Genomic DNA, 60948 nt, shown 5'->3' with positions numbered 1-60948 from the left:
AAGATGGAGATGGTTCAAATATGACTACCAAAGAATTCAAATCTTATATGTGCAAGAAAACGCAGAATGCAAGATGATTAAAAGAAAAGGAGAAACTATGCTTGACTCCTCATACGCCACCCGCAATAGCCAATCGAGAAACAGATTGAACTTCTGCTTGTGGCATACAGGGAGCCAGGCATAACCCAAGTCACCTTTTACTGCAGCCTCTACGTCCAAGCGAAGCTTCCTCTTTGATCGCCGTAGAAACGTATATATGTAAAGAAAAACTCATAAGAGAGAGAGAGAGAGAGAGAGAGAGAGAGAGAGAGAGAGAGAGATGAAGACTGAAGTGATGTGTAAACTCTATATATAGAGGATAGAGCCATCGGCCTATATATGAGTGGAGAGATTTTCCTTCCATGTACAGTGCTTGTACTTTTGATGCACTTTCCTTTTGAGAGGAATTCTCATTTAAAAACTATCACAAAGGAGATTTGGAAAATCAAATAAATTAGAATCAGGAAGTGGCATTGCACTTCTAAACCCCCTCCCTATTTTATTGCTGAAAAAATTCTTTTATATTTATTATAAAACAAATGTTTAAAAAATTTGAAGATGTTAAAAATGGATCAACAAGATATTTGGCACGGATGAATGGGATTGTATTCCAACCAAAATATTACTGAGTTTTTATAACAAAAAACATAAAAAAGTTATGGGTAACACCGGCGCAATGACAGCATACGCCACCCAAATATTTAAGTTATGTGAGGTGGTTGAGGCGAATTCTAGGTTGGTAAACTACACGGCTCATCTTAAATTCAATTTATTATGTCACATAATAATGGTCAAGAAACGTTAAAATGCCTCAGTAGGTATTCACAGTCCCTGAAAAAGTGGACTGCCATGACTTGACCACGGCTGGTCTTAATTTTTAAAGAAAAAAATGGCTGAGAAATGAGTTACACTAGAGTTTTCTCAATGAAAATGTGCAACTAGGGGTCCCACCATCACTTTTATGTAAGGATATTTACAGTAATCTTAATAGTTTACTTTGTGCCTTTTCGTGTTAGCGAATAGCGAATCTCTTGTGACGATCTGTGCCATGTAAGTACTTAATCACTCTTATGCTCCGCTTTCATTTGAGTACATGATGGGATTTGTTTATGCATGCGGGTTTGTCTAGTCAGTTAGGACTCTCTGTCAGTAGGGATTTTTTTCGGGGATTTTGGGGGTTGGGGGGGGGGGGGGGGGGGGTGACGACGACTTGTTAAGCTAGTCAGCTATGAATTATGCCACATGGAAAATGAGTCGGCCCCTATAGCCTGTTTAATTACCATGCTTTTCTATCTTCTTTTCTTTTGAGCAAGGTTTGTTGGGTACACTCGGAGGATTCTTGAAACCAAAGTATTTATCGACTGTTCTAATAATAATCTCCAGTATATAGCCAGTACAGCAGTACTCACGTTTTCCCTTCCTTTAAAACCCTACCACCATTGGATCCTAGTCATCTTCACCCAACACAGAACCAGAACACCATATACCATGCGCGTGAAGAACTTAAGAGACATTTTCCAAGGTAATTTTACTTACTTCAGACAAATATCTAATATGAGTTCCGTCAAATATCTAATATGAGTTCCGTTTTCTTGAACTCTGTAATCCAAGAAAACTATCATTAGTTACTGTTCGATTTTATTCCATAAAGTTTAGGAGACCAAGACTCTATATATATACCAAACGTGTGAGTGAATATAAGAACTGTCCGTGTACCAGACGGTATTGTAGAAAAGTCCAACGCGGATAATTTCATACGAACATCGTTTGTATCTGCATTGAACAGAGACAAACATGCATCCTCTTCCTCTTCTCCTATTTGTAATTTGAAGCATGCATGCGTGCGTGCACATGCATGCATAAATTTTCAAACTTTCTAGGTCAAAGATCGATCAACCGTAGCTAGCTAACAGGATGATGATTTTGATTCCTCAGTCCCCCAATTAAATGGCCACATATTCATTTTTCCACAGTTGTAACATGGTTAAAATGGACAGCCACTAAGCCAACAATCTAAAATTAGCACACAGTTGGACCCATTAGTTTAGTGGTCGGTCCATCTAACATAATATAAGCTCCATTTACGCCGATTTTATGGAAAATTTGAAAATGGAAACTAGAACATGCTTTTACTGTTGTCATGATCGATGATCGACCCCATTCTTTTTCTCCAATTTTAAGGTGTGCTTTTTTTTTTTCCCGATCTCCCTCGAAGATCTTTCAATTTATCTGCTTTTAGAGGGTGGACCAGCAGAGGGTGAGTGCTTGTTGCCTTTCCGCTTTATTACTATTTTATATATCCGGTTCAATATATCACGTACCGCATATCATACAAAAATATGTTGGAAAATAGTAACATCAAACCGAGGCTTATTTTTAGTTCCTCTTCCTGGAACTTCATTGCAATCTAATTTTGCTTCTGTAACGTGAAAGTTATATTTTTAACCCCTGATATTCAAAATTAATTCTACTTTGACTTGTGGGCTATATATTCTCCTTGAAACTTATAGGTCGCCTCTTGAAATATATGTGGACCCAGCACCCAATAAGATTATGTCACATGTGCAATAAATTTACTTATAAATCTTCACTATGCGTTAACATTCAACAATCAGATGATATTAAGTTTAAAAAAAATTGAAGAGATGAAAAAAAAAAAAATGATTAGCCTGGTGCATCCAAATCAAACCCACATAAGAAATTAACAAACCTAAGGCAATATGAAGCAAATTTTGAATTTTATAAAAACGATTTTCAAGTTTCATGGGCAAAATGGGATCAAAATCGAGTTCCAGGGACAAAGTGGAGCAAACTTTGAGCTTCAGAGAGTAAGGTGACGATTTTTTATTTACATGGATCAAATTGAGATTAAATCGAGTTTCTGGGGACATAGCTAAAAATTAGCCTTATATTAATTGTATGATTCAGTGCATTGCATTTGTTGGTATTAATCGTGCAAAACTTAACTATGTACTTCAATAGTTAATTAGAGGAATGTAGTTTACTTTATGTATTTCAATTTGAATCTCACTCTTTGTAGTTTAGGTTAAGTTACCAAGTAAACAAAGCTATAAAGTTTTGCTATATGATTTGTGTCGAACTGCGCATGCATCCATGCACCATCTGGAAAAACATCTCTAATCAACGTTAGCGGAGAAGGACGACCCACACCATCCCACGTTGTCTAATTTAACCTTCCTCTTGTACAACAAAGTTGGCATACATTAATTGTTTCAACTTTTGTCTACATTTTAATTGGGAATATTATTCTCTCTAAATTTCCAAACCGACAATCCATTCAGCAACAGTAATCTTTTTCTTTGGTAAGCCACCAACATTATTCTTATTTTCTTGGACATAAAGAGTATCTATGAAGACCAACAGAGATGATTTTGACAACTGATCAACTCATAATTCACAATGAAATATGTCAATATCATTGTGAAAAAGCTCACTAGTGCATGAATCAATTGGGTCAAAAGATTGGCACTTTTCTTTCACTAATTATTCGGATTAAGCCAAAGTTCAGGAATACCATCATTAGTCAATATTGTTATCAAGGGTAGATTTTTGGACGGATAAGATCGAAAATAATATTTCCAATTTTCTTTTTAAAATATTAGATTCAGATCACAATTTTCAAATTCGAAATTTTTTTAATCGAAGCAATCTTAAAATTTTTGGAATATAATTTGTATATGCAATATATTGTTTGTTTTTTTAATATTTAGTATATACTTATGTATAAATTCAATTAATTTTTTGGTTACTATTATGCTTATCCTTTTTAATACATGTGTTTTTTTTATTTGCACAAACGATAACATTAGTAAGTTAAATTATTAAATGTTAAGGGGGAAGGGAATCACTAGGGATCCAATTCTCATCAGGATGCATAGGGATTATACTTTCCTCTACTGCGTTTACAATTTTCACTCTAATTTTTCAAAAAATATTTGGATTTGAAACTTCCTACTTTCGGAATCGGAAACAGCAATACTAACTTAGCAAACAACTTTTTCGTAAAAATGTTGGCTTTTGGATTTCCTTTGCTTCCTTTTGATAAAACATGTCGACCACTATTCGTTAATGGGAACTTAAGCGAGTCCTTTAAAGAAAACTAAATCGTTAAATTTAGAGATAAACGTCATAGATGACGCATTTTAGAAATTTCGCTTGTAAGACCGTGCTAAGTGGACTGAGTTAAAGTTTGACAAGAAAAATGAAAAGACAAGGTTGAGCTAGCCTATTGGTCTCTGTCTAGGAGTAAAATCACAGTGCACAAACGGTAGAAATCCCATGTCATGTGGATTGTGGAGCATTGCCTTCAACTATTACCTTCGCTTGGGTTGTCAAACTCACATCACGGATTGAAATCTTACATCTTCAGCCATTCTGCCTCCGCTAATTAACAACTCGGAAAACCTTAGCAAAGAAAAGGACCTCTACCCGTGGATCAAACAAAAAACAAAATGGCCCCTACTGGGCGCGGTCTAGGGTCACTTGAGTCAACCGCGGGCACCCAACTGCCTCTTTTTTTCCTTGTTCGTACTACAAAAACTTGAGATTCTTTCTGAATTCAAGTTTTCGGCCCCAATCATACCAGACTGATACCTACTCTGTTTAGTACTTCTTTGCGCACGGCGTAAAACGCGTAGCAATTCAATACCAAGCAGCATTTCAAACTTGTATTTTTCTAATCGACCCTACAGATTCTGCAATAAACACCGTTTTTTTCTTTTTTCTTTTTTGTATCACGTTCTGAATGACTTTCTAATCAGATTGTAGTTGGAATATAACATATACAAACTATGTAGTTTATTGGTGCGGCCATTCACAAATTGATCCTTCAGAAGCCAGAACATCACTATAGTTTACAGTTAAGAGTGAACGTAAAAATGGTTTCGAGATTTTTATTGACGCTCAACAACACTTGACACAGTTGCAACATAAGGATCTTTCTGTTCTACTGCAGTTTTGTTAGCCAAGTAGAAGTACAAACGAATGAACACGAAATATAAAGTAGTGCGGAAAGGTTAAGATGTCTCTACTCCGTTGCTAACAATGTGCAGTATCGATCAATTAATTACTGGTTTCTGCTTTCTACATAATGATCTAATAAACATGTAACAACTTACTTTTGATGAAGACATTACCGTCATTTGTCATTCGTGTTCAAGTACAGATGATGATCTCTAATGTAATCAATTACTTCATCTGCAGTCAGATATTTTATTGACAATCCTCTTGAGATGCAATCCCTGAAGAGCAAGTAAATTGTTAGTTCTACAATCCCATTAATATTTCTGTCAAGGAATCAGATTGCCTTACCTTACTCTCGTCGAACTTATTTGGTTTGGTACAAGTTCATCCACCACTTTTATGTTACCCTGTAATAAAAGAAAAGGTTTAGCAACAAACATCAAAGAGACCAGAAGCAATGGACTATGGGAAGCTTCAAATCAAAACTGTTCAGGCAACAAATGTTTTGCTTTTCAATTTATACCAGTTCTACCCTTGCAAAGTACGATTCGAATAATCTGGATAACTTGTATACAGGAATCAGACTTAAAAATTGCACGACAATAACATCATTTTGGGCGGTAGTTAAACTAATATAGGTGTAGCTAAAAACCCAATGACATGCCACTGAACGAGAGTTTGATTATTATTACAAATTTACAATTCACCATGAGCACGAAAACAATGGTAAATCAACATACCTTGTTCTCTGTCAAAATTTCGTCATTTGATATAATCTTGTCAACATCTTGTCCATCCCTGCGAATGCAAACCACACCGTAATCTCTGCATATGCTCCTCACCTGATAAATAAGGGCAAGAATATGGTGGGTTACCATCTGCTTGAACCACAAACAACTAATTGAAAAGTTTTAAACCCTACCCCAATTGAAGAATTATGTTACTTTATATTACACAACAAAGATCCACTAAACGATTGGTTAATTTCTAGTCAAGCAATATAAAATCCATTCGTGCATAATTGTTGGAAATTAAGATAGAATCTTCTCCTAAGTCCTAAGAACTATTCACCACCTTTTGATGTGAATAGCACTTTCACATGTAAGCTACTGAACTAAAACAAGTATAACTCTCCAGATGAAGTCATTTTAATCTGCAGCATGGTAATAATACTAAGAAATGAGATGATTATCTTATACGAATTAACCATACATGGCCACTGTAATATAGAATATAGACGTACCTGCTCAGGAATCCAAAATCCAGGAATGCCAAAAGAGTGGAGTAGATCAGAACCACAGACAAGCATGCACTTAAGGGAATCTATCAAGAGCAAGACACAGAAATCAATCATATTGCCTCCAAATTATGATGAAGTAGAACTGCAAACCAGGTTCAGAATGGTCATGCATCAAATTGACTACACAAAAAAGTCTGTAAAACTAAATTTGTGATTAGTGTCAGCACTGCAGCTTATCATGAAATAAGAGCTCTTTTTAGTAAAAAATAAGAGCCTTTTTTAAATTTTATTTTCTAGCTAACAGATCCATGGAATAAGAGCCTTAAGATACCATATGTTGAAATGACAAAGAGTGTCTGGAGCATATAACTCCTTAATCTAGAAAACAGGGTTTCAAGCACCACTATGACAAGCGTCGTTTCTGACACACTTCCTAGAACGTTACAGCCATAAGTTCTGGGTGTGTAAATGTGCTTTACATCTACAACTGTCTATTTGCACTTTTGCATACATATAATTTTACAAAAGAACAGCCTGTGTGAGGATAAATAATAATTAGCTATATCGTTCAAAGGAAAACAAGGGATAACAGTTTTGAAGATCTTACCACTTGGTATCAGCCCAGCCTCAGATATGAAACCCTTGACTCTAGATAGAACAGTTAAGGTGCGCTGGAAGCTACTTTGTCTTGCCTGTAAAATTGGTTTATAACTTCTATATATAAGTACACAGAACCCTTGTGGTAGTAAATACATAAGACATAGAACTGCACTACAGAAGCATCATCTAAGATTCTAAAGAATTTGTATAGTGGAGAGAGAGGCGGATATACCTCCCATTGATCAACCATTATAAACTCTGAACCCTTACAGGCAAGATGACATAACTGTACACGGTGTTCAGCAGATATAAGGCCCTACATAGCCAGCCAAGTCACAATGTCAGTTTGTGGCAAATGAGGGATATAACATGTCTGATTATGTGATTTAATTACAGCACTTAAGTGGGATAAGGAGGAAGTAAACTTCAGAATTGAGATCACAAATAATCCAAGTAATCTGTGCAATAACAAAATGGGATCACTACGTTGCTTCTACAACCATGGTTAAAAGGGGTCATGCAACAAACTACCTAATGTATTCTCATTTTCGAACTTTGTTAGGCATATTGTGCACCCTTAACCATGGGCATATGAAAGCACCTTCTACTCCGATGCCTACAGAGACGCTAGTACAGGTTACATACCTTCTTGTTGTATGCATCATTGACAGGTGAAATATAAGCTCCAACAACACAAAAGCCTTCCGAATTCAGGGCATCTCTTGCCAGCTCCGTTGACAACAACAAAATTGATCAAAATATACATTAGACACTGCAATTTCCACTGAAAACTGAGCAAAAGATTCTAAAGCCGCAAGTAGAAAATGAAATCTATGAGGCCATGACCCGGTTCATAAAGAGAGCGCAATTTGCATATATGTAAATACACAATTTAGCTGTGAAATGAGAAAGAAATTTAGTTTGTGCCACAACTTACCCATCATCCGTAAATGCATATAGGTAGGAGGATTGAAACTTCCAGTTGCTACTAGGACTACGTATTTCTTGTCCCTAGTTTAGAGAGAGAAAGAGTGAGCTACCATATTTCCAAGAACATTACACCTTATGGTACGAATTTTGTCAGCATTAACATCCATGTTTGCAATTTACAAACAAATTCAATTCTCCGGAAACTAAAAGGTAATGCATTTTCTACTGCAAGCTAAAAACTAATGTCTTTAAGATAAGGTGAGCTTACTTGTCATCGTGGTTAACCAAATGTAGAGCTAATTTACTAATAGGCAGAGGAATGTCCATCACAACTGAAAGAAGTAAAACGACTGAATTAAACGAGTATCATAAAATATGTTACGTTTTCTTACGTTTTCCTAGCAGCCAAACAGAGCATTAAAAACCATTCACAAGGATACAACAAATAGAAAACCCAAGTGAAAGCAACGGCAAATAAGCCAAACCCAGATTATAAAATTGGAAAATAAGCCACACCCAGATTAGAAGATTGGAAAATAGTTAAAAAAAAAATATTACCCTTTTGAGAGTCGATGACTTAAAGGTCCCTTCTTTCCCGCCGCTTGGAGCCGGTCCCCTCGACGAGGATGGTCAGGGAGTCGGGGCGTTGGAACTGAAGCTCAGACGCGTATTGGGTTCGCGCTCGATGGGTTCGATAGACGCGGCAGCTGGGTGGGATGAGATGCGATTGGCAGCTGAGAAAAAGTTATGGTTTTTTTCTCGTCAAAACTCTGAAAATGTTCCACCCAGAAAAAAAACAAACAAAAGGCCCTTTTTATTGGGTTATTTTTGAATTATTGTTTAACTTCATCCGTTAATCGATTAGTGAGGCGCAGTGAAATTTAAGCTGAAAAGTTTGACACTTTTGTCTTTGTCTAAAGACTCTGTTTCCTAAGCTGTTGAGCTCTGCTAAGATTATGGCGGATTTCACAAGGCTTCCCATGGCGTCTTGTGCTCTTGTTTTAGTCACGGATTCTGCCGGCCTTTCACGCCTTCAAAACTGCAACACCATTTGCCTGGCGCTTTCTTGTATTGCTATTCAGAACCATGAGGTCCAGGAGTCCCAGTCCCAGAGCTGTTGGGCAGCCCAATCAGGTCAGTCTGACACTCAAGTTCATTTGATCCTTAACCTTTTCGTTTCGGTATTTTTTGTATTTTGAACGATATTACTAAGAGTAGGAGAGAGGGTTTGAATTTGGGAAGTACTGAGTAAAAGAGGAAGCCTCTGTTCGTTTTGCTATTGAAATTGTACTTAAAATTGTGCCCATTGATGTTATTTGTAGGTGGAGGAGCCATACAGCCGTGCCAGACATAACCCGTTTTTCGATGGCCTTTTGAGGCTTGATGATCAGAATCCTAGCCCACCTACTGTTGATTTTCCGGCAATCCATGGAAGTCGGAACATTTCTCGTACCACGTCGGATATTGGTAACACACTCACAAGAAAAGGGCAAGTTCCATTCTCTGATGATAGTGTTCTTAAGCCCTTTGAAGGGGCGAAAATTGGTAAAACTGCTTCATTTGCGTTCGCTAATGCTCAGTCAGCTTTTAGCTTTGATTTGAGGACATTAAATGAGCCTGCCATTGAAGCAAATGATCATAGGCATGGTAGAGTAAATGGTCTAGCAAGTGTCACAAGTGGGAAATCATTCAGGGTGAATAGAAGGAAAGAAAACCTGTATACTGTTTCACTTCCTCAGTCTGCTGCATCGTTTTATAGTGGGGACTCACCGCAGTTTGAAATTGTTGCGTCGTGTCCAAGCATTTACAGGCTTAATTTGTTTCTCAAAGCCACAAAGGATGAAGTTAATGCCGGTGTCCCGGGAAAATTCTTACACGTTGTAATGGCTCAAGATATTGCTGGTAATGCCTGCCTTTAAATCTCCTTTCCAAGTTTTTTGTACTTCTCCTTTTGTAATCTCTGTATCATTTCTTTTGAAATTTACATTTGTAAATAAGAGACCACATTGTACTACAATATGAGTTTCAAACCCAATTCATGACAACGTTGACAAGACAGCTATGTGCCCTGAATATCCAAAATTCATTGGAAATCATTTGAATTGTTATCAAGTCTAATACTATATAAGTCCATATCTTTTGTTAATACAAATTTAAAAAATGTCAGAAACACTGTATTGCAATGCTGATAATATGTGTTTCAGGAGGTTCATTGTGATTTTCTATTTCTTTCAGCCAAATTTGTGAATTGATGTCAGAGTATACATTTTTGCCACTCTTGGACAATTTGCAGATGTTGGATCCATTGTTTCAACCATCACTTATGCCTTCTACCTGAATGAAACACAAAAATGTGACCAGTTGTGTACAGTGCCTGTTATCAACATGAAGAGGTCAGACATAAATTCTCAAGCTGAACTCAAATGGTTACTTGATTTTTGTCAAATTGATCAGTCGTCCTTAATCTTTGTGGATGAGGTACGTTCTATTGACTAATGTTATACTGTGGTCTCCTATTTTCTTTCACTTGGGTAGATTAGTGCTGATAAGCAATGATATTCCAAGAACTGACTTAATACAAAAATGCTGCACCTGCAGATTCTTTTTATTTTGTTTTTTGGAAATTTTGTTTATTCCTTGCTGCTTATATTCCATGAGTATCACTTATACCCATCCTGTGTATATTGTGATGAAATGTGGAACATCCCTATTGTTGAATCACGTATGAATCATGCGGTTTTACAGATTACTTATGTGGATTCTTTTTCTCTCTAATTTTTCAACTTTACCTGTGACCAGTTGCGTCCTGAAATATAACTTTTCAATTATGGCATGCCTGTTCAACTTATGTGTTTACCTTTCACCGTGAAATTTTGAGCAGATTGATCTGTCATATTATGATCTATTTGGGAGTCTTAAAATAGTTCTATTAAATGGCCACAAGCTCCCAGCCAAGCAAGAGGTAAATCAAATTCCAAAAATTGGGATATACTTGAAATTTTATTTTACCATGGGAAATGATTCATACTCTTTTCTTCCTATATCAGGGATTGAAAGAGGCAGTAGTTGAATTTTTCAATTGCAAACAGGTGATTTGCTGAAATCAAAGCGGATGCGTTTAAGCTTATCCTACTACTTGCTGACACGTTCAATGTAGCTAAAAGTTGCCTAATATAAGATTTTGTCTTGTTTTACAGGGAGAATCTGTATATCCCTGGGTTAAGAGTGTTACTGTAGCAGAAGTATTGATTGAAACCTATGCATTGTAACCTTAGTGGCTTCCTTTGTCCCTATTGTCCTTAACATGAATGAATATCCTGATTATCGTGTTATCTAAACAGGATAGCTCATGCTGCACAGTTGTTGCTGAGAAGTTTTCTCTGATTTTACCTGAGATTTTGGCTGGACAAGGATTCAGCAGACTTTTGGTACCTTTCTTTTTCCTTTTTCATGCTGTAAAATGTAAACAACTTATTTCAAGACCTAAAAGACCTATTTCTTGGTGCACTGTTTTCAGCTCTCTCTCTCTCTCTCTCTCTCTCTCTCTCTCTCTGTGTCCCGTTCATGCTCCACCATAGAGACCATGTACTTTGCAGCAACGAGTTAAAAACCTCCCACGTTTTTTCTGCGTCCATCTTTGGCTACCTCAGTCAATTGTAATTTACTGCTAGTAGAAAATTTTCCATGGATTTCATATTTTTTTCTTTTCAGCACATTGCTGGACTTCATATTTTATTAGTTATTGGCTCTTGTATAGCATGATGGTACCTATTCCACATTTTCTTTTCCAGGATTCGGCTCGTAGCCTAAGATAGGTAGTCAAATCCTTAACCCTTATATTGTAGGCCAGCCATTTAAGTTGCTGGGTTGTGAGGTTGGGGGGATCGGTAGTTGATATCTTGGTTTGCCATGAAATACTCAACTTTAGACTTTAGTTTTCCCTCCATTGCCTTTTTACATTTTTTTTTCTCTGGAATTCCTATTTCTTGCAGTTAGCTGCCATCCTTTTAGACTCCACAAACTTGTGTGGTTCTCAGTGTTCAATCAAAGATAAGTACATGGCTACACTGTTAATTCATGGTGCTGGTCGCTTTGGGTTCAACGGCCTTTACCAGTTATGTATGTATTGTGTCCATGACGTGCCTATCTTTTGTTTTCATTTACTTTATTTAAAACGACTTCCTCTATATTTAACTTTTGATTTTCAGTGAGATACAAAATGTATGATGTATCTGATCTCAAGGTTGGTGATATATTACGCAAGGATTTCAAAAAGTGGACAAGAGCAGGTCTGGACTTGAACTAACCTTAGTCCTTTTAAGCTTGTCTTGGGATTTCTTTTCGCTCTTCAATGTAATGGAATATCCTTCTGCTAACATAATAGTTGTTGAAACAGGTAAACCGGAGGGTCCTAGTGCTAGAACATCACAAGTTGGGATGAGTTCCATTGGAATGCCAATTGCACAGCTTCTTCAACATGAGAACACCTCAGCGCATGAAGTTAAAAATTTCCAACGTAAGTGTATGATTTTCATCCACTAAATTCTCGTGAGATAGTTGAACCATAAACATTTATCATATTGCAGGAAATAGAAGTATTGAAGCCTTTAATAGTCAGCTTGTTCATTAATTCGGATAGTATAGGTCGACCTTTAATCCAATCTCACTTCAATTATTTACTTTCCTTTTATGTTGATAATAACGGAAGTAACATCCTATAATTTTGAAGATATTATCTTGCCGGTAGTTTTTTGTCGCCAGTAACTTACACGTCTTTTATTCTTGTTTTCCCTGTTCCAAACTACTTTGATGAATTTCATTGTTTAAACTATAAAGACATTCTTTTTGTGTTTAAACTTTAAAGTATAAAGATATTTAAATTTTTTTGTGCATTTTCATTGTTTTTATTGTTAATTTCAGAGATGGAGAAACTCCGGCTTCTCATGGTTGTTTCTGGGTATTATGATTCGAAAAGGAACTTCAAGGTTAGAGACGTGCTAATATAAGTTATATTTGACATTTTCTCTTTTTTTTTTTAATGCGTGTTCTACCCATTAATGATCTGGCATGCCCCGGGGCTTAATTTAAAACGAACCTATTTCAAAGAGGGTTTGAATCATTTCCTTTGTGAGTCATGATTAATAAAGCCAAAGCTTCGAGTGGGTTAAGGATTGATCATTTGAGAGTCTATTGTAACTTCGATGTTCGAACAACTCAAACTTCTGTGTTTGACTTTGATGTGATTGCAATTTTGTATCCTAATTTTGGACTGCCAAGTGCTCATCTAAGGGCCTTTTGGCATTTCTTTCCTCATGGGATGGGGAGTACTTTAAACAAAATGAGCCAAGTATGCACTCAATAATAAGTAATCCACCGACTCTCTGAGTATCCATACATATTTTGCTGCAGTCACAGTCTCTGGTCTTTTTTTAGAACAAACTGAATATGTTGTCTAGAAAAAGGGTTGTGTAGCGTTTTACTATCTTATCGTAGAGGCTCTGACATTGTCCATGTATGTGGTCGAATACAGAGAGAGATCCTAGTGGCTGCTGAGTCAGTGGAGCTCATGAAAAATCTGCTGTTTTTCTTCGACTCAAGTGATTCCCAACTGCCTCTCAAAGCCATTCATCAGTCAGGTAAGAATCACTTCAAAATAATACAGGCCACGCACTACAGTTTGTGTGGCCGGAAAAATTGGGAATTTTAGTCCAACTTGAGATCTCTGGAAGAGTAGGTTAGAAATACATACTTGGTTGTCTTCATCCTGCTGACTGGCATTCATATAAAGAGGTTTGTAGCAATAATGATCTCATCGATTCTGACTAAACTCATTATTGCCAGAAAATTGTGAGACGTAGAAACTCCAGTTGTTTTTCTTTGGTTTCTTTATTGTTCTTGCTAAAAAATTGTGTATTTTTTCGTTTTAATTGCTACACATCATCCGGGATTGAAAAGATGGTTAATTTTAAATTGCGTTATGGTGCCATGATGGTGTTAAACTTCCTCATGGTGCTCGTGCAGGTCTTGGAGCAGAGATGCAAGCATTTGAGATTGACAAGGTCACATCGAGAAAGACCATCGAGCGCCTCTTAGAAGAATTTGGTGGGACTTCAAAAGGCTAATGCGAATTCCAGACCTCAATAAATGTTCAGAGACAGTTGTTCTCGAGTATGTTGTTACACAAGAGGTGAAGGAAAGATTTCTGTAAGATATAATTTAATCGTGGCTGTTCAAATTGAGAGGTATATTTGAGGGAATGATCAAACTAATATGCTCTTGAAAATTTGGATCAGATATTCAATTTTACTGTAAACTTGCTTCGTTTTCCAAAATGATCTGCAGTGTGTGTATAAAAACTTTTCGTGGATGAGCCTGTATTGATGAGACTGGATTAGAACGAAAACCAGATGATAGGCATGTTGATTGCACTAGGACTCTCGGTTGAGATTCAACATTCAAAAGAACTTTTTGGGCGTTGCTTGATGGTGTCTCTTTCCAGCAAAAGGAAAAAAATTTGCAATTTTTCATCTGCAATCACTTCAGAAACTTTTCTTATCAGAAAAAAAAGTTGTTCCAAATATTACAGGCCTATGAAAGCTTTGTTTCCAGAGCTGTTCAGAGGATTTCCATGCTTAAGCTCCAACTCAAACTCTGTTCCTATAGGAATAGCTACTCCGGAAATCTGTACCGTAACAAACCGCTGGTTACTGTCAAGGCTGGCCTTTATATCTCTGGTCGAGTTTGCTCCCTTTGTGATGTTGAAAGTATACCCTTCCACCCAGCCTGCGTTTTGCAACCCGATGAAGGTAACATTTTCAATGATCAACTTTTGGTTTAAAGCGAATCCTTCGTTTTTGACCTTAGAGCTTAGATGTAGACTTCCATTTTGTGTAGTAAAGTCCAGTTGCCTCCGTCTCCTCCCATTTCCGCTTCCTCTCCATCATCCAAGAAAACTTGTCCGGTACTCTGTTCACTGCTGCTAACAACCACCAAAAGTTCGAATGCAGTTTTCCTGGCTGCTTCTGTTGTCAAGGCATCTCCTTGCAAGGCCAATATATTTCCTTTGCGAAAATGCACGTTGATATGATCTGGCTGTACATCCAGTGTAACGTTCTGCCCTGAGCCTACATTCACCGAGTTCGTGTAGATGAAGAGATCGAACCAGTTGCCTGCAGTAAAGTATGCCCCAACCGAGTTTTCCCCTTGCTTCAACACAGGTGAAACCAGCACACCTCTACCAATCAGAAACTGTGACCTAATCTCGTAATTATTGATATCTTGAGGAAATGAGAAGAAAAGGGGTCTTGCAATTGGGGTTCCATTTTTGTGTGCCTCATACATTGATGTGTAAAACAAGGGGAGCAACCGGTAGCGCAGGCCGAGCACCTTCCTGGCTGATGCAGCTACTGATTCCCAAAGGTAGAGCTCTTGCCGGCTTGAATGGATATCAGAGTGATGTCTTGAAAACGGGTAAAGGGCTCCCACCTACACATAGACATAGGTGAGTTTAGTCACTTTTGCAAGTTACATAACATGGTCTAGTTTTTTGTTTTAGTGTTCGGAATTCAATGCTTATCAGTTACCCCTGCAGAGTTCTTCATTAGTATCTCCTAAGAATCCACAGATATCAGCTCCAACCATCGGAACTCCGAAGAGTCCAAAGTTCAAACTGGCTGGAATGGAATATGCCAATTCCTCCCATTTCGCACCGTTGTCTCCGGTCTAATGTGCTGTGTACCTACCAGAGCTCACAAAAGTTGACCTAGATAGCACAAAGGGTCTCTTCCCAGTTATATTAAGTAAGGCCTTGTTTGTTGCTTTGGACTCCAAGAGGCCAAACAGGTTATGAACATCATATTCCGTAACATTGCCAAAGTGTAGGGCTGATCCCGGAACAGTGTTACCAATTATCGGACGCTGGTTTCCTCCGTTGTTGATTTTGTATGGCGGATCATCAAGTGTAGAGTTTTGAGTTTGAGGGGAGGTTAAGAAGTTCGCAATCTCATTCATGTCAAGCCACCATCAAAAGGAAGGGTCTCTTTGACTATTTTGATCTCATTTGTCCAATAACTTTCACTTTGTGGATGAATAAAATCAGGGAAGTAGACATCTCCAGGCCAAACCTTCCCCTGGTAATAACTGCCATCACGTTTTATACATATATCTGCTTGCTTCCCCCTGGTTAGGGTTTCATAGCTCGCATTTGTACTAATACCTGCAAATAGAAAATAATCACGTAAGAAAAGGAAAATATGCAAAAATATAATCGATTACAAACTTTTAAGAAAAATAACTAGAGGACACTAAACAGACATTAAACCGTAAGGTTACATACCAGGGTCAACGATGAGGACATACTTCTGGCTATTATTGTGAAGGGTATTCACAAAATTCTGCATCTTATTGACTGGAAAGTTGAGGCATCAAGAGTGAAGTCCTTATAAGCATCCATGTGATCAATGTCTGTCCACATAACCTCAAGAGGGATACTTGCATTTGCATAGCCAGCAACCACGCCTTCAAGATCCGAAACATTCTTGTAACCATATCGGCTCTGGTGGAATCCTTCACCATTAACATGAATAGTTTGAGCATGAAATTATTAAAATGTGAATCCAAAATCATGTTTTTTCGAGTGCTCGAACAATGTTAGGAAGATCATATTTGTTGACCAAGTGCCATGTTAAGTGGTTGGTCACTAATCGATTAATTATGGAACGGATCCTTGTAATAATTGATGTAACAAGATATTCAGTAATCATGAACTAGTACGATTCAAAAATGTGATCCTTCTAGGTTACTATAAAATAGATTAATAGAATAAATAGCAAATTAAGTTGAATATATTTACACTCTAGAGCAACTTACCAAAAGACCAATAGGGCATAGGGGCAGGGCGACCGACCAATGAGCTCAGTATACTGCTGCACCACCAACTCAGGCGTAGGTCCGGCAAAGAAATACAGGTCCACAACACCACCGATGGCCTTATAAGTAATCCTATCGCCGTCGTATCTTTTGTCCATGCCATTGCTATTCAACAGCAACACTCCATGAGATGTTCCAGCACCGTCGGGCTTGCCGTCTGGTGAGGACGACCTGACGTCCAGGTGGAAGGGGTGGGACCCGTAGAGGTTGACGTCAGTTTGGACGCTGGGGATGTCAGCACCCCCGAAGGTGAAGGTGGTGCCGGGAATGAGCTTGAAGGTGGATTTAGTGTGCTTGCTGAGGCCGAAAAGGGAGTACCTGTTCTGGGAAAGGGAGGAGGAGAGCTGGATGTACTGGTCCTTGAAGACGAGGAAGGTGCTGGAGTTTGATGGGTCCGGAGAGGTGTCGAAAACCACGTCGTTGGTGGACTGGCGGGTGACAGTGAAGCCGAATGGGGTGGTGTTACGGAGGGTGAAGACAAGGTCGCTGTCGGGAGGAGGTGTGGTTGAGTTTAGGGTTTGGCAGGGGATGATGTCTTGAGGGATATCCCATCTTCGGTGGTTTGAGTCTATTATTCGAACCCTCAGACGATCTTTGGTTCCATAGCTGTTTCCCAAAAAAAAAAAAAAAAAAAAAAATTCAAAACTCGAAAGTCAAAGGTGTGAGGTTATATATATATATAACATGCAAAATATGGTAAGATAAAGAAACTCACTTAAATGTGAAAAAGAATGTAACTCATAAGGGAAAGATTGTTCTTTTTTCAAACAAATCAGAGTTTAACGTGTACACAAAATAATTCAATTTTTAAATTTACGAGTTACTTTGCTTTCGTATGATTTATAGTTAAAAGAACATTAGCTTATAATTTTGTGTTAAGTCAAACGATTAATGTTCATCTCAGAAATCAATTGATAACATCTAATAAATTAGTTAAAATCATAAGATTAATGGGGTTAATTATATAGATAAAGTACCTGGCGTAGAGAGTGAGACTTGAGATGTCAGGTCCATAAGTGGACGAGGTGTTGATGAGGCTAAGATTGAAGTCCCAGAGGTATCATTGGTGACAGATTGAACTGCGTATCCAAACCCGACTGCTTCTCCATCATTTCCCTGCTGGCCATTGGATGACGCAAATAAACTAAAAACAAAGAAAAAACACAACAAAAATGGTGTATTTGATCTGTTTTCTTTCATCTTCATTTTCTGTGTTTCAATTGCAATCGCTACTTGGTGTTCTGAGGATTACTAAGGATTATTTTTTTAATCAAACTTTTCCTTAAATTATATAGCTTTTAAAACTCAGCTCCCTCATCTATGAAAAACGTGAAATGTAACATGAGTAATTATATTACCTGTTGCGACAAGATTAAATCTTTGTTATTTACTTTATAACCGAAAAAAATCATGTCTAGGAAGTAATAACACGTTTTAAGCTGCAATATATCCCGGGGATTGAGCTTTCTCAGTGCTAACAGCAAACTCCATGGATTGACTATATCCAAAACTTAAACATATTTAGTAAGAGTAGGATTCTCTTCCCTCTAAATTCCCTCCTTCCAATCCGCTAAAGAAGTCAATAGCAGATGTTGACGTGATTTAATCGTGACTATTTAAACAAGAAAGGATTGAAACTCATAAATATCTTTTCGACAAAAAAAAGGGAGGGGGATTTGGAGGGAAGAAACTCATAAATATTTTTTTTTGAAAAAAGTACAATATTCATTAAGTTGAGAAAACGATAACGTACAATCTCGAAGGATAGTGTGCTTAGATGGGCCTCAATAAAAACCTAGTCGGGGCTTTCAACCTGGTCAAAGGGAAGACTCTCATAGATATCTCAAACCAAAAGAAAAGATTTAGACAAATGTTTCTTATATGGAAATGGAGATTAGAGAAAGTAATGCATATACTGAGCATATGGAAGGAAATCATATGTATCTTGATTTATTAATCCAATAGGCCAAGCTCAAACACAAAACACCAGGCAGGCAGGCCAGTTTGAACAACAAACTTGGATTAAGCACTCAAAAGACATTCTTTAATTTTTACATAGTGGTAATTGATTTTCCTTTGCACCTTTTGTTAATCAAACCTAAGAAATTCTTGTGATTTGCTACTCGTTTATCAGGGATGGGGCGTGCCTTAACGTGAGGATAGGGCGTGCGTAATGCAAGCTGAGCATTAGGTCACAAGTCATATGTCAAACTTGTATGCCGCTTCGTTACACATAACAATCCTTACGGCTTCCTCCGGCATACCAAGCACCATCGACGAAAAAATCCGGCCAGCGACCCACCATTGACAACAATACTCAACGGGCCACCTGAGTGAGCCCATACTGTCATCTTGCCCAAAGAGGAAAGACTTGCAAAATTTAGTAACTTATCTCCAACAATCTTCACCTCTACAGTTGTTAAGGACAATTGTTAAGGATGAGCGTTAAATCACAATTGGTGAAGAAAATATTTAGGGAAGAATGTATCTTTGAAGCAATGATCATATGGAACTGCTTTTAAAAAGTTGGGTTGCAAATCAAAGTTTTGCAAATGCACAAACAATTGCAGAATATGTGTATATTAATATTAGAGTATTTTCGATCCATAAATTTCAATGGCGTGCAGTCATTCAGATTGTTCTCTGCAAAGTGCGTTCAGCAGTGTGCTTCGGCTTCAACTCCAACTTAAACTCTGCTCCTATAAGAATCGAAAGGTCGGATATCACCACTGTGACAAACTGCTTATTCTTGTCAAAGCTTGTTCTCATATGTGTGTTTCCCTTCAAACTTGCTCCCTTAGCAATGTTGAGCGCATACCCTTCAAATCCATGACCAACCTTTTCCAACCCAATGAAGGTAACTTTATCAATGATCCATTTTTCGCTTAAAGCGAATCCTCCATTTACAACATTTGACCTTACAAATGCACTTCCCTTTTCTGTTCCACCATAAAATCTCACTAAACTCCACTTACCTCCCTCTCCTCCCATTTCAATTTCCTCTCCGTCGTCCAGGAAAACTTCTCCTGTAATTTGTCCGTTGCTACTAAAAACTACCAAGAGCTCGAATGCAGTCTTTCGGGCTGCTTGTGTTGTCAAGGCCTCCCCTTGCAACGCCAAAATATTTCCTTCGTGGACATGCACGTTGATATGATCAGGCGGCGCATCCAGCCTAATGTACTGTCCTGAACTTACACTTACTGATTTCGAGTAGTTGAAGAGATCAAACCAGTTTCCAGCGGGAAAATATGCATCAACTGAATTGACTCCTGGCTTCAACACAGGTGATACCATTACACCTCTACCAATCAGAAACTGCGTATTGACCTCGTAAGTTGTGGTATCTTGAGGAAATGAGAAGAAAAGGGGTCTTGCAATTGGGGTTCCCTTTATGTGTGCCTCATACATTGATGTGTAAAATAAGGGGAGCAACCGGTAGCGCAGCCCAAGCACCTTCCTGGATGTTTCTGCCACTGAGTCCCATAGATAGAGCTCTTGACGGATTGTAAACTTGTCGGAGTGATCTCTTGAAAAGGGGTAAAAGGCCCCTAGCTACATATACACATAGCTAACTAAGTTAATCACATAAGTTTGACTCGACAGGTATGCAAATGTTCAGAGACTGGCCTCGCTAAGTGTAAATAAAGTCATATGTGAATCAAGATATATAATGTGGTCTAATATTTTATCAAAATTTTCAGTTAAAAATCATTGGTTACCTGAATCCATCGCCGGCAGAGTTCTTCAGTAGTATTTCCAGAGAATCCACATATATCAGCTCCAACCATCGGAACTCCGAAAAGTCCAAAATTCAGAATGCCTGGAATTGTGTATGCTAGATCACTCCATTGTGCAGAATTATCTCCAGTCCAGTGTGCTGTGTACTTACCGGAGCTTACAAAAGTTGATCTAGAAAGTATAAACGGTCTTTTACCAGTTACATTGATTAAGGCCTTGTTTGTTGCCTTGGCTTCCAAGAGTCCATACAGGTTATGTGCATTATATTCTGTAATGTTACCAAAGTGCAGCGCTGATGCCGGAACAGTGTTGTTATTGATCGGACGCAGGACTCCAGAATCATTAATCTTGTAAGGAGGGTCATCAAGTGTAGAAGATGGAGTGGGAGGAGAGGTTATGAAATTGGATATCTCATTCATATCAAGCCAAAGACCGTCAAAAGGCAGAGCATCTTGAAATATTTGTATCTCATTAGCCCAATATTTTTCAGTACGTGGATGTGCAAAGTCAGGGAAGTAGACATCACCAGGCCATACACTTCCCAGGTAAGGAATTCCATTGCGCTTGATGAATATATCTGCTTTCTTCCCTCTGATGTAGGTTTCATAGGTATCGTTGTTACTGATACCTGTCAAAGAAAGCATATGATCATTCCTGCTATTGTGATTCAATAATTTGAATACACAATTAGCGTTTAGGCTTTAGGCTGCGTACGTACCAGGATCCAAGATGAGGACATATTTCTGACCATTTTGGTGAAGAGTGTTAACAAATTTCTTCATCCTATCCAATGGAAAGTTGACGGGATCGAGAGTGAAGTCCTTGTAAGCATCCATGTAATCGATGTCCGTCCACATAACTTCAAGAGGGATACTGGCTTTTGCATAACCAGCAACCACGCCCTCAACATCGGAAACATTCTTGTAACCATATCGACACTGGTGGAATCCTTCAGCAGGAATGAAATCAACTTAATATGAATTGCATAAGAACCGTATTGTCATCAGTAGTCTTCCTATTTTTACTTGAACCATTGATGTATAAGTAAGTGAATGAAATGGATATGGTTCAAAAACTGAAATCAAAACTAAAAGCATACTATGTCAGTAGTACGGACAAGCAAATGAAATCACATCGTCAGTTGACATATGGTACAAATAACAGTATTCTTGGCCGTAACAACTGATGTAACAAGTGGACTCACTGCTTCGTGCATGTCACATAACCAATGTGGCACGAAAATGTGATCGTTCAAGCACTACTTTGGTAGGATACATAGCTAACAAAGTTCAATATATAATCTAAGCATCAAACTTACCAAAAGACCAGTAGGGCATAGGGGAAGGACGACCAATGAGTTCTGTATATTGCTCTACCACCAACTCAGGCGTCGGCCCAGCAAAGAAGTACAAGTCCACAATTCCACCAATTACCTTATAAGTAATCCTAGCACCGCTGTATGTTATGTCCATGCCATTACTATTCAGCAGCAGCACCCCATGAGATGTCCCTGCATCGGTCTTGCCACCATCTTGAGACGCGGACCTTAGGTCCAGGTAGAAAGGGTGGGACCCGTAAAGGTTGAGGTCGGGATTGACGCTACCTATGTCAGCATTCCAGAGAGTCAATGTTTGGTTGGGAATGATCTTGAAGGAGGACTTGGTGTGCTCGCCGAGGCCGAAAATGGAGGATCTGTTTTGGGGGAGAGAAGAGGAGAGTTGGATGTATTGGTCCTTGAAGACCAAGAAGGTGTTGGGGTCTGATGAGTGGGGGGAGGTGTCGAAGATGATGTCGTTGGAGGAGCGGCGGGTGACAGTGAAACCGAATGGGGTGGTGTTGCGGAGAGTGAAGACAAAGTCGCTGGAGGAGATGCAGTGGTGGTGGGGGGTGGGTGTGGGCGTTTTGGTTTGGCGGGGGATCATGTTTTGGGGGATTTCCCATCGTTGCTGCTTTGAGTCTGTAATTCGAATTCTTAGACGATCTTTGGTTTCATAGCTGCATGCATGATTAAGATAATTTCATGAAATGTTTTCTTGCTAGAAAATTTGATGACATGAAATGTTTATGTTGTAAGTATTTGAATCTGAATTATTAACTTGTATAGCCAGCAAAACACATCACCCCCCTGTTATTTATGGTTCAAAGTTCAAATTAAAAATATGATCAGATCTAAATTCTAATTGGCTAAAATGCGGGTGTAAACCTAATTGGCTGTAGCAGATGTGATGCTCTCTATTTACTTGAATTTGAATTTCTTTTAAAATAATTAGTTTAAAATAGAATATCGCTTGTATGAAAAAAATAAGATGCATATAACTAGATATTATCACATCAATATCATAACGAAAAATACTTACTTTCTTGTACAATTCCTTTCTTACAGACAATTTACGTTTGAAGCTTTTTTTTTATGCTAGTTTAATAATTCTTCTATTCAACGATATATGTAGAGGAGAAATAATAGTGTAGAGTACAACATCAGCCGTGATACTTCCATTCGAATTTCGTCATCTCCAAATCCGAACCTAAAAAAGGAAAGTAGGTTTTGGCCAAACCGCAGCCCCTCATGCATAATTAAAGGCGTTGGTTGGCAAGTGACAGTGCTACACTCTTAGACCTGGTTTGGTACTGAGTTGATTCTGAAAAAAGCTGGTATTAAAAAAAGCTGGGAGCTGTTTTGTGTTTGGTAAACATTCAGCTTCAACTTTTTTTCACAGTTTTGGATGAAAAAAAACAAAAAACAAGAAGCTGCAAAACCCAGCTTTGAAAAATCGGTTTTTTTTCGCATCTATTTTACATAAAAGTTTACCAAACACTATAATACTATTTTTTTTTTCAAAAGCACTTTTACAAAAAAATTTACCAAATACTATTTCACAACCGCTTATTCTCACAGCACAGCAGAATCAGTTTTTTTTCAAAACACATCAATACCAAACCAGCCCTTAGTCTTAGCAAGGTTCTTGGTCTTAGCAAAGGATCTATTAGTTGGAATATTATCTAGTATCTACAATGGACGGTTGAGATGTCTTGTTATCCTGATGAACTGGTCAACCCAGCAAAAATGATGGAGAATGAAAAAATGAAATCGTAGTCTTGGAAAGCAACTACAACAGCTAATACAAGTTATTCAAGATAAGAATAATTAATTAGTTGAGTTAAATTAGGGAGTAGTAGGTACCTGGCGTGAAGATTGAGATTTGGGATGTCAGGTCCGTAGAGGGAGGAGGGCTTGATGAGGCCAAGATTAGCAGTCAACGAGTTCCTGGAGGAATCGTGGTAGTTGACAGATTGAATTCTGTATCCATACCCAACTGCTGCTTCTGCTTCTGCAATTGCTTTTGCAGATGATACAAGATAGAAAACGGACAAGAAGAATAAGAAGAATGGCAGATGCAGATGATGATCCATTGGTTTTGGTAGATTTGGTGATCTGTTTGTTTTCGTAACTCTTGTGTTCTACTTCTATTACTCGCTTTTCTGTGAAGCCAAGATTTTCATGATTACGTTGCCTTTTGCTTTTTTTTATTTTTTATTTTTTTTTTTTAAAGTAAATAGTACCGTGTGTTTTTCATTAAAATTCTTATAAAAAAATCATATTTTTATACTAAAAAATCAATTCTTGTACTATTTATTTTATCCTTTATTTTGTCATTATCATTAAAACTCAAAATTTTCAAATCATTTTCATTAATTTTTTTTTTGTTTTTTTATCTTGCACACGTGATGAAAATATGTCGCTGCTGTACCTACCTACATCTCAACCAAAAACAAAAAAATCAAAAAGTAAAGGTGCTGACCACGTCATACGTTTTTTCATGTGTTTTTCAGTATTTTGATCTTATTTCATGTGAGAGTTATCTTAAAACTAATGAAAAATATTTGAAATCCTTGAATTTTAATGAAAAATATAAAATAAAGGGTAAAGTGAATAACACTATAATTGATATTTTTATTAAAATAAACAGTACCGAAAATTTTTTGTTAAAATTTCATTTTTTATAAATTTCTCTCTTGGTTTGCAGCTCATTTCCATAACTTAACAACAAGAAAATTACTCTCACATATACTTTGCGTACGAGTAAAACAATTATTTCATGACGATTTAGAGTAGTACTAGTGGCAAAAAAAGTGTGAAGGTGTGAATATATATATATATATATATATATATATATATATATATATATATTTATTTATTTATTTATTTAAATGATCGTTAAAAACATTGTTCGTCATCGTGTTTTGGACTAAAATCTTCTCTTATCGTTCTTAAATCTTGTTATCTCTTACATTAGCACATCTCATAGGCTTCATCAAGAAATTATAAAATATCATAAGGATAAGTTTGGAAAGAGGAATCTAGGTGGATGATAGGACGGTTATTTGGAAAGAGGAATTTAGGTGGATGATAGGACGGCTATTCTTTGTCTGTCTGGTATGGGAGAGGTTCCAAGTTTTAGCATATCATCATGGATCATTGTAATGTTTATCACTCGATTTATTGTTGTTGGATAAATTTAAATTTTAAGATCTGTATATTAGATAAATACAAATTTGAAAATTTAAACACATCTAATGATAATAAATAGAATGGTAAACATTACTACTAATCAAAAGTGGTAAGCAAAAATGCACCCATAAGTTTAGGCTTTGGGAGATGGAGTGATTTTAAATAGGATTTAGCTAACATATAAGGGCTCATTACAAAAAAAAAACAAAAAAAAATGTAAGGTTTCGATTAAAAGAGTTATTATACATTAATTTACACTATGTGAATGGAGAATTTAAACCTAAGATGTAGCAGATTGGAAAAAAAAAAATCTTAATTATTATGGCAATTCACTACTTGCAACTAACATGTAAGGTTAAATTTCTTTTTCTAAACTATTATTATCTTTTAGGTTAAGATTTTGAATCAAATGGAGGTGAAAGGGAAACAAAATGTAAATTATCATATGTATTAATAACGAACTCTGCATGTGTAAATTTATTTTACGCTGCTAGTTTCAAATCTGAATAAAGAAAGAGAAAGAGTGTGTTGGATAATCAACAGTTGACATTTTACTTTTCACATTGAGTCCCTATATGATATGAATAATAACGGCCAAACCCAACGACAAAGGATCACATGGCAACAAGAAAGATCAAGTGATATGGCCCGACGTTTAAAGCCCACTAATAAAAGAACAAACAGTAAGAATATTAGAACAAAACACTGGAAGCTAAAGACAAAATTACATTAGAAGTCTTGACAACAGTCCTTTCCTTTGAGTTTGCCTTTCAAATTCAAATATACGTTGTTATCCCGGTAGTTAAAGGTTTTTATTTTTTTTTTAAATTTAATTTAATTTTATAATTTATAATGTTTGAGTTCAAATTTTAGTGTGTAATTTAGTATAGAAATATTGCTTATACTAAAAAAAAAAGAATAATGCTAGACACATCAAATTTTTGTACTAGATGATGTGTAACCAATTAAAGTTTGATTTTAATTCAAGTTGGAGTTTGATTAATAATTGTATTAAAAATTTATATGATGTAGAATGTGACACATCATATGATGCACAAATTTGGTGTATGTAGCACCACCCGTTTTTTTATTTTAAAGATGATTGTGACTTTGCCACATACCATTCCAGAGGTTAGGAAGATGCATATAAACATTTCAACTTACCCTAACCACTATTGTATGATTCATCAACGTCAGAAATTGAAACCAAAACATCTCTTGTGAAATATAGGCCTAAAATTCTCTAAACTACTATAGCACCAGTTGAGAATATCAAGAATTGAAATAATGATAATAATTATCATAACATTATGATTTATCTAGTAGTATTTTCTTTTAATTTTTTGGCTTTTGAATGTCACGATGGCAAGTAATGAAAATATTCCTAAAATAAATAAATAAATTAAAACAAAAGAAACTTTGAGGCTAAGCTTAGTATACATAAAATATGTGTTCTACCAAATAGGAAATTACCAATGACAGCTCAAGAAAGGGCATCAAACTTATTAATCGTGGAAGGGCAATATAGTCAGAAAGAAATAGGCCGAATCGTAACGGCTAGTTTGAACCGGGAGCAAAACGCACGCTCTCCTATATAGCAGATTCAGAGGATTTGCCCTACTGGTTTGTTTGGACCGAAACTCTCTCAACTCCTCCAAAAGTTCCAAACTTTTCAACTCTACTGGGTTCTCTCAATCACTCAGTCCACCATGAACATCTTCAAGAAGAAGACCTCCCCCAAAGGTTTCCTCTCTCTCTCTCTCTCTAGGGTTTCATTAGTTCTTCTCACTGATTAGGGTTTTTGCATTGCCACTGTGTTTGGTGGGTGAGCAATTGTGGAAGAAGAAATGGGATTTTCAAATAAAATGTTTCTCATTGTTTTTAGTCTCTCTTGGATTTTTAGGAACTTAACATTTCAAACTTCACTATCTTTTTTCTTTTTTCTTTTTCTGTGTATCATTGTTTTAGAATTTTAAGTAAATTTTTGGGGTTCTTTTTGTTTTTTCTTCTCAGAATTGGTTTTGTGGGCTTTCTAGTTTCTGCAGATTTATTTGTTGTTGGTTGTCTGTTTGATTAAATCTGTGAGTGAATTTGTTAAATTGGTTGTGCATTTGAACAGAGGCTCTCAGGGAAAGCAAAAGAGAGATGAGTGTTGCTACAAGAGGTATGTTTTCTTCTCTTTATCTTGTTTGAATTTGCTTCAAAGTTGCTGAAACCAACTGCATATTATATTTGCATTCTGCTGAATGTTTTTCTATTGATTTTTTACCAATCTAGTTTCCTGTCATCGGCTTAAATACGTGTATGATACACCCGCATAAAACCGAAAAAGACGCTATCAATTGTTTTAATTTCCATGTTTTTGTGGTTTGCTTCCTTATTTGTCGGAAACATGACTCAGAATCTACAGTTTCTTCAATCACAAAGTTCCAAACTTGTTCGGCGTACTTCAGCTAAAATTATGTTTTAGTCTTTGGTTAGAGGCAACAAATTGAAACTACAACATTAAGCGGTTTAACTTTTTTTGTCAACCCTGCTCCCATTTTTTTCTCTTACAGGTATTGAACGTGAGATCGCATCTCTTCAGTTGGAGGTATTTGTTACAATTACCCTGAACCTTCTGATTGACTATGTTTTCGGATGTTTCCCTCAGTGTCCTCCTTGTTTCTGCATTTCAGGAGAGGAAGTTGGTGGCAGAGATCAAGAAAACGGCTAAAACTGGAAACGAGGCAAGTTTACTTTTCCATTTAAGTTACTCTTTCCTCGTACTGGTTAATGTGCGAATTAGCTGTAAGCTAATGGTCAATACGATTAGGGGATATCGTATAGGTTTTACACTTTAAGAATCAAAAGTATGCAGCTCAACATATTTTCCCAACGTGATTTGGATGTATTGATTAGAATTACCTAACTATGTCTTTTGAATTTAATTCTTTTATTTCAACCATTTGAATTTTAAGACAATTTCATGCACGTCAATAAAGTGAAACATTCAGCCTTGCTAGTAGCTGCTATGTTAAATTTCAAATATTAGTGAAAATTAGAAAATGATATAAGCTGGTTAGCTAGCTGATTCAGAAGTTAATGTAGATTGATGCCGGAGTAGCCATTCAAAACTATATTATATACTGTACTGAACAAAAGGATACATGACAAATCAAACATTAAAGGAGGGCTTTAGCAAGTGGTAATTCTTAGTGTGTAAGTGACTGCTACTTCAGGTATTAGGAGAAAACTAACCTACATAAGTTTGCTCCATTACTGATAGGTTACCAAACTGAGCTGACTTTTTTTTGCAATGTTTCTTCGTGGAATTTGACAAACTGTGAGAGGAAGATCATTTACACGAATAGATACCGCATACCGCATGTCTATATGTAGATGAACGAATGTTCTGTAGGTTGGCTTGTGCAGTAAGCTGGCAAAACCCTGTCAGTCATGTCGTCAAACCTAACCATTCATTATTAAAACTGAATGATCAATAAGTTTTATCCAGGCTGCTACAAAAATCCTGGCTCGTCAACTCGTTAGGCTACGCCAACAGATAACTAACTTGCAAGGAAGTCGTGCCCAAATAAGAGGTGTAGGCACCCATACACAGGTCAGCATTTTATGCTTTGAGTTCAGTTAAAAGATTATAATATATATTATGCGGTGAGCAACTTTCTGATTGTCGGTATCCTTGCAATATGTTTGCAGGCATTATACGCAAGCACTTCTATTTCCACAGGCATGAAAGGTGCAACTAAAGCAATGGTAGCAATGAACAAGGTATACATATCAAGAGAATTTCGGATGATTAACATGGCAGATTTACTAGTTATTACTATGTAGTAGTCCTTTAAATTTATTATTACTGATTTTGTTTCTCATTTGGAATCATCTAGTCCAGCTCTTGAAATTAATTAAGTATTGTTGTCATTATCTATTTCTCTTTTCAGCAAATGGCACCTGCAAAACAAGTTAAAGTGATTAGAGAATTCCAGAAGAACGCAGCACAAATGGATATGACGGTAATACTAATGGTTTCCAACTTTTTGGGTAATAATTTCTTGGTTAATTCAATGTTGGTTTTAATCAAATGAACACACAACCGGAACCTACCATGTCCAAAGGAAATTTCGCTTGCCAAATGTGGTTTACCAGATCCAAACATATATGTGAGAGAACTGAAACTCAAACCCTCCGTTGTTTAAAAATGGCAACATAGATGTAGTTAGTTTTTGGCCAGGACAATTAAACGCTGCCATTTTCCTCCCTGATTGGCCTACTGTCATGTTCTAGAATGCACGTTTCATATTGTTGTCTATGCAGATAGAAATGATGTCAGAGTCTATTGATGAAACCTTGGACAAAGATGAGGCTGAAGAGGAAACAGAGGAGCTCACTAACCAGGTGGAGTATCGGCATCCTTATAGTAGTTTTATTTTCTTGTACAGGGGTATTAGCATTATCTTATTAATCCAGAACTGAAATATTTCATTTCAGGTGCTCGATGAGATTGGTGTTGATATTGCATCCCAGGTTGGTGCTTTGAGATTGATAGCGAGTTTGTTTGATTATTATTATTTTTTTCGTTTTAAACCAACTTATCTTTGACTCTTGTTCTCGTTCCTTACAGTTATCTTCAGCTCCAAAAGGCAGAATTGCATCGAGAAATACTGTAAATGTAGCTCCGAGGAATGCTGAAAATGTGGCTTCAAGGAATGCTGAAAATGTAGCTCCTAAGAATGCTGCAAATGTTGTTAACAGGTATGTCCATTACTGACTATTAGAAACACCAAATGATTTTTCCTTCTTTAGAACTCAGTAATTTGTGTCATGTTTAGATTTTTAGAAGTTTACATTTTGTATTGGCGATGGACTGATTGTTTGATATTTCAAAGTGAAAAGCACCAGTACTGAAAATGATTCATGAACGCGTAAAAAGTAGGTGGACATAACTGGTTGATTTTACTTTTCTATATACTAGGCATCATCATATTTTTACAGATATTTGCACTACACTGTTGCTAACTTGCCTTAATAAACTAGCATTGCTTGACATTGAGTCAAAATCTGAAGAAGATTGCTCACATCATCAGTATCATTAGGGGGTTTAAGCATGTCTTATACATCCACGACCGTTTTGGCGTGGTTTTTTTGATAAAGTTATTGTATTGTATCATAATGAAAGGTTACCTACAATTAGTTTTGTCCTTAGTTTGATAGATAGTTGTACTAAAATGCTAGCATAAAGTTGGTGGACACAACATGTTGATATTTTTATAAGGAAAAAAGGCATCATCAGATTTCTATGACGGTCTTTTGCCAACTTTCCATGGTTAATTATCATTGCTTGAGTTTGAGTCGTAAGTTGTAACTTGAAGAATGATTGCTCACGTAGTCGGTACCATTTAGGGGGTTATGCATATCTGGCGGTATCACTGAAATATATTGACTTTCTTTCATATTTGGGTAGATGCTCTGAAAGCCCGTTTGGTGTGCAGAGGCAATTGATCTAAAAGCCATGTTTGGTGCCTAGTACTAGATTGGATTGGATATTTCACTAGATTGAATGTATGTTGAAGTAAGAAATGAATCCGAAAGTTACGAAGGAAACTTATCCCTTTCAATCTCCACAAGTTAGTAGGATTGGACAGAATTCCTTCATAACTAATGCATCATCTACCGTCAACTTGGACAAATTTTGGAAGGTGGCCTTCATTTCTTTCCTCAGCATACCACTTATCTCTACCATTTAGTAGGTAGAGATAGCTTGTTGATTTGGCCAAATAAAAGGTGTCATTCGATTTCTATGACAAACTGTTGCCACTTGCCATGATAAACTAGTATTGGTTGAGTTTGAGTCGCAAGTTGAAAAATAATACGCTCCCATCATCAAAACCAGTCTGGTTCCTTTTCGTGTGGTTTCCATATAATATTCAGTGTATCCTAACACTCTTTCTTAACCGTATGCAGTTCTGAATCGCCCGACGTTGAGGATCTTGAGAAGAGGTTGGCCTCTCTGCGACGTTTGTGATCCCGTTAAGCATGCAGCGCGCACATCTTGATCATCATCATCATTATACATCCGTTCGTGTAAATTGAATCAAATTACAAAGCAAGACCATAAGAAAAGAAGAATATATTGTAATAATAGCAGGACTCCCTGGATGATATATATTTGTTTTAGCAATTATTTGGATTGGATGGAGACGGATTCTACTAAATAACAAACAAGGTTGTTAGTTTTCATGACATGGTGGGGTGCCTAACATACACACTCTCATACTCCTTGTATGATTTAACAATTCTTGTCACTGTGATGTTAACATATTTGCTTTCTTTCTATTTTATTTTATTTTATTTTTCTGAAAACTTGAACAAAAATTTGTCGTAGGTGGTCACTATTTAAACTTTAAAGTGAGAGTCAACGTTGTAAGGTCAACCATGGCAAACTACTTCGGGAAATCTAGATTACTCATTTAAATCATGAGGCTCCTATTAGTCCGTCCCACTAGCCTACTCACACAAAATCAAAGGCTTGGATCTCCAGCTCCGTTGGCTCTGAACATAGAGATCCAGAGAGGAACTTAATTCTCAACTTTGGGTAGAAGTTGCTAGGAAGCTATTAAATAACGTGAGATAAACACCAAATGGCTTGTTTGAATAAGTCCTATGATTTTCTTTTCTTTCATTACGAGCAATATTAGTTCTCTAAGCCAGACTATAGAAGGGGGAGGGTTTGAACTTAGGACGATGTTGGTTAAGAGAGAATTTAGTAGTGTTCTTCTGCAAATTTCTATAGGATGGATTAGAGAAAGAGAAATATAGGCTGGTTCATGTATCAAGTTCGGCAGAAAGTTTGCAAAAATTGAAGACCAAAGTCATCAATTCAATCAACATTAAACATGTATATTTATCACTTTCAGTTTCACATAAGATAAAAAATAGAGAGGGAAAAGAAGAACACTAACGAAGAACATTAACAAAGAACATTTGTAAACAGAAGATTCCAGACAGTGTGATGCCTAGTGGCAATGAAGGCGAACTGGGAGCCCTTTTTCCGGTGTTGGCATCATGTCGCCTGTGATCTTCTTCTTAGGAAATAGCACTTCCCATTTGAACCTCTTCACCACATTGTGAACGAAGGTGAGGATTGCTAGGCGAGCGTACTCTTTCCCGGGGCACATTCTTGGCCCCTCCTCCAAATGGAACGAATGTGAAAGTTGGGAATGCACTTAGGTCATCATATCTTGATGGATCAAACTTTTCAGGGTTGGGGAAGTATTCCGGGTTCATGTTTGTTGTACTGACAGTCAGTAGACCTTCCAGCGCTTCGGAATGGTGTAACCGGCGTAGGTAAAATCAGTCAAGTCCTCTCTGAATTCCTTGAAGTGGCTGTGTGAATCTCATCACTTCATACAACACATTCCATGAGTACTTCATCTTGTTGATGTCTTCCCACTCCAGTAAGTCTTTTGGCTTCTTTGAGTCTACAATATCTTTGTGCTCTGTTTTTTACAAGACAATTAGCTTATAGTAGATAATTGATCATTTAGATGAAGATCAATATTTAGAAAAATATAAGACATATGATTTAGGATTACATAGAATTTCAGATGAAGAGATGAAAAAATTAATCTTAGAAATAGGAGTAGAACATATTGTAGGATCAAAAGAATATAATAATTTATTAGAATTGAAAGTAGAATGTAATCCAGCAGAATAAAGTAGTACATCAGGAGTAGAAATCCAGGATACACAAGTAGAACTAATCAACAATTTTTGAGACCAACAAATGAACAATATAAAGAACAAGTTGGAGTAGATTACATAGAAGAAAGTATGATAAAACCATCTAGAAAAAATGGGATTTCATATTTGAGAGGACTATAACAGATTAATATAGCAGAAAATATATTAAATTTAGATAATGTAGATCCACAAGATTGGGAAATGACGATTGAGAGATGGGAGAAAGGTTGCGTACATGCAGCATTAATGTTAGATTTTAGTAATTCACAAAATATATTAGATTACTTTGAGCATACTTTAGATGGTTTAGTTTTTTATTATTTCTAGTAGCATCAGGTAGCTAAAACACATTTTCATATTGATGGTTTTGTTACCTTGATTAAGCAAGAAATTTTAGATCATAATAGGTTAGATGGCAGAAGCGAACAAGAACAAATAAGAGCAATTATAAATTTAGAACAATTACAAATTTGTGATTTACAGTATATAGCTGAGTATACTACATATTTCTTTAAATATTTAGGAAGAACATGTAGAATTAGTGATATTAATTAATTAGATACTTATATGACAAAAATAAAACAACCAATAGGTGAAAAGATTTGGAATGAATGGCAAAAGCATCCAAAGAAAAATTATATTGCAATACGACCTAGAATTCAACATGTATATGATATACTTAAACAATAATGTATTCAAATAAAAGCTAAGAAACAGATTAGGAAACAATTTTACATGAATTGTAAAAATATAGATATACCACAACAGTATAGTTGTCATAAGAAAAAGAAGCATAAGAAAATATACAAAAAGAAATATAGGTCGTATAAATCTTACAAACAACATTAGAATTTCAGCATAAAACATTCAAGAACATATAGGAAGAGAAAATATATTCCAAAACAATTTAATAAAAGAAGTGGTAGACCTTGGATTAGAAAATATAAAGCATCAAAAGATAACAGTAGTTGTAAATGTTATTTATGTGGAGAAGTTTATCATATTAGACCTAAATGTCCAAAATTAGGAAAACAGCCAAGAGAAAAAGTACATTTGATGGTGTTGTTTAAGTTAGAAGAGGATGAGGATATACAGTCAATATATAGTTTAAATGATTTAAGTGATAATGAGAGTATTTATAGTATAGAAAGTATAAATATGATAGATTCAGACTCGGAAGAATCAAGTAGTTTAAATAGTGATTTAGAAGAATATATGTGTGCATTCATAGAAGAACAACATGAAGAAGAGTATACATATATAAATTTAGGTTGGCCAAAAAAATATCATAAGTGTAGCAAGTTAGTTGCAAATAAATATTATAATACATATTCAAAATTGTGTGAAAAATGTTATAGTAATAGGTTATTAGAAATTAATTCAGCAGAATCACAAGAAAATACTAAAATATTAAGAAATATTGTTTATAGTATAGAAAAGCAAAAAAATAGTTCTTTAATTACCATAAATTGTGAAATAGAAATAGCAAAAAAAAACAAAAAATATAAACAACAACCATGATAGATACAGGAAGCACAAAAATTTCATAAGAGAAGAGTTAGTACCAAAAAATGTAGACAAAAATTAGTAAAACCAGTGAGAATAATACAGTTTGATGAGAGACTAGTTTATTTAATACATTATATTAATAATGAGTCTATTAAAGTAGAAAAACAACAATTTAATTTACCATTAACATTTGCTTCACCATTAGGATCATACCCATTCATTTTAGGTTTAAACTTTTTGAAAAGTTTGCAAGGTTTTTTATTTATGAATCCTAACATAACATTTTTCAAAAGAGGCATTACAATAAATGATCAAAGTAATACTGTAGAAGCATACAAAAGTATAAGTATAGAAGAATCTAGTGGTCAAGATAGTCATTATTTAGAAAACTTAAAAGAAACTGATGAGCATAACAATATAAAAGAGTTTGATAAAGAAATATTTGAACATGAATATCCGATTTTAGAAGATGGAACCCGTATAGAAATATTACAGTTAGATAGACCAAAGAGTTTAGAAGAATTATTACAATTAGCAAAACAAACTAGGATTATAGGAGAAGACCCACATTTATATTGGAGTAAAAATTAAATAATAGCAAAATTAGATATAATTAATCCAGATTTAAACATAAAGATAGCTGATATATCTTGTAGTTTAATAGATAAACAAGAGTTTGAGCATCAAATAAAAGAGTTGTTAAATTTAAAAGTAATTAGACCACTAAATCTAAACATAGATCAGCAACATTTATTATGAGAAAACATTCAGAACTAAAGAGAGGTAATGATAGAATAATTTATAATTATAAGAGATTAAATGATAATACATATAAAGATAGTTATAAGTTACCAAATAAGGAGGAGCTTATAAATAAAATTCAAGAGAGTAAATATTTTAGTAAATTTGATTGTAAATCAGGATTTTGACAAATACGATTAGCAAAAGAATCAATTGAGTGGATAGCCTTTACTTGTTCAGAAGGATATTCTGAGTGGCTTGTTATGTCATTTGGATTTAAAAATGCTCTATCGATCTTTCAAGGAAAGATGAACCAAATTTTCAATAAATATGATAAATTTTGTAGTGTTTATGTAGATGATATTTTAGTACATAATAAAAATAGAAATGAACATAGAAATCACTTAGAGATAGTTTTACAAAAATTTATCAATAATGGAATTGTAATTAGCAAAAATAAAATAGCATTAGGAATGTATATTAAGTCAGGTACAATACAATTACAAGATCATATAGTTAAAAAGGTATTAGAATTTCAAGATAAGTTAGAAGATAAAAAACAGTTACAAGCATTTTTAGGATTATGAAATTATGCAAACAAATTTATCTCTGATTTTGGAAGAAAAATAGCAGTATTACAAGGTAAAACTAGCGAAACATGACAAAAATATTTTAATAGTGAATATATTAAATTAGTTCAAAATATAAAGGAAGAAATTACTCAACTGAAACCATTAACATTACCATTAGATGATAACTAAAAAATAGTTGAAATACATGCTTCATCATTATGATTGGCAGTTATACTATACCAAAAAAGTATAAGGAGTCACTAAAGTCGACAAATAAGTTTATAGATATTCATCAGGAAAATTTAGTGATGTACAGTGAAGATTACCATTAACACATTTAGAAATTTTAGGAATAATTAACTCACTTGAGGCATTTTCTTTATTTTTACATAATGAAGTATATACGATTAGAAAAGATTGTCAAAATATAATTTCTTAGTATAACAAAATACATGCTACTAAATAGGTAGCCCGAAGATGGATTAATTTTATTGATTCAATTACAGGAAATGATTTTAAACCAATTTTTGAACATATAAAAAGTAATGACAATATATTAACTGATATCTTATCAAGATTAATTCGTTGAACATGAATGGAATATCATGGACCATCATTCTCAAATAGCACAAGACCACAAGGCAGAAGAGCACATTTCAATAGCATAATGATGCACCATGGACCTTCATCATTCAATGGATTCCAAAATAGCTTAAGCAGACCAACATCACCACCAGTACCCACTTTCAACTTTAGTGGCACTCTTGTTGAAGGAATCAGAAATCCAACTCTGAGGTATAGGTCAAGGGTACCAAAACTCTCTGATAGGCAACAGGTTCTCTTAAATAACTTTTGGAATATCCAAATCAAATAGCCAAGTATGAGGTTAGGTCATGAAAAACTAATTAAGGTCTTAGAACAAAAGTTTGATAACTTTAATTTTAATTTCCATCAAAATCAGCATCATATTCATTATCTTGAGTACAATTTTTAAGTCATTTTTAGAGACCATGAGTCATTACTTAGTAAGTTTACCAAAATGAACCAAGAACTCCAATCTCTTAAAATGCAACAAAATGCAAGTGACATCCTGAAAAGAGAATTGAAAATAAATTTAGAAATTGATCAGCATAAGAATAAAGGAAAAGAGGTTATTGAACCCATAGAACAAGAGGCTAATGAGCCTATAGAAGAGATTAAGTTGAGTTCTTAGAAGAAGACATTAAAATGGAGTAGCATCAAAATAATGAGCAGCATCAACATCTGAATTACAAAGAAAGGCAAGATAGATATGAAAGTTTTATTAGGAACATTTAGACTTAATAATAAATGATATCCTATTAGAAGAAATTTCAAAAGCAAAATTAAGAATAATGTTACCAGATATGCAAAATGAGATCCTGAGCAGAGCATCACATTCCATGAAAGAGTTATAATTACAATTACAATGTGCTTTGTATCAGTCAATCTTTGATCCAAAATCAGGGATGAATATTATTACAAAAATATATTCACCATGTATTTGTGATAGTACAGAAAATTGTATTTGTAAACCAGAAATTAGTATAGTTGTGGTCAAGATTAACTTAAGAGATTTTAGACCATGACATTTTAGTTATGAGCATCATAAAAAACATAATATAGTAAAAGTTACCCCAGCTTTAATATTAGAGTTTGACTATCTTGATAAAATCTTTATTAACCAAATTTCCCAACTAGAATCATTTCCTGAAAGGCTTATAAAAGCAGCAGAATATTATCTAGAACAGTAGAAAGAAATTTGTACAAATTTTATCAATATTCCTCCAGATTGGTATGTACATATGCATAAGGAGAAAGCTAGGCATATTGCCATGATTAATGACGAGTCCTTTAGATTATCACATATCTCCCCACACAGGTGGACTCCTTCATACAAAAATATTTTAAGATTTCGAGGGATTGAAATGTCAGTCTTAGATGAGTTTGAAAATTTTACATATGATAAGATATTAGTAGCAAAAGAATAAGAAATGTATATTTACAGTAAGTTAAAACCCAATCATCAGTCATACTAGAAGGCTCAAAATTTCAAAGGATAAACAAAAGATATGTATTACAAGGTAAAAGAAGAAAGAGAAAAAGAAGCAGAGCTAGTAGGAGGCGACGAACAGTGTTGGAACAGTTTGATAGAAGAATAGCTGCATAACATTGACAACATGATACAAGCATGAAGAGCTGGCAGCAAATTAGCATAAGTTGAACAACATCATGTAAAATAATGTATTTTGATCAGACAGAAATGTTAATATCATTGTGAACTCTGCTACAATAAAGAAATAATGGTATTAGAGTAAATAAAGAAAATAGCTTGATCCATTATAGACATTTCATAAACAAAATGTCATTTTGATTAAGAATAAATAGTGTTAGGCCATTTTTATTAAAACTTCCTTATTTTAAGGCTGAGAAAAAATATACAAAACAATCTGAGATGCCTAGTGACGAGTAAGGCGAACCGGAAGTCCTTTTTCCGGTGTTGGCATCATGTCGCCGGTGATCTTCTCATCAGGAAATACCACTTCCCATTTGAACCTCTTGACCACATTGTGAACGAAAGTGAGTATCGCTAGGCGAGCGTACTCTTTCCCAGGGCACATTCTTGGCCCCCCTCCAAATGGAACAAATGTGAAAGCTGGGAATGCACTTAGGTCATCATATCTTGATGGGTCAAACTTTTCTGGGCTGGGGAAGTACTCTGAGTTCATGTTTACTGTACTCACAGTCCAATATACTTTCCAGCCCTTCGGAATGGTGTAACCGGCGTAGGTAAAATCAGTCAAGGCCTCTCTAAATGTTCCTTGGAGTGGCGGCGTGAATCTCATCACTTCATACAACACGTTCCATGAGTACTTCATTTTGTTGATGTCTTCCCATTCCAAAAAGTCTCCTGGCTTCTTTGAGTCTGCAATTTGCTTGTGCTCTGAATTTAACACGACAAGTCAAGCATTTGCACCAAAAAAATGTGACCAATATGCTCCAAATTGGATTTGGTAAGACCAAAATTAATGAAAATTAAGTAGAAATGTTAAGTTTAAGTGATTGGTATTTACCAGCTAGGACCTTGGCATAAATGTCTGGCCTCTCTCCAACATATTTCATGAAGAATGTCATGGCAGTGGCCACAGTGCTATATCCTGCGGTCAATAAGCCCATGATCTTGTCCGCGACCTCAGCCTCGGGCATGTGTTTGCCGGATGGATCACTAGCCACGATCATGTGTGACAATATATCATGCATGGGACCTCCTGCGGCCATTGCAGCCTTCTTCGCCTGAATCACAATCCTCAACTCCTTTCGCAGCGCATCGGCCGCTTTGGTTGCCTTGTAGAATGTTGTTCCGGGGAAGTTGATAATAAGTGAATGCATACCAACAGTAACATCATCAAAGTTGCTCACCAGCCTTGCAATTCGCTCGGAATCATCGATCCCCAGGAAGAATCTGCAGGCAAGACTTAGAGTGAGGGTCTTGGCCAAAGGGTAGACCTCGACCACATCTTTGCCTTCCCAATAGGCCTTCATCTGTTCCTGGGTGACAGAGTCCATTTTCCCCAAGTACCTAACCAGTGCTTCCGGCTTCAAAAACCCTGGCGATCTTATAACTTTCGCTTCTTCATCACGTGAAGGTTGTGCCACAGCAGGAGCAGCAGCAGCGGTGGGGGCGGCAGCCTTGTATGATCGAAACATCTTTTGCATCGAATGTGGTCGAAAAGCTGTGAAGTACTTTTGTTCATTGGAGAAGAGAAATTTGTGTCCACTAGGACCACAAATCACTGCAGTTTTTTCCCCAAGAATATAGGTCTTGAAGATGTCAGGAGAGTACCTCCTCATCCTCTTGAACACAAAATTTTCTGGCTTCCCGAACAGGAACTCGATCGATTCACCCACAATAGGCCACCCCATGCTTCCTGGTGGGAGGTTTTTGCCATCATCTGATTTTCCTTTGAATGCAAAGATTGTAAAGGCTAAGAAAGCAGCACCTAAAGAGAATATAAGGTACAAAGTCTCCATGGTTGGAATTTGGAGCTGATCAGGTCTCAAATACTTAGCTGAGACTGATTGAAGTTAGCAAGAGGAGTGGTGTGTAGGAAGCTTGGAAAGTTGGGGTTTTATAGGGAAAGATTCAACTGTGTCAACAACTTTGAGTTAGCAGTAGCACACCAAAAATGACAAACTTTGAATATTCTTCAGAAGGAGGACTTGGTTTGATATAAAATATTCAAACTTGAACCTGCAGTAACATTAATCATATATTCATAAAACACATGGTTACTTGCTCCACTAAGTTTATTGCTAGGTGGTCCTTCAATTTGCCGATGTTAGCATTCATGTGAACATGAAGGGGTTTATGGTCACAACAGAAACCTGTTTGCTGGAATTCTCTACTTAACTAGTGCATTACTAAGGCTTCGGTACCAAAATTGTTACGTACTCGTTTAACTTGTGTGAGGATGGCTATTGGTGCATTGGATACATAAATTCAAAACATGTTGACCTGTGGATACATAAATATTCAAAATTTCGGATACGTAAAAATTTATGTATCCACAGGTCAATACTTAATTATACATAAATTGTCACAAAAATTCAAAAAAAATATTGACTTGTGGATACATAAATTTTTTAACAATTTTAAAGTCTTCAAAATATAAAAGATCCAAATTATGTTATGAAATTTATGATACAAAACTAATCCGAAATTTCAGATAAATTCTGATAATGCAAACTTCCGAACTTGAAACTAATATATAAGGGCGCGGACTGCACGATTATTGCACTTGTATTTGCACGACTATTTATTGAGGTTTATCCTTTGGTCAACATTCATCTGAGCGTCAACTTTAGTAGGCCAACCTTGGCGACCAACAACAACAACAGGAAATCAGACTCACTGCAAGTAATTTAGTAATGGTATTCGTGGATTGCTATTTAACTGAGGATTTCTAATTTGATACTAAATTTATGTAAATTACTGAGAGTGAAACTTAAACTAGATCGCATAATATACTACTTAAAATCAATTTGACTAGATTTGCAATGACAACTTTCATAATTTGAAGATCACATGAATTTACCTAATTTGAAAATAGCAGAATAAGAAGTAATGGATCTCATGAGTTTCGATATATTTATTATCTCTTCTAATTCAACTTCAATGTTAAATAGGAAAATGACGGCTTGAGCTCGATCTTTGATGGCTAATCTAACAAAGTTTATCATTTACCCAAAAAAAAAAAAAAAAAATTCAAATATTAAATACGAAAGTGATTTTTAATTTTGTTTAATTAAATAAAAGGTAATATATCACATGATTTTGCAATTTCTCACTACAGGAAGCCATGAAGGTGAATAAAAGAAAGAAAAAAAAGGAGGAGCAAGTATTTCAAAGCTGAGAAAAAAATTCAAAACGATCTGAGATGCCTAATGACGGGTAAGGCGAACCGGAAGTCCTTTTTCCGGTGTTGGCATCATGTCGCCGGTGATCTTCTCCTTGGGAAATACCACTTCCCATTTGAACCTCTTGACCACATTGTGAACGAAAGTGAGTATCGCGAGGCGAGCGTACTCTTTCCCAGGGCACATTCTTGGCCCCCCTCCAAATGGAACAAATGTGAAAGCTGGGAATACACTTAGGTCATCATATCTTGATGGGTCAAACTTTTCTGGATTGGGGAAGTACTTTGAGTTCATGTTTACTGTACTCACAGTCCAATATACTTTCCAGCCCTTCGGAATGGTGTAACCGGCATAGGTAAAATCAGTCAAGGCCTCTCTAAATGTTCCTTGAAGTGGCGGCGTGAATCTCATCACTTCATACAACACGTTCCATGAGTACTTCATTTTGTTGATGTCTTCCCATTCCAAAAAGTCTCCTGGCTTCTTTGAGTCTGCAATCTGCTTGTGCTCTGAATTTAACAAGACAAATCAAACTTTAGCACCAAAAAAATGTGACCAATATGCTCCAAATTGGATTCGGTAAGACCAAAATTAATGAAAGTTAAGTAGAAACGTTAAGTTGAAGTGATTGGTATTTACCAGCTAGGACCTTGGCATAAATGTCTGGCCTCTCTCCAACATATTTCATGAAGAATGTCATGGCAGTGGCCACAGTGCTATATCCTGCGGTCAATAAGCCCATGATCTTGTCCGCGACCTCAGCCTCGGGCATGTGTTTGCCGGATGGATCACTAGCCACGATCATGTGTGACAATATATCATGCATGGGACCTCCTGCGGCCATTGCAGCCTTCTTCTCCTGAATCACAATCCTCAACTCCTTTCGCAGCGCATCGGCCGCTTTGGTTGCCTTGTAGAATGTTGTTCCGGGGAAGTTGATAATAAGTGAATGCATACCAACAGTAACATCATCAAAGTTGCTCACCAGCCTTGCAATTCGCTCGGAATCATCGATCCCCAGGAAGAATCTGCAGGCAAGACTTAGAGTGAGGGTCTTGGCCAAAGGGTAGACCTCGACCACATCTTTGCCTTCCCAATAGACCTTCATCTGTTCCTGGGTGACAGAGTCCATTTTCCCCAAGTACCTAACCAGTGCTTCCGGCTTCAAAAACCCTGGCGATCTTATAACTTTCGCTTCTTCATCACGTGAAGGTTGTGCCACAGCAGGAGCAGCAGCAGCGGTGGGGGCGGCAGCCTTGTATGATCGAAACATCTTTTGCATCGAATGTGGTCGAAAAGCTGTGAAGTACTTTTGTTCATTGGAGAAGAGAAATTTGTGTCCACTAGGACCACAAATCACTGCAGTTTTTTCCCCAAGAATATAGGTCTTGAAGATGTCAGGAGAGTACCTCCTCATCCTCTTGAACACAAAATTTTCTGGCTTCCCGAACAGGAACTCGATCGATTCACCCACAATAGGCCACCCCATGCTTCCTGGTGGGAGGTTTTTGCCATCATCTGATTTTCCTTTGAATGCAAAGATTGTAAAGGCTAAGAAAGCAGCACCTAAAGAGAATATAAGGTACAAAGTCTCCATGGTTGGAATTTGGAGCTGATCAGGTCTCAAATACTTAGCTGAGACTGATTGAAGTTAGCAAGAGGAGTGGTGTGTAGGAAGCTTGGAAAGTTGGGGTTTTATAGGGAAAGATTCAACTGTGTCAACAACTTTGAGTTAGCAGTAGCACACCAAAAATGACAAACTTTGAATATTCTTCAGAAGGAGGACTTGGTTTGATATAAAATATTCAAACTTGAACCTGCAGTAACATTAATCATATATTCATAAAACACATGGTTACTTGCTCCACTAAGTTTATTGCTAGGTGGTCCTTCAATTTGCCGATGTTAGCATTCATGTGAACATGAAGGGGTTTATGGTCACAACAGAAACCTGTTTGTTGGAATTCTCTACTTAACTAGTGCATTACTAAAGCTCCGGTACCAAAATTGTTACGTACTCGTTTAACTTGTGTGAGGGTGACTATTGGTGCATTGGAAATGTTGCTCATTTGTGACCAAAAAGGTTACTGATTCGAGTTGTGAAAAAAACATTTTTGCAAAGCAAAGGTATGGCTGCGCAAGATAAGCGTTCCTCCTCCGATCCTCACAAAACAAAGAGCCTTGTTGGCTTGAAGGCACCCTTTTACTTGTTTAACTTGTGTAATTTGTAGCAAGATTAGATGATTAGAAGTTTATTGGACTGAATACTATAAAAGCATGTTTTTCTTCTTCATTTTCTCTCTGATTAAATTGGAAAGGGCACCATGCCAAAGTGATTTCTATACATTTTGTTCAACGTTTGCTAACCATCTCTGTTTTAAGTTTTTAGTTCTCATTTCAGATTTGGGTTTTCAACTTCCAGTTTTCTTTTTTTCAAAAATTAAAAAAAATACAAAAACTGAAAACCAAATAATTATCGAAATGCTTCTTCGAATTTCGTTGGATGATTATTTCTAAACTTGGCATCGATTGTTGTAGATTCAAAAGCTTTAATTTAAAAATAAAAAATAAAATACTAGACAGTGGCTTTGTCATGAAATTAATTCCTTCAAGGGCTAGGAAGACCCACATAAACATCTCTCCCTAACTACTATCATGTGCTTCACAGACACCAGAATTGAATGCAAAACATACTGTGTGAAATACAAATCTAGAACTGTGGTAGGTGATTCAAAAGCTTTAATTCAAGAGTAATGCTATTCATATCATGTTTTTGTACCACATTTTCATACCACCTTAGGTGTTATTTGATGTGAACAGCCACATCACTTGAATAAATCATATTTCTAAATTTAGTTCACTATTTAATAGACTAATAATTAAGACAACTAGTTAATTAAATGATGATTGTGCTATACGAGGAGTCTTTCTACTTCATTTCCTTGAGTTTTGCAAATTTTTCAAATGATGTGGCTGTCCACATCAGATGCTACCTAAAGTGGTATAGAAATATGATACAAAAACTTGGTATGAATAACATCACTCTTAATTCAAGGAAACAAAATAGCAAATTAAATGGCGAGAGATACATAATACAAGTGATGTTAAGCACCAAGGTACTTACAATAACACCCGCGTACGTCATGGGCACCTGAAGCGGTGGCCAATTAATTCAGCCTTGAGGCTTCTCAGCCGGCTTCCATAATTGGCTTTATAAAGATCTTCCCCTCGCATAAGGGACTTTCCGTTACATGCATCTCCTCATCTGTTTCTTCTTATTCATCTTGGCGGTTACCAACCTTCCCACCACCACCCCCTCCCCCGGTCCGTTACATGCATCTCCTCATCTGTTTCTTCTCATCTGTTTCTTCTTATTCATCTTGGTGGTTACCAACCTTTAATCTAAATAATAAAATTTTGTTTTGAGTCCCAACATTTCCAATTGTTAGAATTTTGGATGGCATTTGAAATCTACTTATTCGATCCGAAATTTTGAAAATTTTTAAACTTAACACTATAAAAAAAACCATGCATATTCTTATTTTATCATGTATTTAGATATGCTTTATTTTTGTTTTTTTATACTTAATTATACTATTAAATATTAAAAATAAAAAATGTAACTATTTTATCTTGTTTAATATGATTTATGTTGAACACATATACCCCTACAATAATCACAAAAATTCAAAAAAAATATTGACCTGTGGATACATAAATTTTTTAACAATTTTAAAGTCATCAAAATATAAAAGATCCAAATTATGTTATGAAATTTATGATACAAAACTAATTCGAAATTTCAGATAAATTCTGATAATGCAAACTTCCGAACTTGAAACTAATATATAAGGGCGCGGACTGCACGATTATTGCACTTGTATTTGCACGACTATTTATTGAGGTTTATCCTTTGGTCAACATTCAACTGAACGTCAACTTTAGTAGGCCAACCTTGGCGACCAACAACAACCAACAGGAAATCAGACTCACTGCAAGTAATTTAGTAATGGTATTCGTGGATTGCTATTTAACCGAGGATTTCTAATTTGATACTAAATTTATGTAAATTACTGAGAATGAAACTTAAACTAGATCGCATAATATACTACTTAAAATCAATTTGACTAGATTTGCAACGACAACTTTCATAATTTGAAGATCACATGAATTTACCTAATTTGAAAATAGCAGAATAAGAAGTAAAGGATCTTATGAGTCTCGATATATTTATTATCTCTTCTAATTCAACTTCAATGTTAAATAGGAAAATGACGGCTTGAGCTCGATATTCGATGGATAATCTAACAAAATTTATCATTTACCAAAAAAAAAAAATTCAAATATTAAATACGAAAGTGATTTTTAATTTTGTTTAATTAAATAAAAGGTAATATATCACATGATTTTGCAATTTCTCACTACAGGAAGCCATGAAGGTGAATAAAAGAAAGAAAAAAAGGAGGAGCAAGTATTTCAAAGCTGAGAAAAAAATTCAACACGATCTGAGATGCCTAATGACGGGTAAGGCGAACCGGAAGTCCTTTTTCCGGTGTTGGCATCATGTCGCCGGTGATCCTCTCCTTGGGAAATACCACTTCCCATTTGAACCTCTTGACCACATTGTGAACGAAAGTGAGTATCGCTAGGCGAGCGTACTCTTTCCCAGGGCACATTCTTGGCCCCCCTCCAAATGGAACAAAGGTGAAAGCTGGGAATACACTTAGGTCATCATATCTTGATGGGTCAAACTTTTCTGGATTGGGGAAGTACTTTGAGTTCATGTTTACTGTACTCACAGTCCAATATACTTTCCAGCCCTTCGGAATGGTGTAACCGGCATAGGTAAAATCAGTCAAGGCCTCTCTAAATGTTCCTTGAAGTGGCGGCGTGAATCTCATCACTTCATACAACACGTTCCATGAGTACTTCATTTTGTTGATGTCTTCCCATTCCAAAAAGTCTCCTGGCTTCTTTGAGTCTGCGATCTGCTTGTGCTCTGAATTTAACAAGACAAATCAAACTTTAGAACCAAAAAAATGTGACCAATATGCTCCAAATTGGATTTGGTAAGACCAAAATTAATGAAAATTAAGTAGAAATGTTAAGTTGAAGTGATTGGTATTTACCAGCTAGGACCTTGGCATAAATGTCTGGCCTCTCTCCAACATATTTCATGAAGAATGTCATGGCAGTGGCCACAGTGCTATATCCTGCGGTCAATAAGCCCATGATCTTGTCCGCGACCTCAGCCTCGGGCATGTGTTTGCCGGATGGATCACTAGCCACGATCATGTGTGACAATATATCATGCATGGGCCCTCCTGCGGCCATTGCAGCCTTCTTCTCCTGAATCACAATCCTCAACTCCTTTCGCAGCGCATCGGCCGCTTTGGTTGCCTTGTAGAATGTTGTTCCGGGGAAGTTGATAATAAGTGAATGCATACCAACAGTAACATCATCAAAGTTGCTCACCAGCCTTGCAATTCGCTCGGAATCATCGATCCCCAGGAAGAATCTGCAGGCAAGACTTAGAGTGAGGGTCTTGGCCAAAGGGTAGACCTCGACCACATCTTTGCCTTCCCAGTAGGCCTTCATCTGTTCCTGGGTGACAGAGTCCATTTTCCCCAGGTACCTAACCAGTGCTTCCGGCTTCAAAAACCCTGGCGATCGTATAACTTTCGCTTCTTCATCACGTGAAGGTTGTGCAACAGCAGGAGCAGCAGCAGCGGTGGGGGCGGCAGCCTTGTATGATCGAAACATCTTTTGCATCGAATGTGGTCGAAAAGCTGTGAAGTACTTTTGTTCATTGGAGAAGAGAAATTTGTGTCCACTAGGACCACAAATCACTGCAGTTTTCTCCCCAAGAATATAGGTCTTGAAGATGTCAGGAGAGTATCTCCTCATCCTCTTGAACACAAAATTTTCTGGCTTCCCGAACAGGAACTCGATCGATTCACCCACAATAGGCCACCCCATGCTTCCTGGTGGGAGGTTTTTGCCCTCATCTGATTTTCCTTTGAATGCAAAGATTGTAAAGGCTAAGAAAGCAGCACCTAAAGAGAATATAAGGTACAAAGTCTCCATGGTTGGAATTTGGAGCTGATCAGGTCTCAAATACTTAGCTGAGATTGATTGAAGTTAGCAAGAGGAGTGGTGTGTAGGAAGCTTGGAAAGTTGGGGTTTTATAGGGAAAGATTCAACTGTGTCAACAACTTTGAGTTAGCAGTAGCACACCAAAAGTGACAAATTTTGAATATTCTCCAGAAGGAGGGCTTGGTTTGATATAAAATATTCAAACTTCAACTTGCAATAACATTAATCATATATTCATAAAACACATGGTTACTTGCTCCACTAAATTTATTGCTAGGTGGTCCTTCAATTTGCAGATGTTAGCATTTATGTGTTCATGTCATGAAGGGGTTTATGGTCACAACAGAAACCTGTTTGCTGGAATTCTCTACTTAACTAGTGCATTACTAAAGCTTCGGTACCAAAATTGTTATTTACTTGTTTAACTTGTGTGAGGCTGAGTCTTGGTGCATCGGAAATGTTATTCATTTGTGACCAAAAAGGTCACTGACTCAAGTCATGAAAACAACATTTTTGCAAAGTGAAGGTATGGTTGCGTAAGATAGACGTTCCTCCTATCCTCACAATACAGGGAATCTTGTTGGCTTGGAGGCACCTTTTTACTTGTTTAACTTGTGTAATTTGTAGCAAGATTAGATGATTAGAAGTTTATTGGACTGAATACTATTAAAGCATGTTTTTCTTCTTCATTTTCCCTCTGATTAAATTGGAAAGGGCACCATGCCAAAGTGATTTCTATACATTTTGTTCAACGTTTGCTAACCATCTCCGTTTTAAGTTTTTAGTTCTCATTTCAGATTTGGGTTTTCAGCTTCTAGTTTTCATTTTTCTCAAAAATTAAAAAAGAAAATACAAAAACTGAAAACGAAATAATTATCGAAATGCTTTTTCGAATTTTGTGGGATGATTATTTCTAAACTTGGCGTCGATTGTTGTAGATTCAAAAGCTTGAATTTAAAAATAAAAAATAAAAGACTAGACGGTGGCTTTGTCATGAAATCAATTCTTCCGGGGACTAGGAAGACACATATAAACATCTCTTCCTAACTACGTACCATCATGTGCTTCACAAATACCAGAAATCGAATGTAAAACATATTGTTTGAAATACAAATCTAGAACCGTGGTAGATGATTCAAAAGCTTTAATTCAACGAAACAAAATAGCAAATTAAATCGCGAGAGATGCATAATACAAGAGATGTTAAGCACCAAGGTACTTACAATAACACCCGCATACGTCATGGGCACCTCAAGCGGTGGTCAACTAATTCAGCTTTGAGGCTTCCCATGATGGTTCGCCGGCTTCCATAATTGGCTTTATAAAGATCTTCCCTTCACATAAGGGACTTTCCGTTACATGCATCTCCTTATCTATTTCTTCTTATTCATCTTGGCGTTTACCAACCTTCCCGGTGAGGTATAGCAGGAGTGGAAGTTGAATTGGAAATTTTAATCCAAATAATAAAATTTTGTTTTGAGTATCAACATTTCCAATTGCGAGAATTTTGGTTGGCATTTGAAATCTACTTATCCAATCTGAAATTTTGAAAATTTTCAAACTTAACACTATAAAAAAAACCATGCATATTCTTATTTTACCATGTATTTAGATATGCTTTATTTTTATTTTTTATATTTAATTATATTATTAAATATTAAAAATAAAGAATGTAACTATTTCTTGTTTAATATGATTTTATGTTGAACACATATAGGCCTACAATAATCACGAAAATTAAAAAAAAAATTACTTGTGGATACATAAAAATTTTAACAATTTTAAAGTCTTCAAAATATAAGAAATCCAAATTATGTTACGAAATTTCTGATACAAAACCCATTTGAGATTTCAGATAATTTCCGATAATGCAAACTTCCGAAATTGAAACTAATGGGGGTGTATTCAATTGGAATTTTGAAGAATTTTAATTCTTTTAATGAATTTAGAGGTATTCATCAGGATTTTAAGTGATTCTCTGAAATTTAAAGTGTATTCAACTAGAATTTTAAGATAGTTTATTAAAATCCTTAGAAATCCTTGTGTATCCAATTAGGATTTTAAAGAAGTTTATAATATTCCAAGTGTATTCAATTAGAAATTGATTTTAAAGAATTTGAGAAAGTTGAGGAATTAGAGGGAATTGGAGAGAGTTCGTAGTGTATTTTAAGCATCCACAAATCTCACCTCTCCCCTTGAGATTTTGAGGGAATTGAATCAAAATTTTTAAGAAATCTCTACAAATCAATTAAATTCCATAAAAATTCATGGATTATAAATCCATAAAAATTCAGTTAATGGATTTCATGAGTCTCGATATATTTATTATCTCTTCTAATTCAACTTCAAATATTAAATAGGAAAGTGATGGTGTGAGTTCGAACTTCAGTGGTTAATTTAACAAAATTTATCTTTTACAAAAAAAAAAAAACAAAAACTTTAAATATTAAATAGCAAAATGGTTTTTAATTATGTCAAAAATCGCCAGCCAATTTCTTAGACCATCTCCAACAATGGGCTAAATGCCAAATTCCCCCCCCCCCTTATTCCCCCCCTAAACCCACTCCAACCCAAGGCAAATCTTTGGGCTAAAAGCCAAATGCCAAAGCTGCGCCAAATACCCCCCCCCCCAAATTCGAGTGGACTCGCGAGCAGTTGGGCTAGTCTTGGCCTGGTCACTATCCAACGTGCCCACGTGATGGGTTTGCAGACATTGCCCGACAGGGGTAGGCCTCTCTGTCATAGGTTGTCGACCACCCAAAAAAACCCCAACGGCTCTATTTTTAAACCAAGGATTGAGATCTAAGGCCCGTTGGTTGATCCAACGGTCCATATTCAAATTTAATTTTTTTTAGAATATGTTATTTTAAAATACATTGAATCCAACAACTGAGATCGAATATAATCAAATCTAACAGTAAAAAAAAAAATTATTTAACTCAAAATTCACCCAAAAACTCTATAAATACCTATGTATTTGTTCAAACATCCACACAAAACTCAATTTTCTCGTACAATTCTTCCAATTTATCTTTCTACCATTTCTTTCCATTTCCAAATTATTCAACATGGCAAGAGAGCATATTAGAGGTCGTAATTGGACTTGTGAGGAAAATGTTGCTTTATGCTTGGCATGGGTTTCTGTTAGCGAAGATGGTGTAGTTGGCACAAATCAAAATAAGAAAGTTTTCTAGGATAAAATCATTGCAAAGTTTCAAGAAAATTGCAATGGCGGCGGAACTATTGGTGAATTGAAAGTTGAAGGCTTGCTTTTGTGGAAAATTTAGTGATTTTTCAATATTTATCGGAATTTAAATATTTTTAGATTAAAATGTTCATAAAATTAATTTACGATAGTCTACATATTTATTTAAAAAAAAATTAATTTAAGGAATAAAATAGCCTAAGTTCATTCTTTAATAATCCTGGGCTAAAATTTTAGGCCAGAACGGTTGGAGTAAAAAAACTGTTTCTGGGTAAAAAGCTAAATTTTTCGGACTAAAAAATTTAGCTTTTAGTCCAACCATTGTAGATGGTCTTAAGGTGGGGAAATATTGTCCTTGTATTTGCACGATTATTTATTGTTTATCAGTTGGCCAACACTCAACTGAGCGTCAACTTTAGTAGGCCAACCTTTGCGACCAACAAGAACCAATAGGAAATCAGACTCACAGCAAGTAATATAGTATGGTATTTTGTGGATTGCTATTTAACTGAGGAAACAAGAAATAACTTTTTAATTTGATACCCTATACTAAATTGATTTAAACTATAGAGAGTAAAATTCAAACTTGATCACAAGATATACTATTTTAATCAACTTGACTAGATCCGTACTGACAACTTTCATAATCTGAAGATCATATGAATTTGCCTAGTTTGAAAATAGCAGAATAAGAGGAAATGGATGACATGAGTCTAGATGTATTAGTTATCTCTTGTAATTCAACTTCAAATATACAAATAGGAAGGTGGTTCTTAATTTTGTTTAATTAAATAAGAGGTAATGGATCACACGATTTTGCAATTTCTCACTACGGGAAGGCAAAAAAAAAAAAAAAAAAAAAAAAGAGGGAAGAAAAACAAAGGAGCAAGTATTTCAAAGCTGAGAAAAAAAAAAAAATTCAAAACAATCTGAGATGCCTAGTGACGGGTAAGGCGAACCGGAAGTCCTTTTTCCGGTGTTGGCATCATGTCGCCGGTGATCTTCTCCTTAGGAAATACCACTTCCCATTTGAATCTCTTGACCACATTGTGAACGAAAGTGAGGATTGCCAGGCGAGCGTACTCTTTCCCAGGGCACATTCTTGGGCCTCCTCCAAATGGAACAAATGTGAAAGCTGGGAATACACTTAGGTCATCATATCTTGATGGGTCAAACTTTTCTGGGTTGGGGAAGTACTCTGAGTTCATGTTTACTGTACTCACAGTCCAGTATACCTTCCAGCCCTTCGGAATGGTGTAACCAGCGTAGGTAAAATCAGTCAAGGCCTCTCTAAATGTTCCTTGAAGTGGCGGCGTGAATCTCATCACTTCATACAACACATTCCATGAATACTTCATTTTGTTGATGTCTTCCCATTCCAAGAAGGCTCCTGGCTTCTTTGAGTCTGCTATCTCCTTGTGCTCTGGAATTTCACAAAACAAATCAAATTTTAGCACAAAAATGTAAACCCCAAATCTCCAAATTCAGTTTGGTAATCACAAAAATTATATAGTAATTATGTTGAAGTGATTAGTATTTACCAGCTAGAACCTTGGCATAGATGTCTGGCCTCTCTCCAACGTATTTCATGAAGAAAGTCATGGCAGTAGCCACAGTGCTATATCCTGCTGTGAGCAAACCCATGATCTTATCCGCAACCTCAGCCTCAGGCATGTGTTTACCAGATGGGTCACTAGCCACAATCATGTGTGACAATATATCATGCATGGGACCTCCTGCCGCCATCGCAGCCTTCTTCTCCTGAATCACAATCCTCAACTCCTTTCGCAGCGCGTCTGCGGCTTTGGTTGCCTTGTAGAATGTTGTTCCTGGGAAGTTGATAATAAGTGAATGCATCCCAACGGTGACATCATCAAAATTGTTCACAAGCCTTGAAATTCGCTCCGGTTCATCGATACCCAAGAAGAATCTGCAGGCAAGACTTAGAGTGAGGGTCTTGGCCAAAGGGTAGACCTCGACCACATCTTTGCCTTCCCAATAGGCCTTCATCTGTTCCTGAGTGATAGAGTCCATTTTCCCCAAGTACCTCACCAATGCTTCCGGCTTCAAAAACCCTGGCGATCTTATAACTTTCGCTTCTTCATCACGAGAAGGTTGTGCAACAGCAGGAGCAGCAGCAGCGGTGGGGGCGGCAGCCTTGTATGAACGAAACATCTTTTGCATCGAATGTGGTCGAAAAGCTGTGAAGTACTTTTGTTCATTGGAGAAGAGAAATTTGTGTCCACTAGGACCACAAATCACTGCAGTTTTTTCCCCAAGAATATAGGTCTTGAAGATGTCAGGAGAGTACCTCCTCATCCTCTTGAACACAAAATTTTCCGGCTTCCCGAACAGGAACTCGATTGATTCACCCACAATAGGCCACCCCATGCTCCCTGGTGGAAGGTTTTTGCCATCATCTGATTTGCCTTTGAATGCAAATATGATAAAGGTTAAAAAAGCAGTTCCCAAAGATAAAGCAAGGTAAAGGGTTTCCATGGTTTCCTCAAACTGTTTGAAGAGAGTTTGGTTGAAGTTGGCAAAAGCAGTAATGATGTTTAGGGAGCTTGAAAAGCCGGGTTTATAAAGGGCCAGATTCCACTCTGATAAGTCTAATAAACTGGATTATTAATCGTAATATGACCAATACCAATACACCATGATTAATCAGCACGCCAGAAAGTCGTCAAAGTTGAACGTTCAACCATCCAAATGTGTTTTAAAATAATTTTATATTCAGAGATGGTGGCTTCTTATGTGCATAGATACCAAGTCTTGGCTTATTGTAATTTGTATTATTTTCAACTAGAAAATGCTGCAAATACATACATACATACATACATATACATACATACATACATACATACATACATATATATATATATATATATATATATATATAAAACATCAGTTTTTTGACACACGTTTTGATACACATTGTCATTGTGTATGGTCCATTTTATATGAACAAGCTATATTTTAATTAATCATTCATATATCATTCATGTAAAAAGTTAAAATCATTAAGACATTCATTTTGCAGTGAAGAAAACAGACAAATATGTTGTAAACTTTCTTAGTTTAAGTGTCATTGTGTAAATCCTAGTTAGATTTGATTCTAGTTATCATTTCCTATTACAACTTGTATTACTTGGGGAAGAAGGAATATCTTCTTTCCTTTTACTACTATAAATAAAGACACAATATAGGAGGGATAACAACACATATTCCCCTACAATTCTATAAACACATCTTTCTCAATTTCTCTACCTTTGTCGCCGGCCTTATTCCCTTTGTCAGATAAAATAGACTACAACACGTTATCAGCACGCTCCTACTGCTACGTTTAAGAATCTGACGTTGAAGTTTTTTTTCTGCATCAAACCAGTTCATCCATATCATCATGCAATCATGTTCTTTCAAAACAACGATTTTTATCTCGATATTTTTGCAGCCCTAATAACATGAACATTCACCATAATGCATAACCCAACTTTACGTTTTTCGAATTTTAAATTCTACATAAATTGTGTATGCATTATAGTCATAATTATTGAATTATGTGAATTTGATATTTGCCATGAATTGCATCAAATATACGTACATACATTAAAATATTGAATTGAATATGCCTTGAATTGAATTATATTTGAATTTAAAATTAAAAAAAAAATAAAAAAAATCAGGAATCAAGATTTGGGTTCTTCGAACCCATAACCTTGCGCCTTGAACCAAGCTTGAAGCTTGGATGGCCACATCGAGTCCCTAAGCCGGAGCCACGGGCTCCAGGTTAAAACCCAGAAACTCGACGGCATCTCTTACATCGCAGGGTGGCCTGTAACCCATCGTCACACCTCGGGTCACTATGTTTAACGGCCTGAAGCTCGTCCCCCACATTGATTGATCGAGATTCGATTGAATCTCATCGGATTTTTCAAAAACCCAATTCGAAGTTCTAGGGTTTTACAAAGAATGTCGAGATTTTTTTTCAAATCTCCGTTCACCTTTGAAGTTTCCTATGACCTATAGACTCACCCTGAGCACCATCATCCCCGACGAATACACCCAGCTACAGCTTGGATGCCTTTTGGACCTAACCTGAGCCACCTTGGGCTCCCTCTCTCGGCCTGTTTTTTTTCTTTAGGTTCACCTGCAATGACTCAAAACCCTTTGGGCTTAAGGGCCCATTTGTTTCCCCCGGCCTGCAAAAGAAAAAAAACACAAAAAATAAAATAAAATTTTTGGACCCACTTGAAGCGGGCCATGTGCATTTTTAGAGGCTTGCTTTCAGCGGCTCGTTTTTCCCTCTCTTCGTGGGCTTGCGGTCCCAACCGAGACCAAACCTAGCCCATTCTAGGGCCTGGAATGCACGACACCCTTTTTTTTTTTAAAGTCACCCGTGGGCTTAGTTTTTTTTTTTTGGGCCTCGAGTTTTATTCGCCTAATTATTTTAGGCCCAATTGGTTTTATATTTTTTTACCCACACTTTAATTTGGCCCAAAGTCCAAATAACTAATTCAATTATAATTGTAGACCTAAAAGTTCTATTTCTTGCATATTCTTGTTGCATTTTTCTGTGTATATATTTGTGTTTGCCTGCAAGAATATATGAACCTGAAGTTCATAATTATTTTGAAACCTAAAGTTTCTTATAATCATGCCTTGCTTGAAAACCTGAAGTTTTCTTTTAAAAACATCACCCATGAAAACCTGAAGTTTTTTCATGCAAAATTAAACCAATACATGTCTATTAGAACCTGTATGTTCTACTCCTATGTGAATGGATTGATTTTTTCTCCATTACACTAACCACATCTTGTCCATCTATTTTGTGATAGGAACATGTTGAATTTGAACAAACTCGACTTCACCGTTTTGGAGGTCTCTAAAAGGAACTACCTCAAGTGGGTCCAAGATGTGAAGCTCCACCTCACTGCAAAGAACTTGTGTCCCGCCATTGAAGAAAAGATAGACAACCCTATTGGCGAAGATGAAAAAGTCACCGATATGATCTTCATCCAAAGACATATCTATGACGCTCTGCAAACTGAATATCTTGCTGAGGAGAATACATGTGCACTATGGGTCGCTTTGGCTGATCGTTTTGATCACCAAAATGACATATTCTTGCCTAAAGCAAGATAAGACTGTCAGCATTTGCGCTTCCAAGACTTTAAGTCTATGAATGAGTATAATTTTGAAGTTTGTCAAATCCGATCATTTCTCAAGTTTTGTAACAAAACTTTTACTGAAGATGATCTCCTGGAGAAAACTTATTCGACCTTTTCTGCTTCTAATATTGTCCTGCAGCAACAATATAAAGCTCAGAAGTTCATTAAGTTCTCAGATTTGATCTCTGTTTTACTTATTGCTGAAAAGCAGAACTAGCTGTTGATGAAGAATCATCAAGCTCGACCTACTTGGGTAACTGTTGTGCCCAAAACACATTATCGCACAAACCAACGCTCGAAATGCCAAAAGAGGCGTGGTAGGGAACGCCAGAAGTCATCCCACTAAGGTCAAAAGAGTCAAGGCCTATCCAAGGGAGGAAACAAAGCCCAGAAACACTAAAACCTCGCTCCCAAGGCCCCAAACTTTAAGAATAAAAGCAAAGCACTTAAAACTATAGATGCGAATATGTGTTATCATTGTAGTTCAAAGGACCATTGGTCCCGTGTTTGCCGAGCTCCCAAGGAGGTTGTAGATGAATATCATTTTCGTCGTAAGAAGTTTGAATAAAAAACTTCGTGCAAGTAGACGAACCAAAGACTACAAAGATGGAGGTTTCTGACTTTCAAGAGGATACCATCCCTATGAAAGATTAGAATCTTAGACATAGACTTATTTTCTTAGTTGAAATAAGACAATGAGGCCGAATTCCACCTAGTGGCCGAACCCCTTCTTTGTTTTAGTTGATTTTTGAACAATTTTCTTTTATGTTTGGATTATGTGTTGGTGATTTGTTTTTTGGATATTAAGTTTTAATTAATTACCATCATTTAATAAATGAAATTATTTTAAATTGATATTTGTTTTTAGAACTTTTATGCATGTGACCGAATCAAATTAATTTTTCATTATAGGTATGACTAGTGGAGAAGTTAGGTGTCTGGCAGATAGTGCAACCACGTACACCGTTTTACGTAAACGCATCTATTTCACTAACTTCATACCTAAGAATGCACATTTGACAACCCTTTCAGACCCATCCAACCTAATTGAAGGATATGGTAAGGCACGTATAATGTTGTCCAATGGTACAAGCTTAACCATTGCTGAGGCATTCTATTCTCCACATTCCGGAAGAACGTTGTTGAGTTTCAAGGACATTAGAGATAACAATTACCATACTGAAACCCATGTAGAAAACGGAATTGAATTTCTGTGCATAAAATTTTGTACAACAAGTATGGCCTCCGTGCATACACAACAGTTAGCATTTCTTTATCATATACTGATAAAGCTAAGTGTCTCTGAGCCAATGTCTTGCTTAAGAAAGCTATGGGGGTGACCCTGATAACGCAGCTCCCACCCCTATGCCTAATACATCACATTCCACAGTAAACTCTTGAGTAAAGTCAGATATGACTATTTCATGTTAGTTGAGGTTAAAGTTGAGCTTTATGTACCCCATGTTCACACCCAGAACGGCCTAGCAGAGGCTTTCATTAAGCGCTTATAAATGATTGCTCGATCGTTGGTTATACGTACCAAGCTCTTTATCATTACTTGGGGTCATGCAATATTGCACGCAGCAAAGTTAGTCCACCTGAGGCTTGTTGCGACATAACCATTTAACGCCCTTCAGTTGGTTACCGGATACGAACTCGATATATCGCATCTGCCCGTAATTGGTTGTGCGGTATATGTGCTTATCTCGCCACCCTTACGTACAAAAATGGGACTTCAACGAATGATAGGAATCTATGTCGAATATGATTCTCCTTCGATTATTCGTTACTTAAAACCTTTGACAGGTGATCTGTTTACTGCTCATTTCGCGGATTATCACTTCTATAAGATAGTCTTCCCGTCGTTAGGGGGAGATAAGAACATCAACATTCCTGAAGAACGACGCGAATTATTGTGGACGACTCATACTTTGTCTCATTTAGATCCCTGTACCGCTTAGTCTGAAACTAAAATGCAATGCATATTAGATCTTCAAAGCATAGCTCATAGCATGCCAGATGTTTTCACCGATTTAGCGCACGTAACAAGATCACATATTCTAGCTGCAAATACGCCTGCAAAGATGGATGTACTAAATGTACGACGGACTTCTCTCCTGGATGCCCGGGACGCCAATACTGGTGATCCACGTACATTAGCGGCTAGCCAATCATCTGCCCCTACACAAAAGCGTGGTAGACCCATTGGTTCAATGGATTCACACCCCCGAAAGAGGAAACCCATGGCACAAAGTCCTTAAGATCCTACCTTAAATATGATTATCCCTTACTCATTATATCCAACTCATACGGAAATTCTAGATTACGAAAGCGTCCTTGAAGAGACGAATCCTCCTCCCGAGAATCATGAGATTTCGGTCTATTATGCTAGCTTAGATGATGTGTAGCGCATAAATGAGATGATTGTCGACAATACATTAGCATTTGCAGTAGCTACTGAGATCATGTTGAGTGATGACATTGAACTGCCTTCCATTGATAAATGTCGATGTAGAACTGATTAGTCAAACTGGAAACAAGCAATTTAAGTTGAACTCGATTCGCTTGCGAAACGTAAGGTGTTTGGACCTGTACCTCATACTCTTCCACATGTGAAGCCCGTTGGCTACAATTGGGTTTTCGTTCGGAAATGTAATGAGATGAACGAAATTGTGCGTTACAAAGCTCGTCTTGTTGCACAAGGCTTCTCACAACACCCTGGGATTGACTATGACGAAACTTATTTACCCGTTATGGATGTGACTACTTTTCGCTACCTTATCAGTTTGGTAGTTTTCGAAAAACTGGATATGCAGTTGATGGACGTAGTAATCGCGTATCTCTATGGGGATCTTAATACAAAAATTTATATGAAAATTCCCAAAAGACTTACATTGACTAGTTCAAATATTTCCAAACCTCGGAACACACTCTTAATTCGGCTGAGGCGTTCATGGTTTGAAGTAATCCGCAAGAATATGGTATAATCATCTGAGTAAGTATTTGACTAACCAGGGATATGTGAACAATGAACTATGCCCTTGTGTGTTCATTAAGAAGTCACATTCCGAATTTACGATTGTTGCAATACATGTTGATGACATGAATCTTATCGGAACTCCTGAAGTGCTCGAGAGAACTGCCGCGCACCTGAAGTCAGAATTTGAGATGAAAAATCTAGGTAAGACTCGATACTATCTCGGTTTCGAGATAGAGCATTATTTGGATGACATCCTAGTACATCAATTGAACTACAACCAGAAGGTGTTGCGCCGCTTTAATGAGGATAAAGTGAAGCATTCGAGTACTCCTATGGTCGTTCGATCGCTAAATGCAAAACAAGATCATTTCTGTCCTAAATAGGATGATGAAGAGATTTTGGAGCCTGAAGTTCCTTATCTAAGTGTAATAGGCGTCTTATTGTATTTAGCTCAATGCACTAGACCCAACATCTCCTTCGATGTTAATCTTTTGGCAAGATACAGTAATGCACCAACACGCAGACACTGGACTGGCGTGAAAGACATCTTCTGTTACCTTAAGGGTATTATGGATTTAAGCTTGTTCTATCCTTACGGATCCTCGAGTGATGCCGCACCCTTTGTTTCTTGAGTCGATTCTTGCCTTGTTGGTTATGCCGACGCATGATACTTATTTGATCCGCACAAGGCGCCTTCTCAAACGGGTTATATCCTTACCGTTTGAGACACCGCAATCTCTTGGAGGTTAACTAAACATACCTTAGTTGCCACTTCGTCTAACCATGTTGAAATTATTGCCTTACATGAACCAACTAGGGAATGCTTTTGGTTGAGAGCAGTAGTGGGCCATATTCGAAGCTTCTGCTGACATACCTCGACCTAAAATCAAGGCGTGACAACCAGCACGCCTTGATTTTAGGTCGGGGTATGTCGCCCATGGGAGTGATCCTTATATGTATATTCTCATCTCTACCTTGCACGAGGCATTTTAAGAGCTCACTGGCTTCGGGTTCCGTTGGAACTCCGAAGTTAAGCGTGTAGCGCGCGAGAGCACTCCCATGATGGGTGACCCACTGGGAAGTTCTCGTGTAAGTTCCCAGAAACAAAACCGTGAGGGTATGCTGGGGGCCCAAAGCGGACAATATCGTGCTACGGTAGAGTCGGGCCCGAAAAGTGGTCCCGCCCGGGCCGGGATGTGACACCTACGATCTTTATCCTGCTGTTGATGTCCCGATGACGATTTTTTAAGACAACGTAACATGCATCGAACAGCTCAAGAAGGCTTATATCAAAAGAGACAACACCAAGCACATTGCGCCGAAATTTTTCTTTTCACATTAACAACAAGAGCATCAGAAGATTGAAGTCACGAAAATCCATTCACATGACAATATGGCCGACCTCTTCACCAAATCACTGCTGAAGACTACGTTTCAGAAGCTTGTTCATGGAATTGGTATGTGTAAACTTTCTGAGTTATAACATTGCTATTTCTCTTATGAATTGTGTCAAACTTAGGGGGAGTATCTTAAAGATACTTGCTTGATCTTAATGTACTTTTTTTCCCTACGATTAGGAGCATTTTTTTCCATTGGGTTTTTGCTACCCTACTAGGTTTTAACGAGGCACTCACCTTAGGCTGGTCATATCCCTGATGACATCCCGTAGACATTTCTTTTGACTTTGTATTTCTCACACATTTTTCCTTAGATTATGGATTTTGTCCCTCCTCGGGTTTTTTCCCATAGCCTTAGGGTTTTTTAGTGAGACTTACTACTTATGCAAGTTCCTACCTTATTGAGAATAAGTGTTGTTCCTTATAATCAATGCCGACGAGTCGACTTCCTCAACTTTTGCTTGATGCTGAATCTACCTTGAGTATTTACACACTCAAGGCGGAGTGTTGTAAATTTTCCTAGTTTAAGTGTGATTGTGTAAATCCTAAATTAGATTTGATTCTAGTTATCATTTTCTATTACAACTTCTATTACTTGGGGAAGAAGGAATATATTCTCTCCTTTTACTACTATAAATAAAGGCATAATGTAGGAGAGATAACAACACATATTCTCCTACAATTCTATAAATACATCTCTATCAATTTCTCTACCCTTGCCGTCGGCCCTATTCCTTTTGTCAGATAAAATAGGCTACAAAGAAATACGGGTTTACAAATAAATGCTCAAGTGACTTATATAATCCAACGATCATATAATTTCGAATTTAAATAATTTTTAATAAACATGATCTTTAAAAGAAGATCTAAATATAGACAATTCGAATCGTCGACATGTATATATTTTCTGAGGTTTTGCGTTGTTAAGAATTTTAACGTTTTTACTGACGCATGACTTGGTCGTCCAGATGCCAATAATTGACTTCATCATATTCGACTCATATGCATACTGCTCACCAACCAAGTCACCACTCGCGCCGGTCATAAAAAAGTCTTTGGACTTTGTCCTAAAACATGTACGTGCCAAGTTCACTAGCTTTTTTAAGTGGGGAATTAAGGGCACTATACATGTG

General features: G+C 36.6%; 8 protein-coding genes and 3 pseudogenes across 8 annotated transcripts; 2 read left to right on the top strand and 9 right to left on the bottom strand.

The window, feature by feature from the left end:
* Positions 1–4985: 4985 nt before the first annotated feature.
* Positions 4986–8490, bottom strand: LOC137725502 (nicotinamide/nicotinic acid mononucleotide adenylyltransferase-like). The gene is made up of 10 exons (XM_068464215.1): positions 8351–8490; positions 8061–8124; positions 7802–7873; positions 7508–7595; positions 7095–7178; positions 6870–6954; positions 6266–6345; positions 5763–5864; positions 5371–5429; positions 4986–5300 (listed from the first exon to the last, which is right to left on the bottom strand). The coding sequence occupies exons 2-10, from the start codon at positions 8117–8119 to the stop codon at positions 5198–5200; spliced, it is 732 nt and encodes a 243-aa protein (XP_068320316.1). The 5' UTR covers positions 8120–8124; positions 8351–8490; the 3' UTR covers positions 4986–5197.
* Positions 8491–8787: 297 nt separating this feature from the next.
* Positions 8788–14215, top strand: LOC137725501 (uncharacterized). The gene is made up of 13 exons (XM_068464214.1): positions 8788–8926; positions 9115–9694; positions 10086–10270; positions 10674–10754; positions 10840–10881; positions 10990–11034; positions 11134–11220; positions 11785–11911; positions 12001–12081; positions 12189–12308; positions 12713–12777; positions 13323–13428; positions 13814–14215. Exons 1-13 carry the CDS (start codon positions 8879–8881, stop codon positions 13912–13914), a joined length of 1668 nt encoding a protein of 555 aa, XP_068320315.1. The 5' UTR covers positions 8788–8878; the 3' UTR covers positions 13915–14215.
* A 157-nt stretch (positions 14216–14372) lies between these two features.
* On the bottom strand, positions 14373–15316 carry LOC137724640 (alpha-glucosidase-like; annotated as a pseudogene).
* Positions 15272–17847, bottom strand: LOC137724639 (alpha-glucosidase-like; annotated as a pseudogene).
* Positions 17848–19288: 1441 nt separating this feature from the next.
* On the bottom strand, positions 19289–23957 carry LOC137725444 (alpha-glucosidase-like). The gene is made up of 5 exons (XM_068464130.1): positions 23640–23957; positions 21777–22453; positions 21177–21407; positions 20440–21086; positions 19289–20272 (listed from the first exon to the last, which is right to left on the bottom strand). Exons 1-5 carry the CDS (start codon positions 23867–23869, stop codon positions 19352–19354), a joined length of 2706 nt encoding a protein of 901 aa, XP_068320231.1. The 5' UTR covers positions 23870–23957; the 3' UTR covers positions 19289–19351.
* Positions 23958–26596: 2639 nt separating this feature from the next.
* Positions 26597–31200, top strand: LOC137726923 (vacuolar protein sorting-associated protein 2 homolog 2-like). Its single transcript, XM_068465875.1, has 11 exons — positions 26597–26711; positions 27088–27132; positions 27527–27561; positions 27647–27697; positions 28465–28569; positions 28668–28739; positions 28910–28981; positions 29283–29363; positions 29457–29492; positions 29590–29720; positions 30930–31200. Exons 1-11 carry the CDS (start codon positions 26678–26680, stop codon positions 30988–30990), a joined length of 723 nt encoding a protein of 240 aa, XP_068321976.1. The 5' UTR covers positions 26597–26677; the 3' UTR covers positions 30991–31200.
* A 669-nt stretch (positions 31201–31869) lies between these two features.
* On the bottom strand, positions 31870–32399 carry LOC137726653 (cytochrome P450 716A75-like; annotated as a pseudogene).
* A 5430-nt stretch (positions 32400–37829) lies between these two features.
* Positions 37830–39636, bottom strand: LOC137726652 (beta-amyrin 28-monooxygenase-like). The gene is made up of 2 exons (XM_068465591.1): positions 38623–39636; positions 37830–38492 (listed from the first exon to the last, which is right to left on the bottom strand). Exons 1-2 carry the CDS (start codon positions 39578–39580, stop codon positions 38008–38010), a joined length of 1443 nt encoding a protein of 480 aa, XP_068321692.1. The 5' UTR covers positions 39581–39636; the 3' UTR covers positions 37830–38007.
* Positions 39637–40834: 1198 nt separating this feature from the next.
* On the bottom strand, positions 40835–42619 carry LOC137726467 (beta-amyrin 28-monooxygenase-like). The gene is made up of 2 exons (XM_068465402.1): positions 41606–42619; positions 40835–41475 (listed from the first exon to the last, which is right to left on the bottom strand). Exons 1-2 carry the CDS (start codon positions 42561–42563, stop codon positions 40991–40993), a joined length of 1443 nt encoding a protein of 480 aa, XP_068321503.1. The 5' UTR covers positions 42564–42619; the 3' UTR covers positions 40835–40990.
* A 2706-nt stretch (positions 42620–45325) lies between these two features.
* LOC137726674 (beta-amyrin 28-monooxygenase-like) lies at positions 45326–47106 on the bottom strand. Its single transcript, XM_068465613.1, has 2 exons — positions 46096–47106; positions 45326–45965 (listed from the first exon to the last, which is right to left on the bottom strand). Exons 1-2 carry the CDS (start codon positions 47051–47053, stop codon positions 45481–45483), a joined length of 1443 nt encoding a protein of 480 aa, XP_068321714.1. The 5' UTR covers positions 47054–47106; the 3' UTR covers positions 45326–45480.
* Positions 47107–50975: 3869 nt separating this feature from the next.
* On the bottom strand, positions 50976–52831 carry LOC137725904 (beta-amyrin 28-monooxygenase-like). Its single transcript, XM_068464743.1, has 2 exons — positions 51809–52831; positions 50976–51690 (listed from the first exon to the last, which is right to left on the bottom strand). Exons 1-2 carry the CDS (start codon positions 52764–52766, stop codon positions 51206–51208), a joined length of 1443 nt encoding a protein of 480 aa, XP_068320844.1. The 5' UTR covers positions 52767–52831; the 3' UTR covers positions 50976–51205.
* Positions 52832–60948: the final 8117 nt, after the last annotated feature.

This window comes from Pyrus communis, chromosome 2, assembly GCF_963583255.1.
Source record: "Pyrus communis chromosome 2, drPyrComm1.1, whole genome shotgun sequence".
NCBI lineage: Eukaryota > Viridiplantae > Streptophyta > Magnoliopsida > Rosales > Rosaceae > Pyrus > Pyrus communis.
The sequence above is the reverse complement of the archived record's forward strand: the minus strand, read 5'-3'. Positions and strand labels throughout refer to the sequence as shown.

What these genes read in the sequence shown, in the direction of transcription:
- LOC137725502 (XM_068464215.1), bottom strand. Translation starts at nt 8,119, where the DNA reads ATGGACATTCCTCTGCCTATTAGTAAATTAGCTCTACATTTGGTTAAC. An exon ending in TTGGTTAACCACGATGACAA is followed by an intron (nt 7,874 to 8,060) that starts GTAAGCTCACCT and finishes TCTCTAAACTAG; the next exon opens with GGACAAGAAATACGTAGTCC. An exon ending in TATATGCATTTACGGATGAT is followed by an intron (nt 7,596 to 7,801) that starts GGGTAAGTTGTG and finishes GTTGTTGTCAAC; the next exon opens with GGAGCTGGCAAGAGATGCCC.
- LOC137725501 (XM_068464214.1), top strand. Translation starts at nt 8,879, where the DNA reads ATGAGGTCCAGGAGTCCCAGTCCCAGAGCTGTTGGGCAGCCCAATCAG. An exon ending in CTGTTGGGCAGCCCAATCAG is followed by an intron (nt 8,927 to 9,114) that starts GTCAGTCTGACA and finishes TGTTATTTGTAG; the next exon opens with GTGGAGGAGCCATACAGCCG. An exon ending in ATTCGAAAAGGAACTTCAAG is followed by an intron (nt 12,778 to 13,322) that starts GTTAGAGACGTG and finishes GGTCGAATACAG; the next exon opens with AGAGAGATCCTAGTGGCTGC.
- LOC137725444 (XM_068464130.1), bottom strand. Translation starts at nt 23,869, where the DNA reads ATGGATCATCATCTGCATCTGCCATTCTTCTTATTCTTCTTGTCCGTT. An exon ending in AATCTCAATCTTCACGCCAG is followed by an intron (nt 22,454 to 23,639) that starts GTACCTACTACT and finishes TCATGCATGCAG; the next exon opens with CTATGAAACCAAAGATCGTC. An exon ending in TGTCCTCATCTTGGATCCTG is followed by an intron (nt 21,087 to 21,176) that starts GTACGTACGCAG and finishes TTTCTTTGACAG; the next exon opens with GTATCAGTAACAACGATACC.
- LOC137726923 (XM_068465875.1), top strand. Translation starts at nt 26,678, where the DNA reads ATGAACATCTTCAAGAAGAAGACCTCCCCCAAAG. An exon ending in CAGCACAAATGGATATGACG is followed by an intron (nt 28,982 to 29,282) that starts GTAATACTAATG and finishes TTGTCTATGCAG; the next exon opens with ATAGAAATGATGTCAGAGTC. An exon ending in CAGAGGAGCTCACTAACCAG is followed by an intron (nt 29,364 to 29,456) that starts GTGGAGTATCGG and finishes ATTTCATTTCAG; the next exon opens with GTGCTCGATGAGATTGGTGT.
- LOC137726652 (XM_068465591.1), bottom strand. Translation starts at nt 39,580, where the DNA reads ATGGAGACTTTGTACCTTATATTCTCTTTAGGTGCTGCTTTCTTAGCC. An exon ending in TTATGCCAAGGTCCTAGCTG is followed by an intron (nt 38,493 to 38,622) that starts GTAAATACCAAT and finishes TGTTAAATTCAG; the next exon opens with AGCACAAGCAAATTGCAGAC.
- LOC137726467 (XM_068465402.1), bottom strand. Translation starts at nt 42,563, where the DNA reads ATGGAGACTTTGTACCTTATATTCTCTTTAGGTGCTGCTTTCTTAGCC. An exon ending in TTATGCCAAGGTCCTAGCTG is followed by an intron (nt 41,476 to 41,605) that starts GTAAATACCAAT and finishes TGTTAAATTCAG; the next exon opens with AGCACAAGCAGATTGCAGAC.
- LOC137726674 (XM_068465613.1), bottom strand. Translation starts at nt 47,053, where the DNA reads ATGGAGACTTTGTACCTTATATTCTCTTTAGGTGCTGCTTTCTTAGCC. An exon ending in TTATGCCAAGGTCCTAGCTG is followed by an intron (nt 45,966 to 46,095) that starts GTAAATACCAAT and finishes TGTTAAATTCAG; the next exon opens with AGCACAAGCAGATCGCAGAC.
- LOC137725904 (XM_068464743.1), bottom strand. Translation starts at nt 52,766, where the DNA reads ATGGAAACCCTTTACCTTGCTTTATCTTTGGGAACTGCTTTTTTAACC. An exon ending in CTATGCCAAGGTTCTAGCTG is followed by an intron (nt 51,691 to 51,808) that starts GTAAATACTAAT and finishes GTGAAATTCCAG; the next exon opens with AGCACAAGGAGATAGCAGAC.